This window comes from Magallana gigas, chromosome 3, assembly GCF_963853765.1.
Source record: "Magallana gigas chromosome 3, xbMagGiga1.1, whole genome shotgun sequence".
NCBI lineage: Eukaryota > Metazoa > Mollusca > Bivalvia > Ostreida > Ostreidae > Magallana > Magallana gigas.
In genome coordinates, this window is record NC_088855.1 from 35,465,410 (window position 1) to 35,537,498 (window position 72,089).

General features: G+C 31.4%; 1 protein-coding gene and 1 long non-coding RNA gene across 4 annotated transcripts; both read left to right on the forward strand.

The window, feature by feature from the left end:
- Positions 1-1,435: 1,435 nt before the first annotated feature.
- LOC105336414 (delta-like protein 1) lies at positions 1,436-41,177 on the forward strand. 3 transcript variants are annotated; one of them, XM_066077791.1, is made up of 9 exons: positions 1,436-1,789; positions 36,010-36,120; positions 36,451-36,564; positions 36,730-36,840; positions 38,078-38,185; positions 38,923-39,030; positions 39,172-39,279; positions 39,546-39,656; positions 40,056-41,177. In XM_066077791.1, exons 1-9 carry the CDS (start codon positions 1,549-1,551, stop codon positions 40,325-40,327), a joined length of 1,284 nt encoding a protein of 427 aa, XP_065933863.1. In that variant the 5' UTR covers positions 1,436-1,548; the 3' UTR covers positions 40,328-41,177. The 3 variants fall into 3 exon arrangements, with proteins under 3 accessions (XP_065933863.1, XP_065933864.1, XP_034335840.2); XM_066077792.1 differs by lacking the exon at positions 1,436-1,789 and adding an exon at positions 14,401-14,504; XM_034479949.2 differs by lacking the exon at positions 1,436-1,789 and adding an exon at positions 28,587-28,966.
- A 2,935-nt stretch (positions 41,178-44,112) lies between these two features.
- Positions 44,113-47,563, forward strand: LOC136273376 (uncharacterized). Its single transcript, XR_010711570.1, has 3 exons — positions 44,113-44,994; positions 46,880-46,990; positions 47,113-47,563. It is a non-coding gene; the product is annotated as an uncharacterized lncRNA (long non-coding RNA).
- The last annotated feature ends 24,526 nt before the right edge of the window (positions 47,564-72,089 follow it).

A 72,089-nucleotide genomic window follows, 5' to 3' on the forward strand; every position in this document is an offset into this window, starting at 1 on the left:
GTAATTAAAACAATTCTTGATTAAATAAATGTGTGATCGCAAGGTATAGACCTTACCGTAACCATCTTAGATTTTTATAAGGTGCAATTAAGAAGGCTGAGTGGCTGAAATATCTATTTCAGATTTTTAGATCAGTTATTAAGCTATAAACTATTACATGTATTTAGAAATATAAAAAATTCTATTAATATAGACTTTTAGTTTTGAGAAGCCTTCTATATCTTTATGAAGAGCTGTTCTACAAATGGGGATCCATTAAGTTTTAAAATGGACATGTTCACCGACCTGAATGGGGATTTGAATACCGGTAAATAAACTTAATTGATAAGGTATTCATACTGGGCACAACGTGAGTTTAAACTTGAAGCGTTTTTTATAAATCAGGAAAAGTTAATGCTTAACCCAGTTATGAGTAAACACTAGAAAATTTAATGTTTAAAGTTTTATTTTTTTTTCAAACCATTTAAGAGATAAAATAGGAAAAATTGGATTGCTTTATACAAACATTTGGGTTTTTTCTTAGCTTTTCTTAGCTTGTATGTGGACTCCAACTTAATCCAAAATGAAATGTTTATAGATACATGTATATTCTCAACAACTTCACAACAAGCTTGCTAACCAATTTCAAGGCCGTCAATACTTTGATTTCTTTATCTATCACTCGCATTCTTGAGAAGAAAACTAATTAGCGATGTGGATAAACTGACTTATCAGAAATGCTTTCTTGAGCCTAAAATTTGAGAAAGCTTTTATAAAGAGATACCTAGCACGATTTCGCCTTCGAGAGGAAGAAAAAGTATTCTCCAGACAAGTGATGTCGAAGGGCATATGAATTAACAGAAAAGAGTTGTTCAGAAAGCACAGCCTTAACATGCAGACAGAAGAGTCAAATAAAAGTGTTATCAGGTTTCTAAAACTGATAATTTTGTCTTTATGTAAATACTTAATACTTTTTTAAGGTTGTGTATGAGTTTTTCCTGTAAGTTGGGGTAATTTTTATATTTCTATCTAAAATAATATTTAAAATTGTATATCGATTTTATGAAATGACTTTTTATATGCCTTTTTTGAAAACTAGGCTATCGTTTGACAAAAAATACCTTATTGATCATGCCTTTTATTACATTTTCAACCTTAAACAATATTTACAGCACCGGTTTTTTTTATATTACTCTATTACAGGTCCCCGTTTTATTGGATTAAATTAGTTTTTACAAAAGAAAATCTAACAAAATTCCTCTGGACTCTTGTATACTTATGTGATATCTAAACAGATTGAATTTTACTTTAATTTAAAACTAAAAGCAATCCCATATCATTCTTTGGGTTTACATTCAGATATGTATTAAAATTACTACGATATATTCCATTAAAACGTGTAACTCAACACTCTGACTAGTCATTTATAACACTGCTACACCCAAAACTATGATCATCATCTTTCGAAGCTTTCTCTGTGTACTTGGTGTGCTTTTAAATGAACTCGGTTCATGCTCTGCCGAATTCGTGAAATGTAAATTGAATGAAAAATGTAACTTTTATCCATGGATGCACTGGGAAACATGCCAAGGAGCATGTGGCAAGCAAACTCAGTTGAGAATAAGAGCGTTTTGTTGCCCAGAAGAGGTAATCACAAAGACAACAACAACATGTCTTCAAGCTTGCAATTTAGATATAACAACAAATATGTCTGAATCAAAACCCTGCATTGTGTGTGAAAACGGGAGATTATCATCTCTTAGTACGTCTTGCATATGCGATCCTACTTCGAAAGGGGTGTGCTGTGAAGGTAACATCTTTTTTTTTCTTCTCTATTTTTGTCTCTGTCACTTTCAATATGAGAAATGAAAGTGACATTGATTGTGAGTATGATGATGACAGCATAATGTAGATTTCTAAAAAAAAAAAACATCTGGCATGACGATATTGTTTAAAACCATTGCAATAAATGTGTATCAAACCTGTAACAGTTTCAACTGATTTCACAGCACGTGATTGATTCTCTAGCAAATTAATACACATTGATGAAACATGAACATTTTACATGTATATTTGGCTCACATTGCCCTTGTATTATTGAGAATAATTTTCGTGTTATTCAATAATCAAAGTTATTTTATATTTCACAGTATGATTTTAATCTTAAAATTTCAAATGAAAACGAACAAGTGGTGTTAGCAGTTTCTTTGACGCTTGCGTGAAAATGATCATTTTTTGAAACATTTTAACATAATTTATTTTTTTAAAAAGGTAATGATATAAACTACTCCAATATTTTACCTATTACTTTTAATTTGATAATTACAAACATGTGGTTATAAAAATCAATGACAGTGGCTTTGGGGGGAACGTCTTGTTTAAAGTTATGTGATGGTTGAAAAACTTCACAAAGGACTTTCTTATATAGTAGATAATTTTATCATTTGAGTATTTGTGCTTCAAAAAAGATTGTTGAAAAATGAATGAAACCTTTGAAACAAAATAAAATGGGAAATACAGAGGAAGCTCTGTACGTATCATTAACTTGCAAATATAAAAATTATGAAAAAAGAGCAGTTGTAATAATAATATATTACATTAGATAGATAGATAGATAGATAGATAGATAGATAGATAGATAGATAGATAGATAGATAGATAGATAGATAGATAGATAGATGGATAGATAGACAGATAGATAGATATAAAAAAACAACCTATAAACATAGAATGATTTTCATTTATTTATGTCTTTTATTTCATATTATGGTTAAATGCAAGTTTTACACGGTTAAAGCATGTTGCTTGTTAGACATACCCCTAAAAGATGATTATATATTGATCACGCTTGTTTATAGACTATGAAATATCATGTTTAACATATCCTTCTGTCCGATTGATATAATTTATAAACCAATCAGGATGTAAAACTTTCAACAAGTGAATTAATAAAAATTAATTGCTTGGTTTTATCTTCAGATATTTGAGCAGATTGTTCAACAATTTGTTTGGATGATTAAATATATGAGGGTTATTACGAGAGAAAACGATGAATAAATGTTGTTTACAAAATGCAACTTTCGAAAGGGTGTCAGGTAATTAATGCAGATTAATTGTTAAGATCCATTGTTAAATCAGTTATTTTACAACAGAACATTGGTATTCAGTGTTTCACTGATTAATCTATTGTCATTGGTACATGTTGCTGACTTTAATAGTAAAAGTGTGGCAAATGGTAATCGGTAAATGTATATGTATAAAAGGAAAACATGTCTGTTTTTCAGTTTTCTTGTTTACTTTGCTTTCACAAAGTACTCTGGTATCATCAATATTCGTTGAATACCAATTTTCGTGGATTTCGTTGTTTAGTGGATCCACGAAAGTTAAATCATTGAAATTTTATCAGAAAGTAAACAAGGATACCTATTATTACCATGATAAAAACTGAAACTAATGACATCGTTAATTCATTCCGGGTAAGCTAACAAACGTGCCTATTTCCATTGGCGCATGTTTTAAACACCTTACAAACAAACGGGGAATATAAACTACATGTATTCTTTTTTTAAATCTTTTCATTTTATTTTAAACTGGCGAGAGTTACATATTTTCACCATTCTTGATTTGATTTTTTGTGTTGAAAAAGTCGAGTTATTTCTCCAAGTCGGGTTACTGCGAACTATTTCTCACATTCATTTTGTGCATATCTTAGAAATTTTGAATTAAGTTTGTGTGTTAAAAGTACTTGATATTTAGACATTTTTTTAATCTAGTTATACAATCAGGAAATAATTATTTTTTATATTATTTATTTATTATCAATAATAATTCAAAACTAACATTGTATACTTTATGTATAAGCAATGTCTTGACCAGAAAAGGTCTTCCGAGATTCCTACCAATTTGATGTATATTCGTTGCACCACTTTCACTTCAAATTTCAATAAACCGTCACAGTCAGTTTTTTATTGCTTGGTAAATATTTTGTTGTACTATTTCTCGAACACTAGTGAAACTTGCACAAAAGTTGATCACAAAAAATAGCAAAATGAACATAATAATTACATTACTTAATTGCTTTTATCATTAACTGTAGGTCTCCCAGCATTTAAAAAGGTAGATGTTTGACTTTTTTAAACTCCGAGTTTGTGCCTGCGCCTGGTACACCTGTTTATTATCAGTCGTAAACAAATTATTAATCATTTTGTAGTATTATTTTACTCAATTTATAGCTTAGGTTTCTTTTGTATTTATGCCAATTTTCACTAAAAAGGAAACATTTGTGTTGGCTTCATAATTTCCGTACAAACCTTGTAGGTATAGTATACATGTATAATATAAGAAAAACATGTTTCGAAACTGAATCATAGATTCGTAGAAATACTAGAAGTCATGGTAAATAAAGAATTATTGGTTGTAAGAAAATCGGTGCTGGTACATGTATATAAATGTATGTTAAGCTCTTAAAAACTTCCTTTAAAATTTTTGATAAAATAGGATACTACAAATTGATGTACTTTCAAATGGCTTATCTATACATATTTTGCTTTTAATGATGAATTGCCAAGTGATGTAGACCGAGATGAAAGTTAAATGATTTAAAAGGCTATTCTGGTCATGAAAACATGAATTATTTTATTGAATATAACACTTTTTATTGACTTAAAAGTATTTGCTGGATACAGCTGTAATCTTTCTTTTCTTTACATTGATTGGGATAAAGCGGATATTTCATTGTGGAGATTTCATTGTTCTTTTTCATGCAAAAATACTTTTATTGACTTTAAAAAAGCTGTCAGTGGCTTTATTGTTTCTTTTGATAAACTTTAACTATTGGGAGCATGTGCTATTGCAAAATGTACAAATTATTGTCATATTTATAATTGGATCCCGTGGGGAAGATGCATTGGAGCTTGTGGGTCTTAACAACAAAAAGACAATGCTCTATTTGTTGTAGTTTCGTTGTACAAATCTTTAGAAACTTTGAACCTTGATCATGAGTAAAGGAATCTTTTACAATTTAAAATTAATCAATTTTGCAAACTAATGAGAACTTTTTGCAATCAATCCTAGAAATATATCTTTGTTGATCAATTCCTATCCGAGTTTTTTTTTTTATACCGTCAGTAACCCCGATAACCTTTTACATAGAATTATCTTATTAGAACAATGATTGATGTTTCATCCTCTGGCAGGGTCAATGTACTGAAAGATCTAAAAGTCGGACTCCACAACATTCAGTGCCTATGGTACCTATGGTATCTGCTTATGTGTAACCTGTTCTTAATACGGAAAGCGATGATCTGGCAAGTGTCCGATTAATTATAACCCACACAACAAGCTTAAGTTAACAGGGTATTGATTTTCATGTTTCAAAGCCGTCCGTCATTCAGTTTTTCCAAAAGTTCTGTTTTGTTTGCAAAGTAACAGCACACAAATTGGAGAAACTTAACAAAATGGAAACTAATTATATTTGTGCTCAGTTGCAAAAAACCCCAATTCCTTTGTTTTACCAGGGGTTTAGCACCTTTTGAACTTATAGTTCAGTTTTTCATTAAAATTACTCTTTAACCGCCGTACCAAATTTTATGAAACCCTGCATTCAGCATATGCTGTGGACTTAAAGGTCTACCTTAAACCTTAATTTTTATGCAAACAAAACAAACTGCAAAAACTCGTTTTGATATGACTAATCATAAACGTACTGAGCATAAAAAAGGTTCTCAAAAATTTAAAATAACAAATTAGTTTGGGGGAAAATATCCGTTATCTTTACTGCAGTATAAGAAATTTACTTGGATCACACTCAGGTTAAAAGGTGCAATTTATTATCACTGAAGACATGTTGAAACTGAGTTAACTGAAATTACACCTAGTCTACGAAATCAGATAACGTGTCTGAAAACCAAGTAACTACAAGCGTATTCATTTATTTTCTAAAAGGATTCACTCGACTGACGTACATTACACTTTTTACACCGTTTTAGTCAACTTTTGTTGTCATGTTTTAAGCAGTTATAACAAATATGCAGTCAAATAATAAGAATTGAAATCGATGTAGATTTTTTTTATTTTTATGTTACAGTCGGATTGATGAAACGGTATTGTTTTTATCTTATTTTGAAAACAACATGTTTGTCAGCACGGAACCCGATACCGTTCAAAACATGACGTCAGGATGACGAACGCACAGATTTTTTAAATACCCTATCTTCTTGACGCTTAGTCTCCTGTGCCTTTTCACTAACAGTTTACAATGGCATTGTACCACTTAACATCTAACTTGCTCACGTGCGAAAATCATAAGTTAGATCTTCAAAAATTTCATATTTTTGTCCGTGTGTCTCTTAGTTTACAGTAAGGAAAACCCTGAACGTCAGATGACGTTACTTATTCTTGTGAACAAATATTTACAGATCGGAATGTTTGATGTCCAAAATACAATTACCACATTACCACCACTCCTACAAAATGTATCACAGTTAAAGACAAATGTGCAAATAGTTTTTGACTTAGGATTTACACCGTTGAATACTTTTAACAGTTTGTATCGGTTTTTCCCGAGCTAATTCATACTGTTTGTACCTCTTGTTGCACCATAAAAAATAAAGGAATACATTACATTCTTCAATTCAAATTGTTTGAAACCAGTGCTAGATAATGTCTACCAAACTTAGTAAATATATGACGATACAAAATAGCTACATGTATGGCAAAAGTCTTCGAATGTTATCATTGACCCTCGATTAGAATGAAACATTCATTTATTCTTCATAAATGGCTGGACTTTGTATTATTTGAAATTTATTAGCATACACCCACAAAGAACTTTGTTATAAAATCATTTTAAAAATTGAACTTTGACAGATTATTGAATATTGATTGACATGCCAACTTTAATAGATATGTATCATTTTTAAAACACCAAGTAAGTCCCCGATTTGGAAAGCAAATCTATTTCAAGTAACAAGGGGATAAAATTGACAAAGCCATCGGATCAAATATTGACCAGATACTAATGTGTTTTGTAATTATAAAAAATAAAACAGGGCACCGATTTGATATCACGTATTAAATAATCAATGACTTCTTTATTATTCAACGTTTTTAGCCAGCTACATTTATATAATAATTACGTCTGCAATTATGGTCAGGCTACAGCTTCTGTGCAAGATTTTAAGAATGGTGACTGAACAACCGTTAAATCGTTTTTAGCACAAAAATGTAGTTCTAGCAACAACAAAAAAAATGTCAAAATGTATTGTATGTCAGTTGATCAGTGAAATTTCACATGTATTATATTCAAGCATCACATTGTTATATTGTTCTTTGTTGCATTCTACATACTTTCAGTTTGCAATGTAAAGTTGCTGAGCGGGGCATTATGTTTTATTATGTGTATTATGTTTACTCTATTACCTGTGGTCATTCCTAATCAGAGTTTCCATCATCAAGCCAAGAGAATACAGTTTGCAGGAAATACCTTTAAAGCGTTTAAAACAGTAAATCTTAGTTGTGGTTTAATAATGTCTGTCTTGTCTGAAATAATACCCTTTAATGAAAACATTCTTAGTTTACATCAAATGAGCGCGGATATCTTTGCTTTTAGTACTAAGACTTATCGTCAACATGCAAGTTTTACACAGTGACGTTAAATAATTACGAAAATCACTGTTTCCAACTTGAGTGATGTAGACCGAAAGGGATGCTAAGGAAATACAGCTTTATAAATCAGTTATAACCATGAAATAAACACACGTCACATGCATGATAAATAGAATTATTATTGAACATTGAGGAAATTTTACTTTATATTGCAAATTGCATAATTCTACATAAAATAACTAATTTGCATATGGATAACCACTTGGTGATTAATTTTTTTATGTTTTACAAATATTGTTCCACCTTTCATCTGATAAACTTTCATTTAAAAAAAACATTAACATGAAACTATAGATTAATAAGTTGGCTTTTTTATTTTTCAACATTTGTTACAGATTCTAACAAAAAAGGGGAAATTTGATTTAGTATCCATCACTCAGCTCCAGAAAAGTAATGACATTCTTTTTATGGTTTTGACTGTAAATGTACAATAAATTGTCATCTCAGGGATTTAGTGTACATTTTTCTAAAATTGAAGAAAAAAAGAAGCATGGTAACGATTGGTTGTAACATTTTCATTTTAAAAGAAATGTTTACAAGGCTTTACCAAGGTATTTTTAATGCTTAACTAAAATTTGAAAGTCAGATGTCAGTTTATACGTTTTTATTAAATCAGCGATGAAAAAACATACAATTCTTTCGGGTTTTTTAAAAATAAAACTCTTGTCATGTTTTTGTTTACATTTGTAAATATACTGGTAAAAGTTCTATTTAGAACATATTCTTAACATTTAATTTTCTATTTTGTTATGTACACACAGACACGGCATTTATTGCTTTTCATAATTAATTGAGTTTGAAACCATTTATTTTCTATTCAGTAGACAAACTGTAAACAAAAGCAAGACCTAAGCTTTGTTCACATAATAAAGAACTATGATCTCTCTGTCTCGGTCATAACTCAACGACTGACACTCAAGTTGTGATTGACCATTTGAAATAACCTAATGATGAATTTAGAAAATTGAAAGAGTTAAAAACAATGATTGAAAGATTTCACCTCAATTTATGACAAAGCCCATTTTCGTAAGGGGGTTGACACCTTAAATAACAGTAATGTCAATCATCAGAAAACCAGTTGGATATAAAGATGGTGACCTCAAATGATCATTATTTTATTTGTGACCCATGTCATTTGCCATTTTTTAGAAACAGAAATGATAATTTTCCTGAAATGTTTGCTAAAATTTGACATGGAAATTGATTATTTGAAGAAATCAAACAAATATTTATAGTTTGAACCATTATTTAGTTATGATTTTAGTACAGTACGAAGTTGAATACATGTAGTGACTATAAAAGTAAAATCTAAGTCAAAGTTTAAAAATTCTTGCTTTAATGGTGGCTTCAAAGGCAAGTACATAAAGAACAAAACAGCAGATAAAAAAATTATAGTAATGACATCTTTCCAACACTTTGCATACAAATAGACATACAATTAATGTCGCATTTAAAAGTAAAACAAATAGGGGTCACAGGTCAAAAAATTTGAGATATTGCATGAAATAAGCTAACTTTAGGTCAAAATTGGAGTTAATTTTCTCTTAACTTCTTTGAAATTTTGGCTAAATATGCAAAAATATATTGATAGAAATATCAAAATATTGTTTAATTCTTTATAGAACATCATGAATATATCGTAATACACAAACTATTTAGAAGTTACAAAATATAGTCCCTTATTAAACTATGTAAAATGTAATTTAAAAAAATAATTATTCCAAAATAGATTATTTGGCATTGTAAAATATAAATATACTACCAGAATTAATATGTGATGCAGAATTTTCAGACTAGAGGTGACCAAAAATGGCTACCCAAAACCTAAGGAGCGAACCTCTTTAAAGACAAAAAAAGATTGACATGGTAGCATATTTTGATTTCAGGCTCTGGTTTGATTGATTAAAATCGTTTAATCAGCAGGAGGTTCTTTCTCTTTTGAAAGGCTAATCTTTGTTAGATAAGAGTGGCTTTAATATATTTTCATTATTTAAATGTCAATGATGTTAAATACTTTGTTTGTAACCTCTTAATCATCAAGATAACAGGAGTTTCATTTATCACCTTTATATACAATTAACAGTCCTCAGTCCAGTTGCAATCATATTCAGCTATCGAAAAATATGTTTAAAAAAGTGTTAGTATTCTTTTTTATTTGGAACCTGCCCGTTACAGTTTTGTCAAGCCCATCTAGCGATGGTAGTATAGCTGAGTGTGATTTTCGTTCTTGGGAATCCTGGAGCATTTGTGACGGTTATTGTGGACATCAAAAACAAAGCCGAGAACGTATGTTCTACTGTTTTTTAAAGCCAGCGTCTCTTGAGAATTGTTTGAAGTATTGCAAATTTACTAATTCCGACAGACTTCAAAATCAATCATGTCGAATTTGCGAAAATGGTGGCACAGTGCTTTCAAGTTCATTATGTCAATGCACAACCTGGTACAAAGGTGGATGCTGTCAAGGTATGAATTACTATATCTATATGTTGTGGGCTGGAAAAATTACAATTAATTCTGCGTATCCGAACATATTCTTTGATTCTCTCGATTCTTGGTAAAACTAAAGATTCATAATAGGCCACCATGATAGCTAACCATGTTCATTTTTCTAGTTTGTTTTCAAAATTTAGAAATATAAAACAAAGATTTAAACTAGAAAGATGTTCACTGTCAGTAATTTATCATGTTTTTGATCTAACCATAACTGAAATGCATCAACATGTTTGTCTCTGGATCATAATTTCGAGAAAACAGACTTGTCTACAAACAAACCAATCTATATGTGATTATATTATATATTATATCATGATTTTATTTCTGATTTTAACATCTATCTAGTAAAATCTAAAGGTTTTTCCATTAATAGATCACCATAAACACTGTAGGAATCACGCAAAATGGTCATTGACTTCTTAAATTAAAGTAAACTTGGGAACTACACACTTTTTTCTCCAGAAGATAAAATACAGAACGGAAAAGCGATGTTTTCAAACCTTAGGTTTAAACTACTGTTTTTCAATATCCAACAAAACATTCAAAATGAAAACACTTTCTTTAAAAAGTTTAATAATTTTAATTTTAAGTTAAGGTCTGAGAAAATCCATACTAGATATTTTCATTTCTGTTGATGTTTAAGACAAATATGTAAGTAAACCCACCCTTTTTTTTACTATCCATAGCACTGATCAATAGGGTACCTTTTAAGTTGAATTTATCTGAATAGAAGTTTGCAATCTCTTACATTAACATAAACATTTATTTCACCTACCCCCTTCTTTTTATCAACAGTAGAATCATTGATACATGTTCCAAGAAGTGGACTTTTGCTAATTTCAGGGACGCCATTTAAGAAGGCTCGATGGTCGTGTCAATTCACCTCCCTAATGTAAAGAGCTTTGTCTAAAGATACTAAAATACTCAAATATTAGAGCTAAAATTTAAATATCCGTATATCTCTTTTTAATAATAGTTTGTGACCAAACATTATTTGTCAAACTTTAAGGCAGATCTGAAGGTTAATTTATTGACAACCCAGCCTTCTTAATATAATAAAAATATTGACTCTGCTTCATCTTAACAATGTATCATACATGCACATTAAGTAAGAACTACAATTTTGTACAGAATATACTCATAATAAGTTAAATTTGAGCAGTATGATTGTGTAAACATCAGCGTTGGTTATTGTCACGATTTTGGTCAAATTCTATTTTTCTGATGGTCTTATTTACTAGAAATGCATAATGATCACATGACATTTGAGACTCAGTCGTTGAGTTATAAGCAAGATACTGGACTCTCAAGTCTTTGACATGTAAACAAGGCTCGTGACCTGTTTTTGTTTACATATGTTCAATATACCAGTAAAAAATCTTTTTTCAAGCTGATTTGTCTATATTCTCATTCATTTGAAGTATAAATAAACGTTATACACATACATACACATACTTACTGAAGCATTATACACATTAAAATCGGAAAAATAATTTTTGATCAAAATCGTGACCATGCCCTTTTAACGTATTAAATTATACACGGACGTGCACATGATCAGATTTCGTTTGTATATGAATGTTATGGGACATGTTTATTCATTTTTTAAAAATTTTATTTATGCCAATATAGAGATAAATTTTACCAGGTTCCTTATGTCTTGAATATATGTGAAAAATCAATGATCTTCGGAAACGCCAACTCTGAAAGTACATGTATGGTTTTGGTTTTAAATTTTATTTCTTTAAGGCAGAAATGTTGCAAGGAAGTTTCAAAACGTTCATGTGATTGCCTACATGTTGTAGGGCATTTGCTGAGATATTGCTATTAATACGTCTACATTGTACGTACTTTGTTGGTTGATATATGTAGTGTATTGTTTGGCTTTTTCTTCAAAACTCTAATTAAATAAGACTGGTAAACTTCCAGGATGATCATAAGCACATCTACAGAGAGAAGGGACAAGAAAATTGATGAATTTCACCCGAAGGAACCATATACATGTATGTAGGAGAACAATTGGGAAAGAATCTAATTAAGCACAGACTAGGGTATTAAACAAAACATCCTCTATCTAAACTGTGAAATAATGGCCTAGGCTCTTATGTAAAGGTGGAACACTAAAGATTTAACGTTTAATGAAAACACATTACTTCTTTAAAACTTTTCTCTACTGTTTAACATTAAACAGGTAAACAAAGCACATAGTTATCATAAGCAGGAATTCCTCCACCAAAGCAAGATTAACTGTCAAATGACCTTAAATAATGGTGAAAGGGCAAGACATTTGTAATTACATGTATATTGTGAGGTTGGGTTTTTTTTCATTCATTCTTTTAAATTTGTCTTCTCTTCTACTTTTCATTTAACTTGTCAAACAATTCACATGCTTTCGATGAGAAAGGACACTTCCAAAACTGTTAAATCTGCTTATTATTGAACATTGAGGAAATTTTACTTTATATTGCAAATTGCATAATTCTACACATAACAACTAATTTGCATATGGACAACCACTTGGTGATTTTTTTTATGTTTTACAAATATTCTACCACTTTTTATCAGATAAACATTTTTTTTTTTTTAAACATTAAGGTCAGACGACACATTCATCGAGAATCTTTTTTGTATCTCCTCGTAATAAAGAGTTCCAATAAAAAAAATGTAGTTTTATAATACTTTAAAAATGATCAAAATTTACTTGTATTTGGTAATATGTTAGATCCGTTGCCGCTCAATGCCAGAAGCATAGATGTTCTAGAGGTCGTGAGTTCAAGACACCGCCCCGGCGAAGATATAGTTCTATTGTAGTGAATTTTGCTGTGCTGTAGATGTATTTATTTTTACATCAGCAATTCAAGTGTATTTTCAAGAAGATTATATAGGAAATTGCATACTCTAGTATTTTGCAGAAATGCCTGGTAAGGTACCCTAATTTTTTGCAAGAAAGCTTGTCAAAGTAGTTGTAAAACATTAACAAATTCCTGGAAAAAGTTATCTAAAATTGAGGAACGTGTCGTCTGACCTTAACATGAAACTATAGATTAATAAGTTGTTTTTAACATCTGTTACAGATTCTACCAATAACGGGAAATTTGATTTAGTATTCATCACTAGGTCCCAGAAAATTAATGACATTGTTTTTATGTTTTTGACTGTAAATGCACAATATAAGCAGCTCAGGGTTTAATGTACATTTGTCTTAAATTAAAACAAAGAAGCATGTTAACGATTGGTGATAAAAAAAATTCGGTTGATATGTTAGCAAAGCTTTACCGAGGTATTTTTGATGATTAACTAAAATTTGAAAGTCAGATGTCAGTTAACATGTTTTTATAAAATCGGCGATGAAAACAGCATATAATTTTTCCAGTTTTTTTAACAACACTCCTGTCATGATTTTGTTTACATTTCTAAATATACTGGTAAAAGTTCTATTTAAAACATATTCTTTACATTTAATTTTCTAGTTTGTTATGTACACAAAGACACGCCATTTATTGTTTTTCATAATTAATTGAGTTTAAAACCATATATTTTCTATTCAGTAGTCAAACTGTAAACAAAGGCAAGACCTAAGCTTTGTTCACATAATAAAGAACTGTTATATCTCTGTCTCGGTCATAACTCAACGACTGACACTCAAGTTATGTCTGACCATTGGTAATATTCTAATAAAGGGTTTAGATAATGAAATAGTAAAAAAAAAGTTTTGAAAGACTTCAGCTCAAATTATGACCATGCCAATTCTTACAGACAAAACAAGATTGACATGGTAGCATATTTTAATTCAAGACTCTGATTTGATTGAAGAAATCTTTTAACACTAGGAGGTTCCTTCTCTTTCTTTTCAAAGGCTAATCTTCTTTAGATAAGAGTCGCTTTATTATATTTTTATTATTTAAAAGTTGATGATGTAAAATACTTTGTTTGTAACCTCTTAATCATCAAGATAACAGGCATTTATCTACCTTATACACAATTAACTGTCCTCAGTCCAGTTACAATCATATTCACCTCTCGAAAAAAATGTTCAGAATAGTGTTAGTATTTTTCTTAATTTGGAAATTGCCCGTTAAAGTTGTGTCAAGTACATGTATAGCTGATGGTTCGAATGAGTGTAATTTCTGTTATTGGGTTCGTGGAGCATTTGTAACGGTAATTGTGGACATCAAAACTAAGGCCGAGAACGTAAGTTCTGCTGTTCTGTAAAACCAGTGTCTCTTGAGAATTGTTTGACGCATTGCAATTTTCATTATTCCGACACACTTCAAAATCAATCATGTCGAATTTGCGAAATGGTGGCACGGTGCTTTCAAGTTCATTATGCCAATGCACAAAATGGTACAAAGGTGGATGCTGTCAAGGTACGAATGATATCTTTTATAAACTGGAATATTCACAATTCATTCTTCCTGACCGAACCTATTATTTGAATGTTCTCAATTGATAGTGAAAATAAAGACTCAAGAATAGGCCGTTATAATAGCAATTCTCAAACAATTTGTATTACAAAGGAAAAAGTCGTTTTGACCTTCATCATTGTAGATGCTTTGTTAACCTTAGTAGCGTTTATATAAGACAAATTTCAATCATTTACACTCATTGCCAGAACACAATGTGAAAAAAAGACACTTATGTTGCTTTTTTAATCAATTTCGGCAAACACGTCCATTTTTCTAGATTGTTTTCACAATGAGAATTATAGAACGAAGATTTGAACAAGCGAGATTTTCACTGCAGTAATTTGTCACGACATTGATCCGACCAGTAGTAAATTCATCAACGTGTTTATGCCTCTGGATCAAAATTAAAAAAAAAAAATTGTCTTAAATCAAACGAATCTGTGTGTCATTTTAAACATTACATATGTTTATAAATTCTTTCAAATGTTTTTGATTTCAACATTTATTTAGAGAAATCTAAAGATTTTCTTCATTAATTGATCACCATAAACAATGAATAAATAATGATTTCAAATACTACATACGGGGAAAATTTGCGTTAATTTAAAGCATCCTGTGGTAAAGGGCTTTTAAATTTGTTTAACTTAAGGAATAGTTTCCTTTTCAATGGGAGATAATTGGAAAAGAGTGACACTATGGTGGGTTCGTTTAAAAATCTTCTTAAGAGCCAAACCCCCTGTATTATCGAAATTTTATTATTTCGTTGATTCAAGATTGTTCAAATCAAAACAAACCAGCGTAATAAATGGGCCTTAAAATGGGTTTAAAGTATGAAAAGAAAATAAGTAAAAACTTAATTTTAATAATTATTCTAAAGAACTGTAGCCCTTTTCACAAAAAAACTTACGATTAATTTTTATCGTAAGTGAAAACTTAAGTTTTTATTCATTTTCACAAAACATCATATGAGATTCTTACGTGTAAAATTTGTCGTAACTTTACGATAGTACATACCCTCTCGTAAGTATTTCAAAACTGTAAATGATAATCGTATTATGTAAAATATACAAGAAAAACAGCTAAATTTAATGTTTTAAGCCGCATTATACCATTATTTCGCATTATATAGCAGTTATTGTTGAAAAAATACACAAATAAATTCTCCAAAAATTTTTACGCAAATTTTTTTCGTAAGATTTTCCTACGTCACACTAAACACACATTGTGATTGTGACGTCATATTTTGATTTCTACTACACCACACTGATTTCACTCGATGTAAGTGGTATATAATTTCAGTTTTGCATCCTTTTTATGAGAATGTTGGTTAATTTATATGTTTCTCCTGTTTTATAAGAATTATTAAGTGAATTCAAATCGTTGCTAGGGAAAGGATAACTCGTAAGTAAATTCTTAAGTGAAACCTGTTATGAATGCGTTCGTGAAAAGCACTTAAGATTTCTCGTAAGATATTCTTAAGTTGAAGTCTTACGCAAAACCTTAAGATTTTTTGTAAAAGGGGCCACTGAAAGGCTTAAATTATTAGATTATATTAAAGATGAATGAATAAATATCACAAAGGAACTGTACTTTTTTCGCATAGATAAACCTAAATGTGAGTTAATTATGCAACAATTAAGTTGTTTGCATCTTAAGGTAAATACATCACAATAATGGTCCTTAGTATGACACGTAATGTTTTAGAGATTGTGTGATCTTCGGGGTTCTTTTCTAAAATTGACTCCTGGACGTAAACTTTAATATTTCTTGTTGCTAAAAATATAAGAAGGCTAAGCACCTGTTATATCAAACTTCAACTCCAATCTTTTTATATCTTTTGATATCAAATCGATCTCGCCCTAATCAAACTTTATTTGATTTTACACCACTGTGTAATGCCTTTTTCATGCTGTTCATTACTTATCAAAGAATAATTCCATTTACAATCAATTCATCATCGCTGAATTATTTTCGGTACTAAAGATTGCTTTGTCGTACCCTTATTTAGTTTATTTATTATGCTCATGTACAGTTTTTATCTCGACCATCTGGGTGCTGTGCATTGTTATATTTCTTCACCGTTCAATATCTGTTATAAATGACGTTTCTTTGCTTTTGGTCGCTTACAATGGTACTCATATTTCTTTATATTAAAATTTTTTTATCCTGAGAATCTTTGGGTTTTTTTTATTGTTTTCATCTCAGTTACCCAATTGGCTAAAGATTGCTTTGTCGTACCGTTGATCTGTAAATAGTATTTTGACTGAAACAATTTGCTTATACCTCATATTTAAAACCAATTTAAAACTATCGTCTTACGCTCTAAAAGGACCACTAAACATCTTTTGCCCCATTTACCCTCTAAATAAATTAGAACATGGTCATCCAAACTTTAATGTATACAGAGACAGAAGACGATGTTCTTGAATGAGTCCATATATTACAATACTATTTTTTCCATAGGATATTTCTTTTAAACTACAAATCCATTTGTTGTCTTTAAATATGTCGTTTTTTTTATTTCCAACCCTGGGTTAAAACTGTGCCATGATTTGGTTTATAAAAAAGAAAAATTAATATATTACTTTAAGGTGGAGAATTTGTCAGTCTTGTTTAAAAATATAATATACATAATATGTGCATATCAAACTGGATTAGCTTCTAATACTTAAAAGGACTTCAAGGTAACGCTTTGACTAAGCTTCCGGTAGCGTAATAGTTTAAGTTACATGAAATAAAGCGTGTAATGGTTACGCTAACCGTTTGATAACTTAATACGAAGGTACAGTTTCTTTCAGTATGTACGATTTCGTGGATGATGATTCTCTTGAATAGCTCTCAGTACATTTAAAAAAAATAAACACGAGCTTTCTTGGAAACTTATCGTTTTAGTAGAGTCAATATAATTTGCAATATTTTTTATTAATTGTTACTGATGACGAAGCATGGGTTTACTTTTTATGAACCAGTGAGAAAAATTGGAAACAAAACATGGCTTACTTAACACGGTAGAAGGTCTTTAAGTGCCAAATGAACCATAACAACAAAGAAGGTTCTTTATTGCATAATTATTATTCTTCTGTGATGGTATAGTTGTCCGATATCCAGTGCTAAAGGGCAAAAGTGATACAGGTCGGTATTATTGAAATGTTACACTAAAAATGCTCAAGAAATATCATCTACGACACCCTGTGTCAGGATTTATGCATGTTCGTCTACTTCATGTTAATGCCCAATCACCTACATCTGAGCTTGTGAAGCAATCTTTGAAGTCGGAGAGGGTTATCGTCCTGCCAAACCCACCGTACTATACAGGTCCGGTGAAATGAAGAATAATGACCCCCGTAGAATAATGACCGGGGGTCATTTTTCTACGTAGAATAATGACCCCCCCCCCCCCCCCGGTCATTATTCTACGCATAAAAATGACTCCCGGTCATTATTCTACGTAGAAAAATGACCCTTTTGCCTGAAGAATAAGTGTCATTTTCATAAAAATGAGCACACTCCACATGAAGAAAAGTGACACCTGTAGAATAATGACCTCCTTGTAGATTAAAGTTTTTTAGTATATTTTTTTATTATTTGTGAAATAATCTTTACATTATTGTAATTTTCACTGCTGCAGTTTACAGAAAGTAACAGAAATTATAATTCATATTCAAATAAACTTAAAGTGAAAGAAGGGGTATATCTTAGAAAATAAAAATCCTTCCGTTATAAAAGGAATAACGAATCATTCTTTGAGTTTCCGATTAGGTGATAATTTTGGTCGGGGCGTGATCAAATCCAATAAAGCCCGAAGGGCTTCATGATAGATTTGATCACGCCCCGACCGAAATTATCACCTCATAATATTCAAAGAATGATTCCTTAATTCTTATATTTATATAATTTTTAGCTATCGTACGATTAAATATTTAAATATAAATAAGCAAACCCCGCTGGCGCCTCAATTTGGCGTCATTTGTATTATGGGTTATATAGTACAAAATCGATACGTAGTGTTATCACAGGCAAAGACACTGGAAAATGTTAATATAACAAGATATTGACGTATTGCATCGGGATATGGTTGTCATCTTAACAATTACATTTACATATATCTATGGTGTTCCGATAGGGCCACTTCGACCTGAAGACGAAGATGCGAAGTTGCAAAGGCGATAGTGCGAAGGCGAAGGAGCAAAAGTGCGAAGATGCGACGACGAAGCGCGAAGATGTGATGCCTAAAGTGCGAAGGTGCGAAGGCGAAGGAGCGATACTACTATCGCTCCTTCCCAACTTTGCACTCTGGCCTTCGCATCTTCGCACTTTCGTCTTCGCCTTTTTTTATTGCATTCAGCAAGTCTCGGTCGATTACATATACATGTAATTTAATGCAGGCACCGTACTCGCCAAGGTTTTCCGATTAATCCATGCTATTATTGATACGCATGCGTTAGGCCATCGCGCTTACTATGAAAGTTTATAAATATTTTAATGTGTACATGTAACATATATGTTTACCAGTGCTGGCTATGCCTAATCATTATCTACTCCACACAAAATTTAATGTCCTCCATAATGTGTACATATGCACTTCCAGACTCCTGTCACTTACCAGCCGTCTGTTTACTGTGGACCAAACACAGTAACATTCTAATTTCATTATGCGACATTCCTTGATCATGCATGGATCTAGAGAGGGAGAGGGGGACCGCCCCCCGGAAAATTCAATATTAATAATTTCACGCAGTAAAAGGGGAGAGGGAGTCCGGACCCCATCCCCCCAGATTATTTTATTTTATTAATTTTATAAAAATAAAATTTCCAAAATATGCCTCGGAACCCTTTAAACGATGGAGAGCTCTGCAATTATAAAACATAGGTAATCACAGATTACAAAGCTCACCGAGACGAGGCATCACCTTTATGAGACCACCTTTATCATATTATATGAAAACCATCCTTTATGATCTTGGATATTCATGGATTCTGTTTTGAAACAATATCGTATATCATCTGTTAAAAAATTGTATGATAATCATATGTTCATACGTTAATCAATACAATAATATGAAATTAAAATTGCATCCTATCATACAATATATATCATATAATACCATAAAATACCGTAAAAAATTGTGAGATATGATATTGTAACGTATGATATGACATTGTATTGTGTTATACATTATTGTATTTGATCAAACAATTCAATATCATAAAACATAATACAATATAGTATTATATGAAACAATATCATACTGCAATAACACATCATAACATTAAAACATATGATATCATATTGTATAATTAAGCATTGAATCATTATTTTTTTTGAAAGATGTGGTCTCATAACTGCAACAGTGTGTGCATACAGATTTATAACCCGCGCTAGCGCGTTATGAAAATTTGTTTGCACTCATCGTATAAATATTTATCAGCGTAAGTATAATATCAGGTCATTATCCGGTTTGAAGTCGCGAGAAGAGTCAGTTCTTGTTCTTCGAGAAATACTGAAGGAATACTGAATGTATTCATACGCACCAGATTTGGTGATTGGGTCTTCTGTGTTATGCGTAAATATCACTCAAATCAACCAATGCAATTTAATAGAGGGAAAGAAAGTGAATGTAAATATTATAGTATGATATTGTATTGTATGATACTGTATCATATTTGAAACATAATCTGATATTGTTCTATATAATACAATATAATTTGATACAACATTGTATCATATCAAATGATACAATATCATGGGATAAACTAAAATATTATAAAATACAATCATACTATACACATTGTATCATATGATACAATAATATATATTAAAATATCATAAAATTCAATTTCATGTGATATGATAATATATCATATAAACCAATTTCATATTATACAATATCGTATGATACGATATTTTTTAATATTACAATATCATATTATATAATTCTATATTACAGAAACCAATATCATATTATACAATACTGTATGATACAATATCATAGAATATACAATATTATATCATAGGATGCAATATTATATATTGCAATATCAGATGTAATAGTATCATGTGTTTAAATAATAAATAAATAATACAATATAATATTATACAATATTGTATCATAATATACAATACTATATATAACAATATCATGATACAATATCATATCATAAAATATATAAAAAAATGATACAATATTTTATCGTTTAACGTTTTACAATATAACATATGGTATAATATTGTATCCTATTAAACAATTGTGTTTCATATCATACAATACTATATCATAGGAATCATGTTACATCATTTAACAACAACCACACCTATCTATCAAGCAGGTTTGAGTGAGGTAGGAGATTTCTTTAGCATCCTTGAAAATGGAGATCAGGCTCTGCATCTGAAGCAACCTCTGCGTTTCATTTATAATATAGTTAAATAAACTATGCAAGCTATCATCTATAAAACATGTGACCTGTTCCAAAAAACTAAACCTTATCAAGAATCATAAACCTATGGCTCTGATTCAGCATTCAAGCCTGTCAGGTGCATCAGTATCATAAGACGCACTATCCATGCAAGATTGGTGAAGTTAGGACTAGTAATATTTAAGATATCATCAGAGGGCACCAGCAATTAAAACTTTTACCTCCTCCAGCATCTCCAACCTATGGCTCTGATTCAGCATCCATGCCTGTCAGGTGCATCTGTATCATAAGACACACCATCCATTCAGGTTAGGTGAAGTTAGGACCTGCAATAACTAAGATATATATTTTGAGCATCCTTAATAATGGAGATCAAGCTCTGCATCTGAAGTTACCTCTGCGATTCATTCATATTACAGTTTAATCAGCTACGAAGTTTGAAATACCGTAGTACTATCTATTAATAAACATGTTACCTGTTCCAAAATACTTAACATTATCCAGCATCCGAAACCTATGGCTCAGACTCAGCATTCAAGCCTGTCAGGTTCATCAGTATCATAAGACGCACCATCCATTAAAGGCCGGTGAAGTTAAGACAATTAATAACTAAGATATCATCATCAGAGGGCACCTGTTTCAAAAACTTTAACCAGCTCTTAAAATCTTAACCTCCTCCAGCATCCGAAACCAGTGGCTCAGATTCAGCATTTAAGCCTGTCAGGTGCATCAGTATCTTTAGACGCACCATCGGACCATCCATACAAGTTTAATAAAGTTAGGACCAGTAGTAAGTAAGATATTATCATTAGAGGGCACATGCAACAAAAACTTTAACCAGCTCCAAAAACCTTCCCCTCCTCCAGCATCCGAAACCTATAGCTCAGATTTAGCACTCAAGCCTGTCTGGTGCATCGGTATCATAAGACACACCATCCATGCAAGTTTGGTGAAGTACGGACCAGCAGTAACTTAGATATTGCTATTAAAGGCACTTGCAACAAAAACTTTAACCTGCTCCAAATACCTTAACCTCCTCCAGCATCTGAAAGTTAGGAACCAGATTTAGTAGGTCCAGATGCATCATCCATGTAAGTTTGGTGAAGAGAGGACAAGTAATAGCTTAGATACAGGAGCTGCAACTAAACCTTTAATCAGCTCCGGACGCCGACGTCGGGGGTATAGCATATGCTCCCATTGACTTCGTCTCGGTGAGCTAAAAAGGCGAAAGCGCGAAGATTAGAACGCGGGCATGTTAAGGCTTCCCGATGGATTTTACAGCGATGTGTAGAAAGTCACTTGCCTGTACTTCATACGATATGACGTCATAATTAACTTTGACGTCACGATCTGCATTCCTGTCGATAGTTCCCAGGTAATGTATCTCAACGTTAAAAGTGAATTATATTTAACCACTATAAAACTGCATGTTTCCTTTACATAGATGCTGCCGTTAATGCTGGACGTACAGAATTCATTCATATTAAAAACCAGTATCAAATAATCGGCAGTTGTAAAGCTTCGTTATAAGTTAAAGACAATTTATAAACTAGTGGTTTGGAGACTCTCCCTGCTTCGTGTAAACAACTGAATGAAGAAATTTTAATGCATGTAAAACCAGCTTGGCGCAGGTGAAAGATCAACATAATTTTAGAATATTTTACGTAAAATTGGTAGAGAATATAAGTACCAATGTGAATCGTGCTACGGAAACCTACGGATTAACCCCAATTTTTTGTAAATTGCTTTTGATTAGTAAAAATGTGCATTATTTTGATGATTTTCTGGAATGTTTCAACACTATCTTCGATAAACGAAATATCTATTTCTTTCCCGAGCAAGAACTTCAAAGTATATGACTTAACAAAGGATTTTTCTTAAAAATATGTTTGATTTAATGTCATTAATCACCTGCGCCGATGCGATTTAAAAAGATAACTTGCAATACTAGGATTCGCCCGTCACGTGATTACAAAGAACATATGACGTCACAAAATGCATCAAATATAATGTTTAACATCGGTGTCAATAAATGTAACATAGATTTTAAAAAATACTCCCGGTCAAAGTATTTTGGCGATGATTAAAATAATATCGTTTTCCAGCTGTATTTTAGCATCGGGACGCCTTAACATTGCTGCGAAGGCGAGAGTGCAAAGTTGCAAAGGCGAAGAAGCGGTAGTAGTATCACTTCTCTGCCTTTGCAACTTAGCACTTTCGTCTTTGCATCTTCGCGCTTAGCTGTCGCATCTTCTATATTCTTCATATTGTTCATGAATTATACTTGCATTGAGGATTTCCACAATACAAACTGCTGGGTATACAAGTGCATCACCCAGAATTAATGATGAAACCAAAATTATGAAAAGTTTACTCCACTGTTAGGCATTATAACCAAGCTGAAGTTAGTATACTTTAATAAGTTTAGTTAATATCAAGATGATTAATGCATCAATAGTTTGTATAAGCATTGGTTACTTTGGATACAATAAAGATCGTGTGATCAAAATCAAGCGGGATATAAACCCCTAACATGGGCCCTAACCTCTTATCAACGCTTTTAGAAACAATCTTTTCTTATTATAATCGATCAGTGTTTATTATCTATTAAGATTTACTATAGTCAAGTACTCTTCACAAATTTCCTCTAAAAGACTAAAGTCCATTCATGATCACAAATACAACATTACAACAAATGTTTAGAATATTGATGTTCATGTATTACGTAGAAGAAAACAAAACTAACGCAGAATGATTTTTTTTAAAATCACTTTCCCCAAGAAATGTAAGTAAGAAGTATTCATATTCCTACGTTACCTGCCCCTTAGTCTTCAAAACTTTTGAGTGGAGGATCACTGCATTCCTAATGGTGCGGCGAAACTTCCTCATGGGCTGGTCCTCGGCAGGGGTACACAGCAGATGGACACCATCCGGGCCTAAATAATGAAAGTCCTTCCAAAACCCCCGATGTCCCCAGAAATAAATTCCACCAAAGGGCTCAGCAAAACGTTTCAAATGTTCATTAGTCTGAACCACAAAGACGTTAAAATTTTGGCATGATGCAAACTGCATTCGGCGAATTAACTGGCCTATTATCACTAATTTTACTCCAACACCATCTCTTAAATACTGTCCAACAGATATTATATCCCTAGCTAATTTCTCACTGTTTGTACTTTCACAGATATCATTTTCACCAATCTGTAAAAACACCACATCAGAAATTGAGTCAAAATGCAGAATCTCCGCCCTGAAGACACGCTTGCTTAATCTCAAACCGCCTTTCCTCTAAATGATACTTTAAACACTTTAGGGTCTAAATTCAGATTGTCTGTTTCTGTCTGCATACAATAATCTCTTAATCCTCTGATGTAAGAATGTCCAATCACGCACGCATTTAAAATACTCATTGTTTACATATTGTACCCCAACCGGAACCAGCAGAAATAATCATGCGATATCGCATACAACAAAAAACTAGAAACTGCGTTTCAAAAACCTAGTGTATCAAAACATTACTCGTGCTAACACTCTCATAGATGAAGACAGAATGACCCTACTCTCACCGGTCAGATACTGACCGCATCAAACCACGTGACCGTATCGCTTAATTTGATTGGCTATTAAATTAAATTTGGGGAGAATTACACCATGGAATTTTTAGCAATTACATGATAGGTCACTGGGAGGTTTTTAGACTAGGAATTTGGGCTAAAAATAGACATGGACAGTGACCACTGCAGGGAAATTACATAATATGGCCAACGGCCTCTACAAGGCCTGGGAAAGAAATGCAACTTATCTAATCAAACATAAACATGAAAAATACAATAAATCAGCAAATAAAATTATAGCATTCAACACATAAATACAATTATTAACATAATTGTTGTTATACATGTATCATTCTTCGATTGACAATTCATTCACCAATTAATATTGCTTATATTATTACAACAATTATTCTTTCATGATAATTGTTCGTTAATTATCACACAATATCCTCATTGTGTATAAATATTTCTTTATATGCGTCATTTCCCGCCGTTTGTCGACGAGAGAAGTAACGTAACTGTTAACAATAAATTTGTGGCAATGTAAGAGTGTTTTGCGTGTGCATGCTACGGATAAGAAAAACTATATACAGCGATTTATTTACAAGTTCGATGTTTATTACTTCAAAATCAGTTGAAAAGAGTGAAAAATTAAGTAATTTCAAAGTCATATCTTTGATACGGGGTAACCAATTTCTATTCATGTTTACGGGGGGGGGGGGTCATTTTTTGTGGGGGTCATCTTCTTCATGTTTAACGTGAAGAAAAATAACCCCTGGGTCTTTTTTCTTCAGAAAAATCCAATTATTCTTCAGCTAGGGGGGTCATTATTCTACGTAGAAAAATGACCCCGGTCATTATTCTACGGGAGTCATTATTCTTCGTTACACCGGCGACATGGGACCTTTTCCTTTTTCCAAAACTTAAAAACAGTTCTTAACTGGTCGTCGATGCTCATTCCGATATGCCCTTGGCTCAGCCATCAATACATAAATGGATTTAGAGTTTGAAACTATGCATTTCAAACCGTGGAGAATACTTTAATGGGATGTTATGTTCATTTTACTATTTGAGTCGAATGCTTTTTAAATATCGCAAAATACACATTACATATCGAATAACCCTTGTTTATCCTTTGCAAATGCGATCCAAAAAAGCTTTCTTTACCTTTAGATAGTTAATGTCAAATATCAGGAAAAGAAGGTTGGAAAAAATTTAAATATTATACAAAGCAAAGCCTGAAGTATTTCTAAATTTATCAATTCAGATCTAATATTGTATGTTAAAGACATTTTTAGGTCACCTGAATCGTGCATCGTTCGATAACAATTTTACATTTTTAACTTCTTGAAAAGTACAAGGCTAATTTACCATTAGAGGATAAAGCAAATATGTTTTTAAAAAGCAGCCAAATTTTCAAAAATGTCCATAAATCCCTCTACCAAAGTTGTGAAATCCATGACCCCTGGGTCAGAAGTCCAGACACTAGGGTGAGGCTAATATGACCATATACATATAGTAAAGTGTGTGAAATGTTTCAAAATCTTCTTCACTACTCTCATATATACATTTGTTAAAAACTAAATACATGGTTATAATGTTCATGAGGTCTGCCTAAATTGTGAAATTCATGACCCCTGAGATGGGGATTCAGGCCCTTGGGTTGGGCCGATATTAGCCATGTAGTGAAAAAAATTACAAATCTTAAAACATCTTCTTTTTTCCCATACATGTTGGGAAAATACTGAATAAATTGTTATTATGTCCACGAACTCCTCTACCTAAATTGTAAAATTCTTGGCCCCTAGGTTCAGGCCTTAAGACGGGCCAATATGGCCATATAGTGTTCATGCATATAATGTTTAAAAATCTTCTTTTCACTCCCACTCAAAACTGAATTCCAAATTTTATAGACTAGGAAGCCCTCTACCAAAAGCGTTAAATTCCTGTCGTGCCGCGGTAGGGCCAAAATGGTCATATAATGTTAATGCATTTAATGTTATTAAAATCAACTCACAAAAAGCAACAGAGGGACGAAGAACACAAAACGAATAGTTTTTATTTCAAGCTTGTTAACTTCAATTTCATAGTCAAGTTTCACAAGGAAAGCTTGGTAGGGATTTCGAAACCTTAGATAAAGAAGTTTTGAAATCAAAACATTTCAACAAAATTAAAAATATCAAAGATAAAGGTACAGCGGAATTCAATTGTAAACCTCTAAACAATTTACCGAGTGATAATCTGTCAATTATTAAATATGGAATAAAGAGTACAAAATGAAAACTAATAAAGAGTTCAAAATAAAAACTACACATGAAAGAAGAAAAACGTCTATATATAAATGTACAAACGCTCCGATCCGGTGTTTTAACATATTATTTAGTTTTTAGTTTAGTGCTAGTTTTGTAGGGTTTTTTTTTCCTTTTATATGCAGTATTTATTTTATTGTCCTGAAGAAGGGACGGGTTGTCCCAGAAATTTGACGATAATTAACTTTAATGTCCGTGTCGTTGGTTATTTTTAGTATTTTCGGTTTGCTTCTATATATATATATATATATATATATATATATATATATATATATATATATATATATATATATATATATATATATATATATATATATATTCGTACACACCAGTGATTCAGTAAGCCTTGTACAAGTTGGAAAGTAAATTAAGAAAGCTACAAAAGGCTGGAAACATAAATACATGTTTAAATACATGTTTATACTACTAGATCTCGTTAAACGATCTCGCGATTAATCTGATAAAAACAAACTTTGATAAACAAAACGTACGAAACAAAGCAGAATTTTTGTTTTGGTATGTAATTATAAAATACCGAGCGATCAAACGGTATTCGCTCGATTGATTTGTACCTGAGAATGTAAGAAGAGGAAAGTGAGCTTTCCATTAAGATGAGATTCGAGGCAAGCGGGTGTAACTTTATGCTATGGTTGACTGTTCCTCTGAGGAAATTCTATACCAAGCCTATATAGGGAGTCCTTATCCGGGCTCAATATCCCTTAATGTCTAGCTTAAAGGCTATGAAGAAGGTGGTTCTATAATAACAAACAACGGGCAAAATTGAGCTTAAATTTTGCAAAGAAAATAAAATTTCTTTTGGCGATTTTTTTAGAAAAACAAATATAATTCTACAATGTATGACATGGCTTTGTAATGTAACAAATCTTATAAAATGTATAATAGTTTTTTTTTTCATACTGGACCCTCGCAAATTAATAGTATAGAGAAGGGATGAAATGTTTAACATAGAAGTATATGCATATTTATATACATATTTATATTGTGCTAAAACAATGTAAGCATCACGATAAATTGCTCTGTAAGTTTATTCATCTGTGACATTGAACGAATAATGGGGCAAAAAGATTATGCTAAAATAAATAAAAATTATCACGACATAATGGGATTTAAATCCTTAGATATGACTATACAAAAAGAAAGCTTTCATTCTATTTTTAGTTTTACTTAACTTTAAATTAAGTAAGACCTGGATGCATGATCTGGCTGCAATTAAAGTTATAAAGTTCATACTAAAGGTAATGTCTTCATTAGTTTTAAATTCAATTTTAAAATGCATTGAAGTGAGCAATGCAGCAAGTGGCCTTTTAATTGAAAAAAAAATACCACATTGATATCTGAATAAACTGTTGCTGCAGTGATTCTTTTGTTTAAGATAAGAAACTCAGAACCTCTTTGCATTTATTTACATATGTGTCACAGTGTGATAATAGTTGATATTTTAAATTTGATTCTATCACGAACCAACTGGTTATCGTAAACGTATGCTTACCTTATTAAGATATTTATCTTCCCAGAGAGTTTTTACAAAGAGAACTTCTTAAAAGTATTATCCCAATATACTTTATGCAATGCGCCAAGAAGCCACATACTCTTCTGAAAGTGATAAAATAAATTAGCAGATTAATTTTTAAACGGCAATTCGTCTCGCTTTGAAAAGTGTAAATCGATAACGTTATATGTAAATATATTTTTAAAACCCATACGATACAAATCGTGACGTTCCGCAAGACTTTGATTTAAATCTAAATTTATGTTACTGCAATGATTAAGAAGATTTTATTCTTGTTTTTTGCAAATTGTTGTTTGTCACTAACGATAGTAAAAACGGCAACCGAAACATGTAATCAAAATAACTCTGATGATTGTCATTTCTTCAATTGGAGGCCTTGGGGTTCGTGCATTGGAAAATGTGGTTATCAAAACCAAACCAGAGAGCGCTTTTTCTGTTGCAATTCAGAGGTAATTCCCCATACTGTGGAGAATTGTTTACTGCATTGCAATTTAAGTAGGCAATATCCGACAAAGGAAAGCAAAACTTGTCGAATATGCCTAAATGGCGGCACACTGCATTCTGTGTCGACTCCATGTGCTTGTAGCCCTAAGTTTAAAGGAGACTGCTGTCAAGGTAAGGATGCAATTCATTAGTATCCGATTTCTTTTGAATACTTTCCAATTCTAATTATATTATCATAAACAAATAGTTTACACAAATAGTAAATACATTTAAGGAAAATATAACAATCATTTTATCGAAGGTATCAAAATTAGAATTTTTAAGAAAAAAATGGAGTCCACCTTTACTTTAAAAGTATCATCTAAAAGATTGTAACCTAAGTTATTATAGAAATCTTAGAAAATATTCAACAGTTTATATTACTGTATGCTGGGAAATTTCCTACTTTTGTATAATAGTTACAAAATAAAAAACATTTATTGATACCCGATGGTGTGCCATTTTACGCTAAAAGCTTCATTGCATTTGTGTTTATTGTTATTTCAAATATCAATGATTTTTCAAAAAATAATTTATATGTGGGTTTTTTAAAATACTTTTATATTTCCCGAGTTCTTATGTATATCCTTATAGCCTAGGTTAGTGAGCTTTGCAATTTCCAAGTTAATTAAAAATGACAAAATTAAAATAATTTGATATTAAGGTATTGTTTGTAAATATTCATCTCTTATACTCCCCTCATTCAGCTGCATTCATATGCACGTTGATATGTATATAATAACTAGACAGTAGTGCTAACACAACACAGAATAATTTCATTAAATTTGTAATATCTCATGTAGTAGGGGCTTACGCCAAACTATCAAATGTAATAACTAGAAGACACGGTGTCCATCTTTAATAAAACTTGTCCATTTCACAATATTTAGATTAAATGTATTTTTCACACTGCCAATAGTTAAGTATTTCTCATTTAAGCTACGCAAGAGATGGTAATTTAAATTTTTGTACATGTATTGTTCATATTCAGTTAGTAATAAAAAAATTTAATTAGACTAAATATTACATGATTTAAAAAAAACTATGATTACGTGTCCGCAACTATTTATAACGTTCAATTCTAATTGAAGTTTCCGGTTCTAAAATCAATACGATACATTTCGATTAAATGATAAGAAAATTTATGAAACCAAGAAAGATTTCATATAATTTACAAACACTATTTTTAAATGATGTAGAAATACATGTTGATAAGGCATAATTATACATTTATTACCTCATTTATGTGTGATATAGTGTTCGACAAACTTGACCTTAATCCTTGCAATACATGTTTTTATATTTTGTTTTGTCAAGTATCATCATTCTGAGTACATATAAGAATCAACCAGAATATATGCAATGTTTGATTTGTCATGTGTAAATACTTGTTTATGCGACGTCATAAGCAATTTAATTCGTTTCTGGTTGGGGGAGGGGGGAGGGGTGTCCAGTTTGTTTCTTCGTCGACATCACAGTAAATAATAAGATTTATGTGTAATTTACTATTCCTATCGGTCGGTTGTCCCAAATGAGTTGTTTCCTGTGGTAATCCGACAAACAAATTGCGGTATCTTTTAAAGTGTCACTTTTACGAGTAATTATTACAAGTTGACACATGGTTTTGAACACTGGGGGTGTTTATCTTATCTCAGGGGATCTCTTTAAAGGGGTATCTGTGTAAAAGGGATTATCGTCATTTTCTCTCTGCATTAAATGTGAGTGTACTTTATTACACTTAAGACCCGCTATTTGACTTGAAGTTGTGTACATAACTTTGAAGTTCAAACTTCAATCAATTATTCTTAATACTTTAAGTTTAACGCAAGATTATTTATAAACTACGGATAAACTTTCCCTCTATCTCTCGCATACAAACCCACCAAAAAGGGAAAAAATCTAAAAACAAGCAGATTTTAACAGAAATTGCAAGTTAAAGGTTCAAACCAATAATCAAATATAGTTAAGCTGGAAAAAATTTCTTTTCTTATTTAGAATGCCCTGTTAATTCTGTTTTTTATCATAAACAAATTCAGTTGCAAAGATTGGAGATGAATTATTTCCAATCTTTAATTTGAATACGAGATACTGTCTTAAATTGAAAATTACTATATTTCAAAACGAATATACAATAAGGTGCATGGTAAAGATTTAAACTTAAACTTGTCAAATTTCCGATTCAATTTTCTTTTCAACTGCCATGCTCAAAACAGGCTTCTCTTACGACAACTAAACTTTGAATCTTTAGACGCCCTGTCTAAAGATACGTGTACATTATACAAGTAAGGTACAGCGCGCGTTTAAACGTTTCTTTGTTTTTTGTTTGGGTTTTGTTTTTTGGGGTTTTTTTTTTTTTTTTTTTTTTGGGGGGGGGGGGGGTATCTCTTCTCATATTATACGTTTTCTTTTAATATTAAAAAAGTATATGATGTGATCTAACATTCCTTAAAAGAATATAAATAGAATATAAATTAGATGTTATATCAGTGTACCAAACAAGAACAAATCGGACGTTTAGTTAAAGCAAAATATGCAAGAATGTTTGAATGAATTTTTCGGAACGAATGCGTGTGCTTAAAGGGACCAAAAATGTATCGTCAGCATTCAATTTACAAACGAGATAAAGACATCACAATGCTTCGTTATTAAAACAAGGATTGTGATATATTTTGTTTACATTTAGATTGCTGATTAGATGTTACGGTATTTGAAACGAATTAAAAAGTGAAAACAATAGAAACCATTTAAGTTAATTCATAATTAACTTGCATATAAAAATACATTTACTGGTACTTGTACAATAAAAAATTGAAAACGTAAAATTTATAGAAGAAATCGTGAGAATGCCCCTTTAATAGATAAATAAATTATACCTGTAGTATAAACATTCGGGTCGAATTTCATAGATAGGAATTAAAATTTATGCGTTACAGGCGTTAATTTCGGGGTTAATATTGATATAATGATTTTACAATCGTTTATTTGGAACATTATCATTTTCGGATAAAACTAATATTGAATTATGTATTTCGTTCTGGATTTTTTTTTTTTAGAATTGAACTAAAAAAAGAAGAGATGTTTTGTCCAACAACAGAAAACATTTAACTTCTTTAATTTGAAAACAGGAAAGTTAGGAATAATTTTACAGAAGTTATCTTTTAGTGGGTCATTAATATCGTTTGATGCCGTATATCGGTAAATGCTTTATCTAAGTAATTTAGGTACTGCTATTTTGCAAAACAAATTGACAAGGTGTTGTGAGATATCGTAACGGCGGTCGTTTAATTATCTAAATATCCACATAAGTTACATAAATTTGTCGTGTAAATAGCAGGACCACAGTTAAAGTGAACATTTGATTATTTTACATTGTATATGTTTATTTTTTTTAATAGGTCTTAATGTATGAAATTTCTTATTTTAATTTACAGTATCACTCATGATATAAGTACTTTAGACAGCTTTAAACGTAATGTCCATATTAACAACAGCATTAGCATATTTAACTAAATCTGCTTACATTTGTAGTGTATAATTCATGCAAGTTCAAATTGACTAGCTCAATTGAAACGATTATTTAAAAAATCGAAAATGACAGTTGTTTACATTCATAACAATATTTTAAAAAACAAATAAATACATGATGTAAATTACATGAAACATTAGTTATGCTCACAAAACAATTTTGAACACAAATAATTAAAAACAAATAACAGCGGTAGAAAATCTTGTTTTGCCAACAATACATTTCTTTGCCTTCATTTATCGAATTGAAAGTCGATATTTTCTGAAAAAATGTGTAATTTTACAATGTATGTTCTTTATTCCCAACGAGATTATGTGCCACTTATATTTCTTTGGCATTCCTTTGCAAATATACAATCCATTTCAACTCGTTGGAGAGAGCAAATATAAAATCACACAATATACATATCCTTTATATATTGGTATTGTCATTGTCAATAAAATAATTTGATTATTCTATAATTTTTTATACAAAACATCAATTGGGCTTATTGCTGCCAAATTTTTTCCTTTTATATATATAACAATTTAAGTCGATACACGTTGTATGAATGCAAACAACAATGCATCGTTTTTAAATATGGCAAAAACATCTTGATATACAAAATCATTTTTTTTTTGATTTGTTTTTAAATCTTCAATAGTAAATTGTTCATTTCGACTTCTTATAGTGAATTTTGCAGTATGCAGCATATAGTTAGTCGGCGATTTGAACATAGTGCATGGTTTGATGTTTAATGTATTTTTTTAATAATTTTTTTTTCTTTTTTGCAATATTTAATCGTAGTTATGCATTTCTCTTAGACTTTTAAAACTTTGTAGTTATTGCAAAACATAATTTAAACATAACATAGTTTTGGCTTTGTCTTTTCACCGAGTTTAGAATTTAAATTAATTCTATTCTAATGTTATAAGTTATGTTTCCCCGTGTAACTACCTTTTGATTGCTCAAGCGATGTGTGTCTGTGTACATGTAGTTCGCTTTAGTTTGACTTTTAAAAAAATCTTTTAAATATAAGAAATAATTAAATTCTTGCTTAAAGCGGTGTTTTACAATGCTCTTTAAATAACATATTAAGACGTCTGAAAAATTGCTTCGTAAACTTTACTTTAAATATTAATTTAATATCGAAACAAAATATCACGTTTTTTTTGTTTTGTTTTGTTTTTTGTTTTTATACCCCCGCAAACGAAGTTTAGGGGGGTATATTGGTTTCACCCTGTCCGTCTGTCTGTCCGTCCGTCTGTCTGTCTGTCCGTCTGTCCGTCTGTCTGTAGACGCAACTTTGTCCCCCCTATAGAATTTTTTATTACTGCATGGAACAGTTTGAAAATTTGTACATATGTTGAACACCATCTGAAGATGTGCACCTGCAATTTTTTTTAAGATCAGACAAGATTTAATGATTTTATGACAGTTTTCATATTCCTTATTCTATATATTGTACACTAATGTTGAAAAGTAAGGGAGGTAATCCTTACAGATTTTATTAATTAATTAATAGAAAACACTCTAAAATATATTTATATAAATACATCCAGATGGAGTTTTTTGTCTTTATGTCTTAATTAATAAAAAAAATTTATTTTTTATAAGTATTCTATCAACTGACAATGCAAAGTTTTTGTTTGTCAATGATAAATTCTTAGGAGCTAATAAGAACATCAAAGACAAGTGTGGCTGAATTCATTTGTCCCAAGGGAGCCATTATCTGAGCCATGGTTCAGATGGAGCATGTGTTTAGGGGAAATTGATAATCTGTAAAATTGGTGATGGTTTTGGGGCTATTTTAAAACTGTTTCATGTAAACCAAAAGGTCTATCATAATAAGGAAATAAATAATATAATTATTAAATAATAAAGAAGTTAAACTATTTTTAGAGGTTGTTTAAATTCATTTGTCAAGTAAATTGATGAAGTGACCCTATTGGGCATTAATTTAAATGAAATTCAAAATTACTGATATGATTGTAGTGTTTTGGCAATTTTAAAATTGTTTGTAATATTAAATTTTCTTTTTTACATATTTTTACATAGTATGGTAATTATGGTAATGTTTTGGGATTTTATTAAATTTAATAAGATCATCAAAGAAAATCATAGTCCTATGGGATCAATTTTCTGATATGGAGTTCCATTGTGCCATAGGAGAAAGTGAGGAAAATTTGAAACAACTAATTGCATCTGTCAAGACTCTACTTAGAAAGATATTGAAAGTTTTATCAACAGAAGAGCATTGCTTGGCTACCAGTATTTCTATTCACTGCAAAGGGAGGGGTTATTGTCATTTTGTTGGTTTTTCTTTAAATCAATTAAATTAAAAAAATATATCATCAAATAAATACATTTGTAAATGTATTACTGTTATAGATATGTATTTACAGTGAAATTCTGACAATTTTGATTTTAATTTTTCTTTGTTAACTAACTTTTTTTTTTTTTTACAATTCTAGAAATTTTTTTTGTATGTGTTCCAAACCTTTCTTATTCAATTCAATTATTTGTCCCATTTGAAATTAGCCTAGCGGGGGTATTATTTGTTTTTGTTTTGTTTGCCAGATTGAACAATGACTTAAATAATGAAGAAGGTATTAAGACTTGAACATTTATAAAATGATAGGAACAAATTTACTCCTAATCTGTTTGCATAAATATGTTCAGTGTAGGTGATTTTATTGATTAAATTGGCCGAAAATCGCAATATCAGAATAGAGTCTCCCAGGGGATCAATTTATCAATTCCAAACTAGGAAACATCACGAAATGCAAACAACATAATGCCATTAGTTGTTCCAGAAGAAAATTGGGTCTCGGTATTTAAAAGTTTATCAAGACACGGACATTCATTAGCGTTTTATATATTTTTACCCATTATCGTTATTTTGCAGACAATTTAAATCAGATGTGGTAGGCATTTATTGGAACATTGATTCAGTATGAAGGATATATCGATCCAAATCAAACCTCACTTTTACTCTTGTTTTATTATTTTTTTATTTTATACAAATATATGAAAATGTATTCATTAATCAAAAGGTTTATGCTTTTCGAACGATTTTAAATTACACGAAGATAAGTCTCTCTGTGCTTAAGCTTAATACCTAGATATCGGGGCCAAATCAAGCATAGAAATGGAATTCATTGTATAAGACGTTTCTGATTTTACCGTTATATTTGGTATTTAAAATTTTATAAGTATGCCTAATAACATAACATGGAGATAATTATTAATGAAGATTCCTAACAATGAAAAAATATATTAAAGGGGTATCCTAACTCTAAATAATTAGTACAAGTTTATTCTTCATTTTACTAAAGCTTACCCTTTATGATTGAAAATCAGAATTGGTAAATTATGAAAAATCATCTTTTATAAAAGTAATTATAAATGTTTACGATCCATCCTTACAATCTGTGAAATTCTTAACACCCAATGAAAAAGTCAATTATAGTTTTATATTCTATTAATTACCATTGTACGTGTAAAAATGCTTGTTTTATGCGTCGATATTCTCAACTGGCTACACTTTCTTAAAGATTACTCTATATTTATTTTTACGTCTGCTTTTTCTTTTATTTCATAAAGCATCATTTGAACTGCAATGATATAAACTGAATTATTTGTTTCTAAATTGATTGTATTGTTTTAGACATGGTGAAATGCACTGACAACCCATGTAAACACGGCACGTGCTCTGACAATTCTCCCTCTTTTACCTGCACATGTGATCCTGGATACAAAGGCATAGTCTGTGACACTCGTTAGTATATATATTTATGTGACATGTTACATACAAAGATAAAGATTAATGATAAAGTAGGACGGATGTTTAACAAATTATCTATCAAAACTCCGTTAAAATTTCAGAGATGTTTTTTTTAGCCTTCGACTGTTATCTGATACTGAGAAAAGGAAAAAAGATGTTAGCATTTAGAGAGCTTTTATTTTCGAAGAGAAAAATGTAGTTCAGTGTTGAAATCACTTTGACCTTTAAGCCAATGTAATTCATAGTGTTATATACCATTATTATCTGCTAAATATACCAGCAGAATAGAGTATCTAAAATTTACAACCTCCTCATTTTCATAAGGGAAGGCATGCAGCGAAGGAATCATTTGTCAAAAGGGTGGAACATGTCACGATGGACCAAATGGATTCCAATGTCAGTGCTCGAAAAAGTTCTCGGGAGACTTCTGTGATATACGTATGCTGAAGAAACTATGCATTGCGATTCATTTGAATCAGTTTGAAGATTAAAATCAACCCATAATCTAAATTTTTATGAATTACAAAGGAATAAATGATTTTAACATAAAAAATAATCTTCATATGAACTTTGACTGATTAAACGTCTGTTTTTATTTATAAGCCCTAACATGCAGTGATGCCCCATGTCAAAATGGAGGATCGTGTACCAATGTAAGAGGATCTTTTCAGTGCAGGTGTCCACCTACTCATACAGGAGATGTTTGTGAGAAAGGTAAATTGATTTTGAAAATTCATTTTAATTAGTCAATTTCATTAACAGGCAGCCAAAACTTAAAGTGCAAATATTTGTTAAATTTCAGAAGAATTTACTATGTGTATATATTCCTGAAAATTACTTAATTTTCTAACATTCAAGAGGCATAAATCTGTTAAAAAGCGAAACCAAACTTCAGTCAACCTGAATATTCCTATGACACATCCATACACCAAATATGAGTTGAATTTGTTCAAGAGGAGTACATGTAATTCTGTCAAGATTCATCGGAACGGAACCAAATTTGAACTCAACCTGTATATTCATATGACACTTGCATATATTAAATTTGAGTTGAATTTGTGCAACGGTTATTGAGATAACTAGTAGGCTAATTTTCTCGAACAATTAATGGTCTTTTCACCCGTCTAACGGTTTAACTAAATAGTCTTTATTTTTTTATGCTTAAAATTTTTTGTTTCATTAGAATTGATAAAATGCCCTTTCTGCATTACCTCATGAAAAAATGATGTTGAAATATTGAGTGTGATTTTTTTAGTGATCTTGAACTTTGACCTTTATGTTATTTTGATTGGCCCTGGTCAATTTTTCATTTTCAAGTGGTCCGATGTCTCTACGACGTATGTCAACTAAAGACATTGGTTAAAGTTTTAAATTTCTATCTTTTTAGGGCTTTATATGGAAGCGATTACAAGCATTTTGTACAATAAGAGTAATAACTCTATAACTATTTCCTGATAGGGGTTAAAGGGCTTTATTTTTAAATGTCATTAGGAATCCTACTACATTCATGGGAAAGTTTTTCTTCTATCATTGTAAGCATAAGAAATATGAAAACTCATTATTATACAGATTTACTATTTTGATCGGCCAAGGTAGACGCTTCAAACCCAAGTGGTCCGATGTTTCTACAACGTAGAGTAAAAAAAAGTTTTATGTTTTTTTTCAAGAACCCAAGAAACTTTCAGGGGCAATAACTACTTTTTGTGACTAATTACATAAAGAAACAATTGTTTCATTATCTCTAATAATTAAAAAGCTGTGCCGGGGGGGAAAGAGAAGAATAAAATAATAAAAAACATAAGAGATACAAAAGGTTTTTTCCCTAAAATATGGAAAGACCTACTGATCTGAAAGAGAATGATGACGGAACAGGGTCACACTATATGTCCAAGCCATTTCATGGCGGGTCATAAAAACTACTCTTATTTACATATTACATGTTCTATTTCAGTAATACTATGTTCATCTCTCCCTTGCCTGCATGGAACCTGTACAGACAGTCCGTCTGGATTCAGTTGTTCGTGTGATATAAAGCACAAAGGTGTTAAATGTGATCAACGTATGTACATGTATACTCAACTTCTTATTATTCTCTTATTTTAGAACTGTTTAATAAAATTTTATTAAAGTTTAAAGGTGTTATTTAAACAAAACATCAATGACAAAAAAGCATGCATACAGATATCAAGGAATACAACAACGAATGATATGCCGAAAACAACAATTTAAGTAAACTCTATTTTCGTACGTACTTTTAACGACATCAAATTTTCTATCAAGTAATTTCTAATTAATGGGGATTTTTGCATTAAGGAAAATTTTATCTCGTTAAACACTTATGCGAAGCGTGATTACATCAATAAATTAATGAGTTTTGTTGTGCTAAGAAATAAAAATTGGCATCAAGAAGGGTTCGAAAGGTACACGTAGCTATTGTTAACAAATCGGTTTTCAAAATAAGTTGTCAACTTTTTTATGAATTATTCCAGGCATTTCAATTTTAATCAGTGCTTGATTTATATATCAAACCAGGCCAGTTGTACATGTATTTTTTCAAGATAAATTAATTAATTTCTGTTCCAGTGCTTGAAAAGTAGAGAGAGGGGATATGGGGGGTAAACTTATGTATAACGTATGTGTATTGCTAGTATTTGAATCTTTTTCAAATTCAGTTTTAGAAAAATCGATTGATTTTAAGGAGTTTGAAAATTTTGCGGGTATTTATTCCGCAATTTATAAAATTAAACGAAATAGTATAAATGTAACCTAGTTTGCTAGTTACAAGTTTTATTGCAGCTATACCGTGTACATCTAATTCTTGCCTTCACGGAACTTGTACAGACACTCCGTCCGGATTCAGTTGTTCGTGTGATGCAAGGTACACAGGTGCTAAATGTGATCAAAGTATGTATACTGAATTCTGTTAAACAATTTTTTTGTCGTTAATATTCACTTAACTGTATATATGAATATATATCTGGAATGATTTTAATTTGACAAAAATATGGATATTTGGCTTAATATGTTATAATTACTTGATTTCAGAGATACCGTGTTTGTCTAACACTTGCCTGCATGGAAACTGTACAGACACTTCGTCCGGATTCAGCTGTTTGTGTGATGTAAAATATAAAGGAATTAAATGTGATCAACGTACGTATTCTTGATTTCTTGTGACTGTTCTTAGATTCCAATGCCGATTCTCAAAGAAGTTCTCGGGGAAAGTTCTGTTAAAATTGTGCTAAGATGAAAACAAATACAAGTACTGTTAAATTTCAAAGCATCATTAGCTAGGGAATTCTCAACTTCATCCTTTTCGATACGCTTATATTAATTTTAAATATAATTTTACTTTGAAGTCTTAACCATCTGTGAAAAACAAAACTGAACTGACTAAGTGTTTTGTTTTAATCTAAAAGCTCTAACATGCAGTGATTCCCCATGTCAAAATGGAGGATCTTGTACCAACGCAGGTAGTTCATTTCAGTGCAAGTGTCTTCTTACCTATTCAGGGGATTTCTGTGAGAAAGGTAAAAACAATCTCAATTAACATTCATAACATTATTATATGTAGTTTGCAGGGAAGAGGTGTCAGTTTATGAGTCATAAAATATAAGTTAAAAGTTTACCCAACATAAAAGTACAAGCCAGAAAAAGAGGGCCCAGGTTAGACTATTTTCTTCTTTTCAAACGCCTGGCTGAAAATTTTCAAAAGATGTCCTCGTATATAATGTCCTCATAATAACAGAACGCCTTTTCCCTTCTTACATTTTTGTTTTGAATTTTATATTAATTCACCATGCGTCCTGACGAAGCCTTGGGCAATTTTTCTTCTTTTAACAAAAGATGGTTTCTAGCTAGTTAAAATTGTTTTATAATCAAATATATTATGATAATGTTTAAATATATAGTTTATGTTTACTTATTAGGAACAGCTAAGGCCGAGGAACTCCTTCTGCCAAAATGGTTTCCTTATTTGGAATATGCCCTATTGACCCTGGTGTCACTTACTGGGATGATGACGATGGGTTGCGTTTGTCTGAAATGTTGCAAAGCATGTGGTGTCATAAGAGATAACGATGACGATGATGATGAAAAGCGGAATGAAGATGGCTCCAAAAAATCAAAACGGGATACTATCATTCCGCTAGACACCAAATATCCTCGATCGCTTAATAAACGCTCTGGGTTAGATTTTTGATTTTACATAGCATGGACAATCGCACAATAATATAATATGACATAAAGTAAGACTCTTACTAATCAATGACTGAATAATAATAAAAATTCATGAAAACCGTTAAGGTTAACCTATATGTTCACTCTGTATGATTTAATTGATAAAATTGAATAATTAGCTTAGTTTTTCAAAATTGTTGAAATGGTTGTTTTAAATACAGCAAATAACGGTGAAAAAAAACATATTGTAGAAGTAGAATATAATAACCAGAATTTAACTGTTATTTTTGTTTTCAAAAATTGATTGTACGTTTTTCTGCATGTGTCTATTACTATTATTTTTAAAAATTGTTTAATTACTTAGTCATGAACTCATTGCAAGTAAAATTTTGTTAATAAGTAAAAGACACATGTAAAAAAAATATTTAAATTGTTGAATTTAACAAAGTATTTTTAATTGGCTTACAGCTGGGTGTTATAAAATAAAAACAATGTTTTGTTTTCATTCTCACTTTGTACCTATAAATGCATGGAAAGACTGATTCAATTTTCTTTGTTGTTAAATGCAGGCTTATAAGAGTAGAGAAATTAATGAAAAAAGTAATGTTATATAAATAATGTTTAAGTTTATCCACACTGTGATTACAGGAAGTAAGATAGGAAAGTAAAACGATTGAAGAAGTGATAGGGTTTGATTAACATAGAGAATGTAAAACATGAACTATAGTTTGTGAAAAAATTTCAACAATAGAATAACATGGGTAGTCGATATTAAACCCTACTTAAATTAACTTGCCGTTGCAGTAACCTTCTCAAATCAAGCCCTCTCACCGGTACGCTAGTGCAAAGGAATTTACTTTTTGTCATCAGATAATCAGCACAGGGCGAAAAACCATCTTTAAGCAAGTCCTTAAAGGTGGCTTAAAGGTGACTTAAAGGAGCTTAAAGGCTATACAACCTTTAAGCCGCCTTTAAGTCACCTTTAAGCAAGTGCTTATAGGTCCTTAATGTCCAAACTTCTTTAAGCTACCTTTAAGCCACCTTTAAGCATCTTTAAGTGGCATTTACGCTCTCTTTACACTGCCTTTACACTGTCTTTAAGTGGCCTTTAAGTCAATATTGATCAAGCTGAACAATAAAAACATATATTAAATGCAAAAGCTCTTTTATAGAGATGAGAGGGGGTCATCCGAGTGATAATATAATTTCCAAGGAAGGGGGGGGGGGGTGTGTTGTGTTCCAGGCGGTTTTAATCGTCGCTCCATTAAACACAGATCGCTATCATCAGCACCGCTCTGATGGATACAGATTGCCGTTATAAAATTCTTCATAATTTTTGGGGGGTTTCAAAATTATTGTAGGTATGAGCGCAGTCTATGTATCTTAATGTGTGCATAAAATTAATTAAAGTATGTTTGTTTCCTATTATAAATTAATCGGTGAAAAAAATTCTCTCTCTCTCTCTCTCTCTCTCTCTCTCTCTCTCTCTCTCTCTCTCTCTCTCTCTCTCTCAGTTCATCCGGTTATTAAACAAAATAAAGATAATGAACCAAAAATGCATGATTTAATTTGTTAATCGGTTTAAGGATTGTATTTTTTTTTCAATTTTCATTATTTCTAACTCTAGATCTGCTAGATACATGTTAAAGATGAAAAGACTCTCAACTGCCTTTGTTATATCGGGCAGGATATTACTGCTTTGTTTGTCTAGACATAGTTTTGTTCGTTTGTGTATATCTAATTAGAGTCTATTGTTTGTCCAACTTAAGAAAACCCCTGGAACTAACACAGAATATACAAGATATACACAGCAGTTGTGTCGTGTGCCCAGGTGCATGTTTGTGTATATCTAATTAAAGTCTATTGTTTGTCCAACTTAAGAAAACCCCTGGAACTAACACAGAATATACAAGATATACACAACAGGTGTGTCGTGTGCCCAGGTGCACGTCAGGGTTTCTAAAGGCGTTGAATCTTAGTATGTACGAGTATACGATAAGTCTAGTGAATAAAAGTTAATTTACATTTGTAATTCATTTTCAAAGTATTATTTCCTAGCTCTGGGTTTCAAAGATGTTACGTCTACAAATTAACGATACATGTATGTAAGAGTAAAATCTTGAGGCTATTTAATTAATGTACCGGTGATCATAAATAGGGGTTGATTATTTAAATATATGTATAAGGGTAAATATGTCAAATATACCCGGCCTGGCACATCATACAATTGTATGTACAAGTCATTTGCAATTGCCACATGCAGTAAATACGTCACCGGTAATTGGTAATTTTGTTTTTTATAGAATTGATAGTTTAAAAATCATGTACATGTACATACAATTACATGTAAATATTTAAACATATTGGAACGGCGCCGCGATCATGAAAACCGGGAAATTGCGGGAAATTGAACAAATACCCTAATAGTATCAATGCATTTAATAAAAGAAATGATTTCATTTTCTTTCTTACATTTTTATAGCTATAAATTAGATGAACGTATATCTACTCGGTTTAAATTTATTAACTAAGAAAGCCTACTATAGTGAACCTAACGGTTTCCATTTAGGTATAATATATTTTTGTTCACTGAAGACCAAGTTCCGTATTTCATTCTAAATACATGCATGCATGTAATTTATAAATTAGATATAATTGATTGTTACAAACTGAATGGTTTGTCAAAATCTTTTCAAGTAAACACATTCAATACAGTGATTCAATATCCACTGATATATAGGATATAAAAACGCTCATCTACAGTAAGTTGCCGTGGCGCAGAGGATGTGTGGTGATGCTAGTAAATTAAGGGTCCCGGGTTCAATTCTCGCCGTGGCCGTTTTTTTTTGTGTTTTTTTTTTCATTTTTCTTTCTAGAACAAAAACCGTTTTAATATCTTTTCTTTCATAAAGTTAATACATTTTGTTGGAAATTAAGCACAATATTGAATTAAATTTTTTTTAATGGCTTAAAGGTGGCTTAAAGGTGGCTTAAAGAAGTTTGGACATTAAGGACCTATAAGTTGTCCTTAAAGGTGGCTTAAAGGTGGCTTAAAGATAGTCTTTAAGCTGCCTTTAAGCCATCTTTACGCTTTCTTTAAGCCACCTTTAAGCAATACTTATAGCTTAAAGGTAGCTTAAAGGTGGCTTAAAGATAGTCTTTAAGCTACCTTTAAACACCTTTAAGCTATCTTTAAGGAGGACTTAAAGATGGTCATTCATCCTGTGCAGGGCATCCGACAGAGCGGATGTTTTCATAAAGTATAATGTTTTTTATATTTGAATGAAGAAATTCCGATTTATTTTTTGAAGTGATTTCAGTTTTGTATAATATTCCACATTTCATATGAAAAAATGCAAAATTTACATTTATGTCTAATATGTGTAAATTTATGTTAAACATAAAAAAATGTCTATCGTTGAAAATAAAAACGAATACAAGTATACATGTATCATTCCGCAATATTAAAGTCGTAGTGGTGGCGGTGGTTGAGACTTGAATCTTTGTCATCCCTAAACGTCTCCAAAACGTTCTATTTCCTTTCAATGTGTTTAATTACTCGCTTTATTTTAGACATCTTGACAAGTGTATGCTTTGTTATTTTATCAAACAAAAGTACATGGTATGCATTGTTTTACAACTTTTTGATCACAGATGTCTCTCTTAAACACCTTTGTTATTAAAGTTTGATGGTATCGCTGTAGAAAATTGTAAGAATCACATATATTTTACCTAGAGCTTGTTATCAAATTCAATTGGATATTTGTCAAAACCAATAGAATTTTCCGATTCCATCAAATCCTGTATTTAGCTTTACAAATCACACTGGATAATCGTAACACCCTTAAAACTCGTTTCACATTTAATGTTATTAAAACTAGTAATCAAAGATTTGAACTTCAATTCATGAAATATCTAGGCATTGTGTATTGTGTTTTATCTACAAATTTACGCTAAAAAAAATCATGGCTCCTTTAATACCAAATTGATTCCAAGCAAACATTTGAGAGTTCAGATGAAATCCATACTTTATAAGAAGTGATGTTTATCTTGCTATTTCCAAAGGAATAACTTAAATACTGCATTCGAAACAACTTTTATGGTGGTAATTATTTTTTCAAATTCGTTTAATTATCTTAAGTATGCGATTCATATTCTTTGGTGCTTTATCCATTTTAATTTGCAAAGGAATTAAGCTTCGTAAATTTCAGGGTCATAAAAATCGGAAGGATTTTGCCTAAATCAAAAGATTGCTTAAGGATTAATGCTTTTTTAAAAGAATTCTACTGGACACTATCTATTACTTTGCTTATTATTGGACATGTTCTAAGTGATCAACTTTAACAATGCCAGTTTTATCGACTTGGAAATTGTGTTTGTTCCTATCAATTTCTATTTTAATGTTGATAACATTCATTCCTAACGTCCAATGCACTTGTCATGCGTTTTGCACTTACGACTCTTGGATGGATTGGACTTGCACATGTAGTAATTCTACTCAAAAAAGAGAGAGACATATGTGTTGTCCAGGAGGACAAACAACAAGAGAGGGGTGTGCATCTTACTGTAATATCCCGTTGTATTGGCAAGAAGAGGCTCCCTGTGACAAATGTAATAATGGAGGAATTTACGATATAAACCAAAAGAAATGCAAGTGTCCCCCAACTCACAAAGGAACATATTGTTGTGGTAAGTCATATTGCTATCGTACGACAGAGACTCATAGGTTGTCATAGGTAAAGATGTCATAGGAAAAGAAATCGTCTATGATTTTTTTCCTTATTAAATAAATCATGCCATTGTTCTTTTTTTTATTGATTTTAACTTAATTTATTCATTTATTTGTGTTCATTATTGCTTGAATGATTGCACCCAAAAACTATCTGACACCTGTCTTTCAAGTACTCTAAATAAGCAACACCTTTATATTAAAGCAATATGAGCTGTATTTTTTGGAATTTTATTTTGCTCAAACAACCTCCCAGTTAGATAAGTCTGCAACTTAAACTTAAACTTTTATGGTAAATAAGGTTTGTAAAAACCATTAATTTTTATCAGAAGAAAGAATTCTCTTAAAAGGAATATATAGCAAATCAATTATTGTACAGGACGACAATAATTCAATTTCAATAATTAAGGCTTTTAATGGCTTTTCCCACAAAAACATAGCAAACAGAAATTTAAAAACCAAGATTAATTGTCATATAGGTAGAAAATAACATTTTCCTAAAAATAAAAATTCAACATGAAAATTGCAGCTCATATTGCTTTAAACTGCGATGAAGTATTCGTAGACAAAAATTAGTTCAACAAGCTTTTACTTAGCCTAAAGTTCATTCAACAAAATGCTTTAATTTTTAATGATTTTTCCGATGACAATTTCTCTGAATAATATGTATCATTTCAAAATCGAGATCACCCTTAGATTTATTTAAATATATATACGTTAATAACTGGTAAAACACGATATTCAGAACATAGCTGCAAGTAAATATAATAACTTTTCTAAAATAATATAATATGCACTATTTACTGCATAAATGGTTCAAAGTTAAACTTTTACTACAGAGGTATATACGGAATAATTTATAAAGGTTTTTCCCACTTATAGATTAAACAACATATCCTTTGAACATTTTTTGATGCATATAATATATCAATAAATATCAATAAGTAATATGCTTGTCATCTTCTTAATGTTTCAAGATGCATAATATATTCATCTTTAGTTCATCTGAGCCGAAGGCTGTCGTTGTCGTCGTCGTTGTCGCCATAAATTTACTTTTTCAAATTTTTATTCTCTTCCAAAGCCAATGGGCCAATTTCATCCAAAAAGCATAAAGCATAAATGGGTTAAGAGGATTCAAATTTGTTCAATAGAAGGGTCACGTCCTTTCTTAAGGGGAGATAATTTAAAATTATTGAAAAATGTTGGTATTTTTCAATAATCTTTTTCTCAAAAACCATTTGGCCAAATAAGCTAACTTCGAAACTTTTGTGGAAACATCCTCAGGCAGAGTAGATTCAATTATGTTCAAATCCCGATCCCCGGGGTAGGGTGGGGCCAAAATGGGGGGGGGGGTCAAAATTTTACATAGGAATCTTTAGAGAAAAATCTTTAACAATATTTACCTATTAAAAACCATATGGCTAGATAAGCTTTAAATTGTGACAAATCATCCTCTGGTATTTAGTGTAGATTTATGTGGTACAAATCATGCCACCGAAAGTACGGTGGACCACAAACGGGTCGAATTTTTACGTATAAATGTATAGCGAAAATCTTTTAAAATCTTCTTCTCAAAAAACCATATGGCCAGAAAAGCTGCAACTTGTGTGGAAACATTCTCATGTAGTGTAAATTCAAGTTTGTACATATCATAATCCACAGGGATCATGACGTAAACAACAAAAGGTGCTCAGTGTTTAACTTAAGAATAAAATTAAAAAATACTCCTATAGGTTGACTAAATATTTTGTAATTGATAATCTGAATACAATATACAGAATTTGTTTGCAACTGTTGCTCAGGTGAGCGATGTGGCCCCTTAGCCTCCTCTTATTTTTTTTTCAGAGCAAGTGAAATGCAGCGAAAATCCATGCAAGCATGGCTCGTGTAATGATACGGTGTCGCCTTTCATTTGTGAGTGCGACCCTGGTTTCAAAGGAACTATCTGTGATAAAGGTAGAACTCTCTCTCTCTCTCTCTCTCTCTCTCTCTCTCTCACACACACACACACACACACACACACACACACACACACACATATAAACTAAACATTTTAAGTAAAATCTTATCTATTTCAGTGTTAAAAAGGTTACCACCATGGCTTCCATATCTTGAGTACTCCATTATCAGTGTGGTTGGAATATTCTTTTTAATTTGCATTTCGTATGTCTGTGCAAAGTATTGCGTGATTAAAAAGCTCAGGAAGCAGCAGAACCAACATAGAACGCTTAACAAAAGACAAAGGATCAAAGAAAATCGGATTATGCCAATTTCACTTGATTTTTAGATGTAAAGTTTATTTGACCAAAAGCTCGTTTTTCTGTCCGGTTTTATATTGTTTGGGTTTTTAGGGGGTGTGGTCATCGTCGCAAAAATTCACAATTTCATTTTTTTAGAACCAAAGTGTCAACTGCAACTTAACGTGGCACAAAGCATCTTAGGATAATGGGGAAAAGTTTATTCAAATGAAAGGCCACGCCTTTATTCAAGAAGGAATGAATAAAAATTCCATGGCAACTGCAAAGCGGTTTTTTTAAACTAGAACAACACGATTAGATAAAATTAAAAAATTTCAAAATACTGTGTTTCTTGTGTTTTATTTTTCCATATTATTCCCTTATTATCATAAGTCATATTGTATGTGGAAAATATATATCGTTAGTTTGATAAGATATTAGCGCTTCTGATTGGTCAAAAAATTTCTTTGATACCTGCATCAATAAAATTTTTGCCGGATCTAATTTTCTCAACTGTTCTGATTTAACATTATTTATAGAACGTGAATTTCCAAAACAAACACTGTCAACAAAATTCAAAGTTGTGTCTGTTTAATCCTCAGGAAACAAAAAAATAAATATATATTAAAAACTAAAAGTTTAACTTTATAAAATAAACAATAGATGTACACATTATTGATAATTCCCTAAATAGAAAATAAAGCGTCTTCTCACGATTTCGTCTGCTTGAGATCAACGATCAACATTTACGGCGAGGCTGGCGGTTCCAATTCCAGGAATAATTATAACGAACATAAAGGTCCATACATTTTCATGGTAACACTGCTGTAAAAATTTGGTAACGATGAATTTTAAATTAACACACGTACATGATCGGTCATCGAATAGCAAAGTTATGAGTTGTGCATCAACTCCTTCGGCGTTCCTGATAATTAAAGCTATGATTTATGAGGGTGAAACAAAGAAGCAAATTTGCAAGGAAATTTTCAAGTTAAATTTGATTTAAATATCTTGGGTCTACTTTAATATAAAAATCAGGAAAATGCTTCCACCCAGAAAGGTTCTGCTCTTTCATCTTTTTAAAAAATTTCTAACTTGATTCTTCATACAACTGTATTTGACTTATATGTAATCTACATTCTATCTAGGGGTCATTCAACTTAAATTCAATTGATGACAGCACACAAAGGTATTTTGGTCTGTACTTCGCTGACATGTGTTATCGTAAATGAAAAAAAGTTTGGTATACACGCTCTGGAGTTTTATTTAGTTTAATATCAATTTTTTTTACTTTTTACTTATTAACATCTTACTCACACTAAAGTACTTTGGTTTTCCATGGTTAATGCTTTCTCGTAACATTATTTTTTTTTTAAATCACTTACAACATGAGAGTTATTTAAATGTGAAAAAAAGATCCATAATATTTAAATTTGTATCGTGCCTCACCAAATTAATAGTAAGTGGAATTAACTATTTTGCAAAATTAGATTATTAAAGGAACAAACTCGGGACATACTTTTACGTGCAACTTCCCTACAGCCATCAAATACATCGTACCTACGCTTTTAAGCTCACCTGAGCCAAAGGCTCAAGTGAGCTTTTCTGATCACAATTTGTCCGTTGTCTGTCGTTGTCGTCGTTGTCGTCGTCGTCGTTGTCGTCCTAAACTTTTCACATTTTCATCTTCTTCTCAAGAACCACTAGGCAGATTTCAACCAAATTTGGCACAAAGCACCACTAGGTGAAGCGGATTCAATTTTTGTTCAAATGAAGCGCCACGCCCTCTTTAAAGGGGAGATAATTGAGAATTATTGAAAATTTGTTGGTATTTTTCAAAAATCTTCTTCTCAAAAACTATTCGGCCTGAAAAGCTTAAACTTGTGGAGGCATCCTCAGGTAGTATAGATTCAGGTTTGTTCAAATCATGGTCCCAGGGGGTAGGGAGGGGCCACAAGAGGGGGATCAAGTTTTACATAGGAATATATTGAGAAAATCTTTAAAAATCTTCTTCTCAAAAACTATCAGGCCAGAAAAGCTCAAATTAAAATTGGAGCATCCTCAGATAGTGTTGATTTAAGTTTGTTCAAATCATAGTCCCCGTGGGTAGGGTGGGGCCACAATTGGGGGATCAAGTTTTACATAGTAATATATAAAGAAAATCTTTAAAAATCTTCTTCTCAAAAACTATTAGATCAGGAAAGCTCAAATTAAAATGGAAGCATCCTCAGGTAGTGTAGATTCAAGTTTGTTCAAATCATGGTCTCCAGGTGTAGGGTGGGGACACAATGGGGGGATCAAGTTTTACTTAGGAATATATAGAGAAAATCTTTAAAAATCTTCTTCACAAAAACTGTTAGGCCAATAAAGTTCAAATTAAAATGGAAGCATCCTCAGGTAGTGTAGATTCAAGTTTGTTCAAATCATGGTCTCCAGGTGTAGGGTGGGGACACAATGGGGGGGATCAAGTTTTACTTAGGAATATATAGAGAAAATCTTTAAAAATCTTCTTCACAAAAACTGTTAGGCCAATAAAGTTCAAATTAAAATGGAAGCATCCTCAGGTAGTGTAGATTCAAGTTTGTTCAAATCATGGTCCCCGGGGGTTGGGAGGGGCCACAAGAGGGGGATCAAGTTTTACATAGGAATATATAGAGAAAATCTTTAAAAATATTCTTCTCAAAAATTATTAGGCCAAGAAAGCCCAAATTAAAATGGAAGCATCCTCAGGTAGTGTAGATTCAAGTTTGTTCAAATCATGGTCCCCGGGGGTAGGGAGGGGCCACAATTGGGGGATCAAGTTTTACATAGGAATATATAGAGAAAATCTTTAAAAATCTTCTTCTCAAAAACTATTAGGCCAGGAAAGCTCAAATTTGAGTGGATGTATCCTCAGATAGTGTAGGTTCAAGTTTGTTCAAATCATGGTCCCCGGGGGTAGGGTGGGGCCACAATTTGGGGATCAAGTTTTACATAGGAATATATAGAGAAAATCTTCTTTTTTTTAAATCTTTTAAAAACTATTTGGCCAAGAAAGTTCAAATTGGCGTGTAACCATCCTCAGATAATGTAGATTCAAGTTTGTTCAAATCATGGTCCCTGGGGTTAGAGCAGGCCAAAATGGGGGATATTTATATATAGAGAAAATCTTTAAAAATCTTCTTCTCAAAACTATTAGGCCAGGGAAGCCCAAATTTGAGTGGAAGCATCCCCAGATCATATAGATTCAAGTTTTTAAATAATAGTCCAGGGGTACGGTGAGGCCACAATAGGGGATGAATTTTTACATAGGAATATATAGAGAAAATCTTAAAAAATCTTCTTTTTAAAGACTATTTGGCCAGAAAAAGCTTAAACTTGTGTAGAGGCATCCTCGGGTAGTGTAAATTCAAGTTTGGAAAATCACAGTCCCTAGTGATAGGGCGGGGCCGTGATGGCGGTTTGAATTTTTACATAGGAATATATAGAGAAAATCTTTAAAAATATTCTGGGAAAGTTTTTGGTCCAAAACTCAGTACTTAGTGTAAAAGCACAGGTTATGCAGATTTAAGTTTGATGAAACCATGATTCCCTAGAGAAAAGTGGGGCGACGAAATGGGGGGGGGGGTATATAGGAATAGAGAAAAATCTTCTTACAGGTACAACAACAAAAAGGGCTTGGTATTTACCAAAAAAAGAGGTGGGTAAAAATTGGCAGATTTTCAATTTTGTTTTAGCAAGATCTATTGTACTTTGTTGTCAAGATATTTTGATACTGTAATGCTAATTTGTTCAGAATTCAGGCAATTGTTGCTCAGGTGAGCGATGTGGCCCCTGGGCCTCTTGTTAAAATTGATGTCATTGATTTGAAAATGACTGAAAAGTTAACTATTATTTTCTCAATTTAGACAGACCGAATTGAGAATTGTAAAATAATGTCTTTCTTTGTCAAATCCAGCATTTCGCCCGCCTTCATACACAAAGTCGTTGTTGCTTGTATGTAAAGGGGACCAACTTTTGATTCAAGATTAGGCCCACCATCCGCAACACAATAGACCATTTTGTAAAAAATCAATAATGGATATACCAAGATTAACTCAAATCTTTGAAGATGTCAACTTGAATCGAGAATTAACCTCTTGATATTCTTTTCCTTCTTTAAATGTACTTCATTTTTTCTAACTCGAATTTAATTCAGTTTTTGTAATGAAAGGATGCGGCCACATAACCTGCTGATATTTTTCTTACCTATGGCCGTTGGTGGTGGGGATTGTAATGGGAAAAGCTCCTGTTACATAGACACTTGGACCACTTGGGGACCTTGCATTGGAACTTGTGGATTTTATTTTCAAGAAAGGTCTCGGTCATTGTGTTGCCCTTACACGGTTCAGCCGCATACTCTTGAAAACTGTGTTCACTATTGTAACATAACAGAAGGGGTGAATGAGAGAAGATACTGTATCTTATGTGGAAACGGCACAGTTGACTACAGCACGATGGATTGCTTATGTAAACCATATTATAAAGGGAAATGTTGTCAAGGTATATATAGGGGCGTTTGATAATTATACATTCTGAGAAGCCATTTAAGCATTTCTTGAAAATGTCATAATTAGAAAAGTATTGTAACAGTACACTTTTGATATTACAGACTCTATTTAAAATTAGAATCAATCAAATATGTAGAAAAAATCAGTAAATATTGACAAGTGTATTTTGGGTTTTCTTAAAATTTGCCGTACTTAAAAAAATTTCGTTCCTCTGTTTTGGGGTTACAATTTTGGGTCACATCTTGTCTAGAAATTATGCATCATATATTAATTCTACCTGTAAATTCATAGTTTACAATGCCAAATAAAATATTTCTGAATAAAATAGTTAACTAAAGGGAAAATTACATATTGATAGACTTTAGTTATGGACTATATTTTATGGCGGAAGGTTTTTTAAGAAGAAAATGAACATTTTTCATAACCTAGTTGTTTTAGAGTACCGTAACTTAAGCTTGCTAATTTTCAATGCAGACCAAATTTTCAGATAGTTTGTGCATTGGTATATCTTCGAGTTGTTCCGAAATACATGTTTTATTAATTTTTCAATATTTCTTCTTCCATATCTTGGCATATTAAACTGATATTTCATAAACGCCAGGAAAAAATGAACCCCAATATTTGCCTAAAATCAGCTTTTTTCATGCCATATCTCAAATTTTACATCAAAGTCTCATACTTTCTGTTTCATTTTGTGAATTCAAAAGATTTTTTTTTTGACAAGTCAATTATAATTTGAAAAAATAATTTCATTGCATATTGAATCGTTAATGGCTGAAAAAGCGTTTTATAAGTGCAAAAAGGTCAAAATGTCAATTAGGTGAAGAAATTGCTTTTTCTTAATGTTAATTTTAATTTTATTTATTTTAAATAGCATAAAATTGTATTTAATGGCATGGTCCATTCCGATTAAGAAATACGGAGGGAAAAGCGATTTATGTGCAATTCGCACTTTCAGTGCAGAAAGGTCATATTAGATACAGCGTAACACCGAAAGAAGCAATTTTATTTTGAATTTTGGTTAATCTATTAGTATGTGTGTACATTTTTTAAAAAATGTTTTAGAAAAAGAACTATAGTCTGTCCCAAGTTATTGCTTCCATCACTTTTTGATGATTTTTAATAAAAATACACATACCTGTGAAAGAAATACAGTTGAAATTGATGAAAGGGAAAGTACCCAAGATATCTTCATCGACAAATTACCATTTTTCACTCATAAAAGTTCACAGGAACGAAAACAAATTTCTTACGGAGATTTATAATGGGAAATGTTTAAATCTTTTCTCCATTCGGAACTCACTCGGAATACATCGCACAATATTTCAACGTTATCATCCGGGCTTAATTATGGCTGATGCAATGCAAATTCCCCGTAGACTTTCTATTTTTGGATGTGTATTGAAACCTGAAGCGGTAGAGGGGGCGTTTCAAAACAGATAATCTGGACATTTTTCATATCAGTGGATGAACGTAGTTTGAGCACAAAGGTATTTATTACTATCAAAATATGAAGCGAAAAGTGGTGGAAACAAAAACTCGGGACACAGTATAAGAGACTTTTGATCCAACGTCCTTAAAGTTCCCATATGATAGTTCCTTTCGTGTAATAGCTAGTCATGTGATTTGTATTAACATGTGTTGATTAGAGTGCTATCACAATCAGATATAGCCTGATTATTTCATCACAAGTAATTTTACTTAATGAACTTTAAGCCGTCACTTGTACCTTCTTATTTGCTTATTCTGTCAGGAACATAGTAGCTACTATCTAGTAAGTAGTGAAAATGTACTTGCCCATTAAGAATGCAGTAATGTACTCAGTAGTTTTTTTACTGAAGTATTAGTAATTTGCCAAATGTACCTTACAGTTTTATATCTCATGTAATGTTGGTTAATTTTTACTATTGTGTGTTTTAAGGACTTGTGTAGTTTAGTATCTAGCGTTTAGTTTTGTGTATATACATGTAGTTTAGCTATTTATATGACTTAAAATTGTAATAAATTTATTTGATGAGATTATGATCATTTTATATGCTGTACTATCCATTTGAATTTCATTATGTCTTTTGAACTCAAGGTTGTCATTTGTTTGCAACAAATTATGTAGCAATGACCTTTCTTGTTCCAGAGCTAGTGACTTGTAATGACTCGCCTTGTGTACACGGCACTTGCGGCGACTCGCCATCTGGATACGTCTGTCATTGTGAGAACGGGTACAAGGGAATTGATTGTGGTAATTACGTTTTTACTAGTTCTATTTTTAAGCTTTATGTAAAAAAGGGGGAATCTTTATTCGATAATGATATGCTGTTTTTAATGGCATTACTCTTAGATAAAACTTAGAAATGCAGATTCTTAAGGTATCCAGCAAATCCCGAACGGCTTCATGATAGATTTGATTTTGCCCGAGCGTGTCTGATCACATTATAATACTTAAATAACGATTTCTTATCACATAGAGAATAATACATGGCAAAATATGTACCACACCCATATCAACCGAAGACTGCAATATCAGCCAAAGGACCGCCCTATCCCGCTTGTCAAGATTTTTTTTGGATGCCCCCAGGCCCCTTTTTTAGAAACGATGCTGCGTGCCTGACTTTATTCAATAAAAGTAGATGTAAAATCGTTACACATTCTTTACCTGTTTAATCTATGCTATATGCATAATATTGATAAACTGATAAAAACAAACGTATTATTTTAATAAATCGTGTCTTTTCTATTCTTGACAGTATCATAACGTTTTTCAGGAGACGATGTGAAGAAAGAAAAAGTTCCATGGCAGTCTGTCATGGGCTATCTGTTTCTGGCAGTACTTCCGTTCTGTATTCTGTTTTCAATTTTCTACATTTGTGTGAAATGTTGTCCGTTTTGGAAGAAAACTTCCAAAAGAGTGGACCACAGACCAAAACCTATCGGAGCAGATGAAAACATCAGAGAACTAACTTGGGAGAGAGTTACCTCTCACAATTTTACTTTCAAGACTCCATACGGGCTACATGATATTCAAGATCGAGAAAGCAATGCAACAAATCCTCTGCATGATCCACAGTACCGCAAAGATTTGGAAACATTTCAAGTTTCAAAAGTTCAAAACTTACGGCAACTACCGATTTCCAAACCGGTCTTGTAAATGGCGCTAGTTTTGTTAATATGAGTTCATCTTTTATTATATTGATTTTAATTAATAATTTTGGTTAAATAGATGCTAAATCATGTTCATTTTAGCACTAGTATAGATATTACGTTATCACTATATTACAAAGTTGATAAATTCTATATTTACAACTTATACTAATAATATACAAAACATTTTTGCAAAACAAATATTACATAAAAGGGTACCACGTTCTTTCATCCAGTTTTAAGATTTGCCTCGTCGTGGAGATGGGTACGATAATATTAAGGCTTTGACATTCGCTTTGAATTAAGGGGCAAAGATTTCAAATAACGTTTTGCCAAATTTAAAAAAAAACAACCTGTGTACGTTATTAAGGTCTTCCGTTTCCAACGGAAGACCTTATTGTTTTTGCTTTGTTTTTTTTTCCCTATTATTATTATTTTTTTCTTTTTTTTTTCTTACAAATTTTGTGCACGCGAGTTCTCGTAAACGGCTTGGTCGATTTTTATTAAACTTTCAGATTTAATAGAAGTTGATCTGAACCTTATTGGAAATTTTTTATATTCATTTCCGTTTCTGATATATTGTCGATTTTGTGATTTTTTTAGGGTCTGCTTGACCATTGAACTCCTCCTAAACGGTAAAAGATATTGAGTTCAAATTTTCAGGGATGATAGACGAAAGATTGAAGATATGTCTAAAGGCAATCATCAATGTCTAGCTCAAAGAGCCTAAAAGCTCGCCTGGACCCGAAAATAGAGATTAAAAAAAGTCATGATTTTTTGTGGTTTTCTTTGTTTGTATCTTTTCTCAAAAATATTTTGTTAAAATTTGTATAGCAAAAAAAGTTTATATTTATAAGAGCTTTCGTTTAATACCAAGAAAAAGGGGCTGGCCCCTAAAATTAGGGACCCAAATGGGTCTTAAGTCTTTGATTTGTAGCTTTTTACTGAGAGTTATTTTGTTATAAATCATAGAAGCAAAATTGTTTATCTTACTGATATGTACCCATACAATAAAATGCCTTTCTCATATGTTACGATATTAGGGATTTTTAGGGGTCAGAAGTTCAAAACTTTGATCATCTATATCTCCTTAATGAAAAATATTTTGATAAGCAGTGTAGAAGAAAAGGTGTTTAGAATGACGTTTTCAACAATATTCAACTCTCAAAATTTCGTTAAACGGCCCCTAAAAGAAGATAAGGGACCGGCCCCTAAAACCTTCTTTCTCATATATCTCCAAATGGTCACAAATTTCTAAACACATGTTGAACAAAATTTGTTCGGAATTAAATGACCTTTTATTTGATATCAAGAAAAAGGGGCTGGCCCCTCACATTAGGGGACCAAAGGGCTCTAAAGTCTTTAATCTGTAGCCCTTTACTGAGAGATATTTTGTAAAAGGTTATAGAAGCAAATATGTTTATCTCACATTATGTATCCGAGCAATGTAATGATTTCGTCATGTATTATGTAATTAAGGGTTTTTAGGGGCCAAAAGTCCAAAATTTCGATCACCCATATCTCAGAAAGGAAAAATATTTTGTAATGCAATACAGAAGAAAAGTTGTTCAAATTAATGTTCTTAACAAAATGTAACCTTCAAAATTTTGTTAAACGGCCCCTAAAAGGAGATAAGAGATCGGCCCCTAAAACCTTCTTTCTCATATATCTCCAAAATGGTAACGAATTTCTAAACACTTGTTGACCAAATTTGTTTAGAATTAAATAACCGTTCATTTGATATCAAGAAGAAGGGGCTGGCCCCTCACATTAGGGGACCAAAGGGCTCTAAAGTCTTTAATCTGTAGCCCTTCAATGAGAGATATTTTGTAAAGTGTTATAGAAGCAAATGTGTTAATCTAACAAGTATGTACTCAAGCAATGTAATGACTTTATTATATGTTACGTAATTAAGGGTTTTTAGGGGCCAAAAGTCCAAAATTTCGATCACCCATATCTCAAAAGGAAAAATATTTGTAATGCAATACAGAAGAAACGTTGTTCAAATTAATGTTCTTAACAAAATGCAACCTTCAAATTTTGTTAAACAGCCCCTAAAAGGAGATAAGGGATCGGCCCCTAAAACCTTCTTTCTTATATCTCTCCAAAACGGTAACGAATTTTTAAACATTTGTTGAACAAAATTTGTTTAGAATTAAATAATCTCATTTCATTTAAAATCAAAAAAGGGGCTGGCCCCTCAAATAAGGGGTCCAAAGGGCTTTACAATCTTTTATCATCAGCCCTTTAATGAGAGCCATTTTGTGAAAGGTTATTAAAGCTACAATGTAGATATGGTATAATATGTTTATATATCATAACAATATAATGATTTTCTCTTGTGTTACCCAATTAGGGTTTTAAGGGACCAAAGGTAAACAAGTTAAATCTTTTCTATCTTAATTGGAAGAAATGCAAGTATTTAAAAAAGCAATGTAAGAAAAAATATAAAAAGCAATACAAAAAAACAATAGTATTTCACTCCTTTTTCCATATCACCTTTTGTTGTCAAAAATCAAAGTCGATGATGTCATATTTCCTTCAAAAAATCGTACGGAAGACCTCCTCGTTGCTCGCAACGAGATCGTGTCTAGTTCACTTTAAGTTTGCTTTCTTTCCGAACAATAAATAATGTGCTGGTTAAATATGCACAATAAATCGGGAGACGAACCGATGAAACAGTTTCCTTGCCCATCATGCATTTGTTTTGATTTTGTGTTCCCATGCAAATAATGATTTTAATTACAAAAATATTTCTGTCTTTGAAAGGAGATGGACTTTGCTGTTGTAAATAGATGAAAGTCTATAATTTTTTACGATATTTGGTCCGTATTGAAAATAAGTTGATAATGTTATAGCCAAAAACATCGATCCAAGCAGCTTTTTCTTAATAATTTAATTTAGATGATTTCCATACGCAGATTCATAAAAAAATTAACTTTTACTCTCTGAAAACAATAAAGGGCACTGGTTAGTCTTAGAATTTTAGAATTCGTTATTGAAAGTTCATGTACATAAATTTCGTCTTCACCTTTTTTTCTAAAAAAAATACTAATAACACTTTCTGTCAAAATTTGCCATGAATATTTTACAGACGCTTATCGTAACGCATTTTCTATCGTAAGTATATTTATATTTATATATATATTGACATTTAGAACACACACACATTCGAAGCAAATGGATAGAATGTCTTGAAAATCAGCAAAAAGAAAAGGAACCACTGTATAACACATGAATCAATGTCAAATACCAAAGTTTACTTCATATGTTTTTGGCTTATCACAGAGAGTAGCAGCGAGGTAAACTGAACTTTCAATTTAAAAGATAAGTTTAAAACCCAAGTATCACAGTTCTGTGATTTCGGTATATTGAGTCTTAAATACACACCTGGCGTTTATCCCTTGAATTTATGAGCGACTTTAGGTAGGGGTTTGCCAGTATCGATTACATTCTTCATTTGATATCAAACTGTCCTTTTTTGTATATCTTTCAAGTGAATTAATAATTGGTTGAGAAAGGGGTCAACGATGCAAACTACAGTCCTTGCGAATAAACATTTGAAAGATGGCCCTTTCTTTGAATGTTTACACTAAAATTAATATTGATACTTTGGTTATTCTTTGTAAATTGATTAAACCTCTGATGTAGACTTGTTTAGGCCTCTGTGTTTAATATTCTTAGTGCTATATTTAATACATTTAAATAATGCTCAACAGAGAAACCTTTTTGTCAATGTTTCATATTGTCATAAATTATGTGCATATATTAACATTATCCTTATGAAAAATTATGTATTATATGAAGAATAAAACATTACGGTTTTTGACTTAAAGATTTACCAACCATTGACGTCTACGTATCAAATAAAGCATATAAATTTCACACACGCTTACATGAAGCTCATCTGTAATGATTAAGAAATTTTAACAATATATATAAAACAATATATCGTAGTAAAAGTAAAGTTGAATTTGTTAAAAATTGCATTTAGTTTAAATATTGTACTTGTTCAGTTTTATGATTTATTTCACCCCTGAACCTATTAAAGTATGCACAGGAAAAACATTTGTGGTTTTATTTCAATTAATATTTACCTCTTTCAATTTTCGCAAAAAGAAAGACCTAGAGTCACTTTCGATACATTTATTTCTAGATAGTGCAGTATTGATTCACTATCAGTCGACACACTAACACACTTCTTTCTTGTGCTGTCTAAATTATTTCTAGAGACATTACTTTATATAGAATAAAAAGTCACCTGAAGACCGTTATCAATAATCCAGAAGACAGAATCGACAAAACATGTTCAAAGATAATGTAAGTTTGTTAAACCCGCTTTTAAATTTTCTGTATTAAGAATAAGGAGACTTGGCATTTATAAAAAGAGAAATCGACACTGTTCAGAACGAAAGGTCGCAATTTATCAAATAAATTGTGCCACAACAAATATAATCGAACTATAAATGTTGTCCAAACATGTCTTTTCAGATAAGTTTCAATTATTAAATAAAACATATACACAAGTAATGGTTTTCATTTTATTTCATTATTATTTGACATTATGAATACATAATTTGGCAAAAATAAACAATTTAAGTGGAAATGCATGTTTTAAAAATGTCATCAATGACAATTTATCGGGATAAGATAGTCAATAATAGGTTTGAAATTTCTTTAAAAAGTTAAGTCACGTAAATCATTTTAGGTTCAAGTAGCAGGCTTGTAACACTAGTAGTCTTAAATCAAAATCATCATATTACTGAAGCATCAGATATTGGACATAGTTCCGATGTATAAAAATAATCTGGCAAAAATGGCAGTATGCAACATTGTTTTGATGTTTTGAAATTACATTACAAAAGCATCAGTTAACTTACCTGACATTGTTAAACAATTTTTTCTGTTCAGCAATTCCTCTGAATAAAATTTGGTGTATTAGCCACAAGATGATTAAACTTGTTTGTTAATTTATTATTCTTTTGCAGTCATTGTCAACAAGAAAAACGCCAATTGACAACAAGACAAAGGGAAATAACTCAGAAAAAGTTTTTAATAAACCCTGATACGATAGAAATGTTTTCATTATCTGCTGGTTGTTTTGAAAGGATTTGCAGAACACTCACTCAGTGGTTTTGGAGATCACAGTTTGTCATTTCTTAGTGTGGTGGTTGCAAAAATAAACTCAGGTTAACGTTAATTACCGTTTGCACTTTTAGCCAGAAACGAGCTGTTTAGGGCTGCAAATTTGTGCAATGGTAAAGACTTTCATTGATACAATGCACTATTGCAAATAGATTGATATTTTATGACACCTTATATAACAACACAAAAGACAATCAAAAGATCAAAGGTATTTTTTTACGGTACAGTCACGACATATGCTGTATATAAAGGCCGCAGTTTGTGCACTTTGAAATTAAACAACCGGTTTTTTTTAGCTCACTTGAACCGAAGATTCAAGTGAGCTTTTCTGATCACCTGTTGTCCGTCGTCTGTCCGTCAGTCTGTCTGTCCGTCTGTAAACTTTTCACATTTTTGACTTCTCTAAAACCATTGAGCCAAATTTAACCAAACTTAGTACAAAGCATCCTTATGAGAAGAGGATTCTAAATTGTTTTTAAAAAAGCGTTATCCTTTTTAAAAGTAGATACATGTAATTGCAAACCAGTGCGTATAGGGTGTGTGCTTTAAAAATCTTCTAAAGAACCACTGCACCACAAATTCCAATATTTACACAAAAGCTGCTATATAATGTGAAAATTTCAAAATGTAAAAATCATGACCCTCGGACTGAACCTGGGGCCCCAGGTGGGGTTCAAAGTTTAACATAGAAATACGTAGGAAAAATGTAAAAAAAAAAAAAAAAAAAAAAAAAAAAAAAAAAAAAAAAAAAAATTCTCAAGAACCACTATACTACAAATTTGAATATTTTTACAAAAGCTTGTATATATAGAAAATATTCTAAATTGTAAAAATCGTGACCCTCGGACCAAAACTGGGGCCCTAGGCGGGGTTCAAAGTTTAACATAGAAATACGTAGGAAAAATGTATTAAAATCTTCTTCTCAAGAACCACTGCACCACAAATGCCAATATTTACACAAAAGCTTGTAAATATAGTGAAAATTCTCAATTTTAAAAATCGCAACTCCCTTTTATTTTATACCCAATGTAACGAATCAAAGTTTGCATAACTTCTTTAATACTAGCAGATCGTTTTGGGGGTTTTTTGTGATAAACTCTTCATTTTTTATCAACCATATATCATCTCATTTCAAAATTCATTTTTTAGTATTTTAGTAACATGAAAATAAGATCTAAGATTATACTTTGTAAATGACATAAATCAAAAATTGGAAAGTTTTTTAAACGGTTAAAAAAAGAACAGCGGTTTTCAGATATTGTTGAACACAGCTAACAGTAATTCAAAAAGCAGATAGGGGGTTCATCCGTAGTTGATTTAGTCCACCCTCTTTAAGAATTCTAGAGTGGACAGTATATACGAAGGTGAGGGTCCGATATATTGACATGTTTATGGAGTTTAAATATTGATTCATTTTTAAATTCTTAACTGACCTCGGTTTAATATAATTAAGGCAAAATTGGGTTTTGAGTTCTCATGACGCCTTAAAGGTATGTTTATACGGTATATGAAGCCCTAACTTAGAGGGATGAACACTGACCTCCCATTATCTTTGAAGTTTCAAAGTATGTTTTGTCTACAGATTTCAATGATATACTTCTCAAGAAATTCTTGATACAAGAGCAATGAGGATTGTGATACCTTAGGGTCTCGTATCTTGAAATCCGAGTAAACTAATAATATTTGAATAATCAAAGTAAAGCAACACGGACCTCTAAAAAGATAGAGGTAGGATCAGGTGCCTAGGAGGAGTAAGCATCCTCTGCTCGGTCACACCCGCCGTACGCGTACGCCCAATGTCATATCGGTAAAAATGTCATTGTCGGGAAAAATGTCGTTATTTGGGGAATATGTCTCATGCATTAGATAGCAATCGATTTATGAAAATATAGACATCATGTTTTTCCTACCAATCATAAATTTGAAAGAGATAAAGATCATGCTGAGTTCGACGAGTGAAAAACTTTCGAGCGAAGATGAATCTTTTTTTCTTCAATCAGTCTGAATATGTCTATTGCATTTAATTGTTGAACACAATTCCAAATGTAAGATAAATACCATGCCAGTAAAATATCAATCAGGTTTGCACATCAACTTTTTCACGCGATATATGTTTAGCACGTTTAAGTTGTTAAATATATTTTCTTTGCGAAAAATCAATAGTTGGTTTAATTCTATCTTTTTTAAAATTATCTTGACATCTTTCCAATCTTTTAATATCACGCATATATTGATAAAACCATGTATTTGTTTTGTTTTCTTGTTTAAACATTATTTAAAGGAAGTTATTTCATACGACATACAACATGAGGAAAACCAGTACCTATAACCCCCCCCCCCCACCCCCAGGGGAGTGAACTACCCTTTCTCTTCCTCGTTGGGTCGAGCTGCAATTTAAAGAAGAAGGTAACTTGGTTAGTAATCTTCTACAAATCCAATTAGGACTTTGTAGAATTTGATCACATGGACTACCTAGTTCATTATACCCGATGTATCTTTGAATTTATTGTTAATATAAAGTTAGACTCAACTCATATCCTTAGGCTCTGATTTTATTTTACGTTACTATTCATCGCAATTTACTTTCCTTGTGACTATTAAATAAAGTGAAAATATTTGCATTGCATTACATTATAGGCGAAATATTGATTGAAAGCGACCTGAGTTCATAAAACAGCTGAAGTTTAATTGTTAAATTCTAAAAACGAATCTTTATCTTAATTCTTTATATAAATTAAACAATATCAGCAAGATTTAATACTTCATTAGATAAAATGCATTGATATAAATGATATGCATAAATTATTTAACCATGGCAAAAGATTAGAAAATATTTGGCATTGTCAGTTGAGAAATAACAGTAATAACTTAAATGCTGACCTTTACACACATCACCTTATTGCTTCTCCACTATGTCAGAATTGCTTTCTGGAAGTGGAAGACTCTAAACATTATTTCTTGCACTGTCCATTTTATGCCTCCCAAAGAAAACCTCTATTTAATTATATGAACGACAATTCCCTACCAATCACAATTAAGAATCTATTTTTTGGAAGTGCTAAACTAACATTTCAAAATAACTTACTATTATTTGATAAAATTCATTTTTACATAAAAAGTACAAACAAATTTAAGTAAGTTAGGTACAAATGTACACATTGTATAAAAAATGTATCAAAATGAGTAACACTGACTTTCCTTACACTCCCTTTTTTCATTTTTTTTATTGCCTATTTGTTCTCCCCCTCCCACCCCCACCCCCACCCCCTCCCCCAAAATTTCCATTTTTTTCTACTCTGTTATCAATTTTTGTTTTGCTATTATTACATGTTTTTTCTTTTCTTTCTCATTTTTTCTCTACACCACATACACTTTTTTCTATTTTTTATCCCAGCAATTAACCAGTATTTTTCTATTTTTTGATTTTCATTTTCCTATTATTATCTATTTGTTTTGCTTATTTTTTTGCACTGTACCTCCTTCCAATGCTATTTATAATATTAATCTATTATACAATTATTCAGTTGCTATATATATATATAATTTCCCAATACAACAAAAAATAAATCGGCACAGTTTTAAATAATTTAAAAATGATAAATATCCAGAATAAAATCACAAATTGATCCTATTAACCGCAAACGTTTTCGCTGTTCCTGGCTCTTCAGGCAGTTATGTACATTTGTACATAACTGCCTGAAGAGCCAGGAATGGCGAAAACGTTTGCGGTTAATAGGATCAATTTGTGATTTTATTCTGGATATTTATCATTTTTAAATTATATATATATATATATATATATATATATATATATATATATATATATATATATATATATATATATATATATATATATATATATTTATCTTATATGAAATTATATAATTACTCATATTATACCTTGACTATAGGAGAGAACATAAATAGGCATCATACCTGCTGTTCAATCCATTTTAATGTATCTATATACTTGAATAAAAAACTTCTAAAATTAAAATTCATTGAAAAGAATTAGAAGAGTTTACAAAAGGCGTTAATTACAAGATGATTTTGTTCAGCAAGTCCACTCCTTAAGCTTTTACTTAAGCTACTTTTGCTAAGGTTTTCTATTGATAATTTTTGTTATTCTCTCCCTTGTGCTTGCTTCAAAGACAAAAATGATTTAAAAGAATTAATGCAAAGAAAAATACTGTCAATCAGAACGAGTTCAGATAAAAAGATAATACACAATGTTTATTTTATGCCATCTGAGTTTTACACCAAATTCGACATACTCACTAATAATATTTGTTATCACTCAGTGTTACCTTTCTTTGAATGATAAGATATTTTTTTGAAATGAACTCTGGTTAAAATCTTTAGCCAGTGGCTTATAATTAATGCCAAGAGCTGCAGACCTTAAAAATCATGTGAATTATAGATTCATTTACACAAAAATCAGTTTTTGTGTCATTTTCCAGTTTTCTTGCTAAAACTTCATACAAACACTATGATAATTAAAAAATCAGTCAAAATGTCCTGCATTCGACAACATGATATTTTATTACAAATAGTTTGATATTTTATAAAACCAAATATGACAACATCGAACGTATTTTGACGCTAAAGTCACACTTAATATTTTGTGTAAGGGCAGGATTATTGCATCTTGTAGTTAGACACCGTCTGTTTTATTGTAGTTCTCATCATCGTCATCATCACAGCATTCGCAAAATATACAGCATTTCCGACATAGACAGCCCATCACCATTAGCAAAGTCAGCGAGATGATGACCAGCAGAGATATTTCAAGATAACGCAGCCAATCCGGGCGCATGTAGCGCACACGGGTCTTCTTTGGTAAATCTAAAAGTTTTATAATTGATACTGAATAAATTTCTATAAACAAAAAAAAAGATTGAAAGCTTTTTACTAGGGATGTCAAATTTACTCGAACAGATTAGTTGTTTAATCGGGGGCCTTAGTCAAGCGATAGTCGAGCATTCGTTGATTGAAACTCTGCCCCTTTCAAATCAGATAATGTTACTGTCACACACACACTGTATAATTAAGTTGAAAACATTTATTAACTAATAGTTATATGTGATCAATGTATTTTATTTTAAATTAGATCGGAAGGTAATTTATTAAAATATATGTAAGCCAATGTCTTGGATTTTCTTTTGTTATTACATGTATGACAATTATATGTACATAATTGAGATATGCCTACATTTTACTTAGTATCTAAGCTATTGTCGCGTATCTAATCAGAAATTAAAGTTGAATAATAACGAAAACAAATGACGATAGATATAAAAAAAAAAAAGTTAATTCATACAAACATTTAAAACTCAATAACTAATTGACTTGTATTTACATTAAAAGAAACATTAAATTGGGTTTTTTAATTACATGTATGCCCCAGTTCTTTTATTGAAAAGAAATATTTGGTCAGACCAATATATTAACCGCTTTAAAAATACACCAGCATGTTCCAATTTTTTTTAAACTTTTTTACGAGCAATTGACTTAGAATATGTTAGTCAACGATCGGTATGATCGAGTAATAGTCGAGTACTCGTTGACATACCTATTTACTATTTAAACAACACTAACACTATTTACGAAGTTTTACTGATAGAATCATCAAAATCAATAAGCAAAACTGACCAGCAAAGACGTTTGTGTTCTCAACACGTACTTTTAACGTGTGATAAATGATATTCACAGAAGTATATGTTTATGTATTTTATATTAGTTTAAACAGAAATATGCATGTTTGTATGTCAGACACGCGAATTATAAGTCGCGCTCTGTTTTAGGTTATCTAAAATTATACGTATACAATATATTGTAGTTGAACCCCATGCTTGTATTCACAGCAGAATGCGTGCGAAACTGTATACATTTCACAGTGTTACGATTCGAAAATGGCAATACTACTATAAAGATCATTTACTTTCTGAGTTTCAAATTCTTTGGCTGTAATAAAACCACTTTACGACTCGTTTTATAATTAAGGAAGATATATCTATTCTTGAAATTGACGGGAAAATAAAATGTTATAGCTTATTACCGTAGTTCTTAGCTTGCATCAAACATTAAAACTGTTTATTGGACATGTTAATCAAATCCACAACAATTGTCGGATTTTTGAGAAGGCAAAGTTATGTTAGAAAACCTTAAAAGTTTAATGAGTAAATGCCTCAGTTCACCAACTTTCAAATTCGTTCTTGACTGAACAGGATGCCATAACATAGCTAAGAGTCCGATATTGACATGCTTAATCATGTCCTTTTGATTTTAATTTTAAATATTATAACAAAAATTATCTTTCTGAGCTTTCCCCCCAAAATTATATATATATATATATATATATATATATATATATATATATATATATATATATATATATATATATATATATATATATATATATATATATATCCCTTTGTAATTCATAATGATATTACATTTATTTTTTTATTCGAAAACAACCGCCAAGGTACTAAATACGCAAATTCTTTGTTCTGGCAGGCGTAGTTATTCAGTACAATCTGCAAAAACTTTAAACTCCCATTGTTTACTTTTTGAAGAAGATGAGTTTTATCAAGATAATAAAAAAGAAATCCTTTAATAACCCGATTCCAGAGATGTTAATGTATGCTGTAGTAAAACAAAAATCCCAATGTCCCGTGGGGTAGTCTGTAGGCTCAAATTTATCATTTCTCTATTTTTGTGAACAAAAGTACATGCTGGGTCGAGAAATTGATCACTTGCATTAGTTATCCGGAATACCTTTGATACTCAGAATATGATTATGAATTTTTTTGTAATTATGAACATTTTTTAGCCGGACTCTATTGAACGCAGAGTCCTGTCTGTGTATAGGCTTATCGTCAACGTAACTATGAATAGCACAACTTTTAAAGTACACAAATTAACTAACAGCGTCAAAGCAAAGGGTTTTGCTATGCCAAATAGTTAAATAAGGAGCCATGTTTTATCTATTTTTTATCTTCTTCTTTTTTTTGTAAACGAATAAATTAAGTGATGAGGATTTTTTTAATTACTTTTCTATTAATTACATGTTTTAGAAACAAGACTTTGCATTTTGGACACATGCAATGCGGATGAATTTCCACTTATAATTACTACTTTACAAAGCATTAATATTCGGCTGCACGTCGAAGAAATGGAGGATTGATTTTACAACGCTTGTTTCAAATTTCAATGCACTGTTGATTTTTTCTTCTAGACAGAAATACAGAAATACTTTCGTTGATAGCCGCTTGCAAAATGTAATCGTTCTATGACGCTTTGCCGAGACAGAGAGACAGACAGAGAGACAGACAGATAGAGAGATTGCCTGTCTTTCTACACAAAATGCATGTTTAGATTACAAAGGTTAATCAGTAATAAAGTCCTAATAAATGTCAATACTGTTTCTCTTTTTCTTTGAATAATAGCGTCACATTTATATTTGAGTTATTTTAGAATTTCAGAAATATGTTTAAATCGTTTTTATCAATTTCATCATCCCATGAAGGCAATGAAGTATTCCTACAAAACAAGCAGCATTTTCTGTGACCAAAGTGTATTAACTAAGGCAACATTCATCGTAAGAAAGGAAAGATGGCCATTATTTGCAAAAGTTTTACTTCTGAAAAAAGTGCCAGATAAAAATCGTTCATTCATAATGGACTTATAATCAAAAAATTTATATTTGCCATAACATACTTTTGTGTTTAATATACTTTCATTCACTTTACATACAATTTACATTCCGCAGATTTTCTTGACACAATATATCAAATTTTATTGACTTCTTATTTTAGTACCTGGTATTGGATATATTTCTTTAAATTACAATAACTATATGTGCTTCTATTAAAATCTATTTCATCTCTAACGAATAATATCATTTACGAAGATTATCTACCATACTTACTGCAATAATCACACATTGATGTTGAAGCATTGAATATCCCGTGTGGACATTGTGGACACACTTTCTTTTCTGAAAGTGGTTCTGTGAATTTACAATACGCAATGACATTTTCTACAGTGAACGGTTGAATTTTGGAGGTTTCCACACACACAGACCGTTTCCGTACCTGCTCCGTTATGCCTCCACATTGACCTATACACGCTTCCCAGCTCTGCCAATCCAGTAAAGTGCAATATTGGTATTTTCCACAGCTGCATTTAGTTTTTGAAATACAATACAATGCAAGAAAGAGAACAATATACAGACGATCCATGGTTTGGATTTGTAAATCGTTGTGCAAAATATCAGTTCTTTTAGCGCTGACTTCCACTAGATATGTTTCCTTGATAATGGACCGAAAGAAAATTAAATTCAGATAAGGATTTAATAAACCTTTAGGTTATCAATTTGTGTAAGTAAAAATAGGAGTTGTCGTTTATATTTCATTCGGAACTGATTTACCTAGGATTATGCACTTAGAAACAATAAACTAATCGAGTAACTTTGTTACCTTCTCGGAATTCTTGTGGTTTAGAATGTAATTTAATAAAGAATATATCAAATGTGTTTGTTTTATCCAGATGTGTCGGTTTAATTTGTAAAATGGATAAAAAGGAAACATAAATTAAAATATTTTGTTTGGAAGGATGCGTTGTTCTTAGCAATACGAAGGCAGAAAACTAATTTATAGAAGGCATGTATGTTACAGTAAAGAGAAATGGCACGCATTTAGGCCTGTGTATGTAATGGAGTGGTGCCATTGTCAATAGAGATCATAGGGATTTGTCTACTTACTACTCTATATTAAAGGTATTTTAATACTATGCGTTCAAATTAATTACTCACCGTTCTACCCTAGGTTCATATCCAACTCAGGGTTAACGTTATGCACATTTTTTTTATAATTTTGACACTAGACGATTAGATTTAAGATAAATATCATTATTAATTTGTATTTTACCAAAATAAAGTCGAAGGTAAGATGATCAGTTTCCGTCTCCAGAGAATAGTTGTTATGTTTTGTTTTCCTTTCCTTTTTTCCTTTTTTTTGGTTCACTGTTTTGATTTATCTACAGGTTTATGGACACCAGATGCCAGTTGGTGAGGTGTCACCAAAATGTTTAAATACGTTTTTAAAAAACAGCTTTACAGCCATAGGTCTTAGCAATTGGTTGTTGCAATCTCATTTTATACCTCTTTGGCTTAAAAAAACCCATCTTATTCTGTATATCAATCATGCTAGCATGACGGAATATCACCAGTGTATGAAGTGTTTTACAATTATTTGCAATTAAACACATTTGCCGAATGAATTTTGGTGTCGTTTATGAAAGAGCATATGTTATAATGTGCCGTTGAACACCGGGAATTATCTGATTTTTTCCCCGTATATTGATTGAATTATTACTCTATTTTCTTGTTGTATAAAAAATCATTTGAAATTTGAAATCGTGTCACACAAACAAAAGCTTTTTAAGACAACAAGAGGAACTCTTTCAACAAAAGCATATGAAGTGAAGCAGGGCATCTTTGTCGTCTTGCTCAGTGCGAGTTCGAGATAAAAGAGTTCCTCTTGTTGTTTTAAAAGGTTATTTTATTTTGACGTGTTTGTGTAGCATGATTTTAACCTGGGATGAATTATGTGGCCATTCTCTTTTATATTCTCTTGCAGATTGTATGTACTATTTATATGGACAAATGTTTTTATTTTCCTTAAACCTTTCATATTTAATGTAACTACGGATATAAAGATATTTTCTCTAAATGTGTTGTGTTGTAAATTATCGCTTCTTAAAAACGTGCAATGACTTTTAATCATCTTTAAGTAAAAACATATGCATGTATGAAGACTCGAAACGATGTTGATCAATGAAAATACCACCAGATATTTACTACAGGGTCTTGAACCCAGGTAAAAAATTATAATTATTTTGATTTCAAATAGTCTGTTTTACATAGTAGAAAATTTAATATTAATTCAGGTTATATGATTGACAATTCTATTGTCATTATAGAGGAAGGGAGCTTTGGAAATTTAAAAGTAGTTGAAAGACAGACTTGGTTTTCATTGATAAGCTTTTGGTAAGGTTAAGGAAACTGTAGACATAGTAAAGAGTCAGTATGCATACAATACTGATATTCATACATGTTTCAGTATGAATCGAGAATAATAGATGACAGTACATATATTTCTAGAGGTCCTTCTTATGGAAATAAGGGATCTTTCAATTTCATACCCATTTTGTAAGAAAAAGAAAAGAGAGGGTAATATCATCCTTAGAATCCCAGGACTACATTTAGTTTGAACCAATAGATCAGAAAGAATAAAAAACCTTGAAAAGAACATAAACTTCAAGGCCATTTTATAAGATCTCGAGCAAGATGAATTGAACAGAAAAAGATTCTCAACGAAGATTTTATGGCTTCTGTTTTACAGTGTGGCTTACTGCCAGAACAGTTCAAAATCAAAGAGGATATAAACAGTGGGACCCAGTAGGTCCATACTTATTCTTGATATATGTAAAAATTCTACCTATTCTTATAAAACAAAACTTTGATATTAGAGGTATAATTGTCAATGACAATGAACATACGATTTCTGAGTATGCAGAAGATACTTTCCTCATCTTAGATGGCTCACAAAAACACTTCTTGCATCTCTTGATACTTTAGACTTTTTTCACATATTTCAGGTTTGAAGATATATAAACAGCTCTAAAACAAAAATTGTATAGATATGTTCCCCCCCCAAAAAAAATTTTTTATCATTCACGTTGAAAACTTGATAAGGGCTCCGCCTCTTTTAATTTACTTGGAATATCATTTTCTGTTTATCAAGATAAAATGACATCAACACATTACAACAAACAATTGCCAAAAGTATTTTCTCTAATTGAAAAATGGAGGAGGAGAATTTTAATTCCCATTGGTCGCATCACGGTTGTAAAAAGTTTGATTATACTAAAACTTACCCCTTATTCATTTCACTTCCAAATCCAAAACAAGTTGCCGTTTCAGCTCTTATTAAAAGCCTGTTTGATATTTTTGGAAATTGTCACATTTAAGGTCCAAACTGTTTACCATAGTTTTTACCTGTATATATATTTTTAATCACATCAGGTGTCCATAGATTTATTTTTAGTACGTTAAACTCACTCAACTGGTTAGGCATTTAAATACCCGTGCTAGTGTAGTCAGTTTGGGCGTAGCATGCACCTGAGAGGGACATGCTGTCCTGTAATAGAGTTTGTCCAACAAAGTATTTACATCTGAGTATTTTCTAACCAGGTTCTTCTCACTTCTGAGGTAAGAGAGTTTTATTTTAAATTTTGTTAATTGTTAATTTCAGTTGCAATGACAGCCAAGTTCCTTTTTGTGTTTTTTGTTCATTTGTTCCATAAAGTTGTTTTAAACTTACCATATTGTTTAAGTACATAAAAACTGGTAATGTTTATAAAGTATACAAAGTAACTGTAAAGTAACAATGCTCCGTAAACATTGTAAAAAGTGTGTATAGTAATTGCGTGAATTCAGTGTATAAGTAAACATGCTATTTGTATAATATATAGTATGTGTAAAGTACAAGTATAAAATATATAAGTAAAACATGAGTAAAAGTATGCATGTATAATATAAGTAAATACATGTAAAGTATATGTGTAAAGTAATGTATATGTGTGTGGAAAAACGTGCATAGAATATAACCCCAATGGATGGTATATACAGTTATGAAATGTATACTATTAATAGATCCCAGTATTGCAGTATTCAGTATTCAAGGGAGTCAGCCTTCAGAAAATGGAACCACCATAAACATTCAACAATTCACCAACGTTGGCCTGTCTTACACGGATACACGGACGGATGGTTTTGTGAGCCCGCCGAGGCCGCCATTACGGACCAACCAATAAGTGACATACAAAAACTTAAATATATTTCTCTGTAAAAAAACTGAATTACAAGTATAACCAAATGTATTGAACAGTATTAAAATGTAGTTAATTATTCAACTAGTTATTCTTTCTGACAATCAGCAC

What these genes read in the sequence shown, in the direction of transcription:
- LOC105336414 (XM_034479949.2), top strand. Translation starts at nt 28,603, where the DNA reads ATGATTAAGAAGATTTTATTCTTGTTTTTTGCAAATTGTTGTTTGTCA. An exon ending in TAAAGGAGACTGCTGTCAAG is followed by an intron (nt 28,967 to 36,009) that starts GTAAGGATGCAA and finishes GTATTGTTTTAG; the next exon opens with ACATGGTGAAATGCACTGAC. An exon ending in AGGAGATGTTTGTGAGAAAG is followed by an intron (nt 36,841 to 38,077) that starts GTAAATTGATTT and finishes GTTCTATTTCAG; the next exon opens with TAATACTATGTTCATCTCTC.